Below are 70,305 nucleotides of genomic sequence, written 5' to 3'. Positions count from 1 at the left end.
TGTGTTTTTAAATTGTGATATTAATTAAATTTCAATACCATTGACAAGGATGAACTAGGCGATTGGTTCATAACAGTCAGTTAAACCGACGTGATCATGGTGAATTTTGATGTAGTTTACATAATTGATATAAAAACAAATCTATATGTAACACACATGTATTAACTTCAGGAGCAGGTAATCCATAAAATGTACTAATTAAACACATATCCTTCCAGAATATAGCAACCAATCACATGGTATATAAAAAGGTATTTATTTTTCCATTTATAATTGTTTGACGATACGTTAAATGTCATGATCAAGCTACTTCAACTCAAGTTTACTTGTTTACATTTAAGGACTGTAGTAGTGTCAACTTAGTTCAAATTTCAAATGCCACTTCGTTAGAGTGGTTGAGAAAATGATGTAGCTCTACTCGTGTTGCGTGTTCCTATTTCTTTGTTTGTGAATGATTGAGTTTAAGGTAAAACTTTATAAATTCTTAAAAATCTAGGAATATTTTGAACATTGTATAACATATTGACCATCCGGATTTTCTTCCTTTTTTTTTTTGTTTTTTGATAGAGTTATCTCCATTTTAAATGCGAAAGCCATGAATAAATGCATGTTATTTCTTACTTTTATATATGCTTTTTGAAGAGAAGGTAAACGTGTATATATTCTTATTTTAAAAAAATTAATTAATTTTATAGTTTAATTACAAGGAACTAGAGCTGTTCTAAATTAAAGAAAGGGATAAGTACGAGCATCCCCGCCTATCCCTTATAAAAAATAATAATAGAAAGCTCTGCTTTGATTCTTGATGTCCACTTCACCAACCAATTAAACCTAGCATAGAATTAAATAAATATAGCGTGTGTGTGTGTGAAGGCATGCCATCGCACCAGATTCTTCAGATAAAAACCTAGCATAGAATTAAATAAATAGAATTTAAAATTGATAGTGTTTGATTACTCTTTTAGAATAAATAAAAAAGAAATAGAGAAGAATAAAAACAGCACATGCACGAGACACGCTTGGCTTATCTTGTTCAATCCCCGATCTAATTAAGTCATGGTTAATCATAACTTAGTTAAATCACAAATGATATATAGAGCTAAAAATGTGATCAGTAGATTGCAATGAGAAAGAGATTTTAGTTAATTTAGGGGTTGGTGGCTCGAGTAGATAAAGAGTGTTTTTGTTTTTGTGGTTATGATTTAAAAAAAATAAATTTTAAAAAAGTATAGTTAGTTGGATTTAAATACTTATTTAATAAAAATTATGGTTAAGGTTTATATTTAGTAAAATAAAAAAATATATAAAATATTTGATATTTATAAAACTCAGTTTAAAAAATATATAAAAACTGGTTCATAAAAATTAAATTTCTAACTCATTTTTTAAGTAGATTATGCAATATAAAACAAATTTTAATGGGTTATCAAATACGCAATTTTATTTTTTTCACCGCAAATATAAAATTTAAAGTTAAGCAAAGGCATCTAAAAGTGGGGCAGGTTAAAAGTATCAATTACCAATAGTACAAATGACTTTCATGGGACATGCCCAAATAAACGTGGATACATGCGAATCCCACAAATGATCATAGCATTGTTGATATGATTAATGAGAAAGGACGATTTCTTGTAATAAAGATAAAGTAGAAATCCCACTCAAATTAAAATTACATGGAATGCAAACTTCTTATTTGATTTAATTGTTTGAGATGAACATGAGTATAATTTTTTTATTTGATTTGTAGATGAATAAAATTTAATTAACATCTTCTGCATGTTTAATTTTTTTATTATTTCAGGTTAGGACCATCACATGAAACTAGACCTGGAAATTATTGTTCTGAATTTTTTCTTGTTATTATTTCAGGGTTTTTTCTTTATTATGTTAGAAACTCATTTAATTATGGTAGGAAGTAAAATTCTTTGGCAAGTAAAGAAGAAAAAAAGAAATTTTCAATTCATGGGAGGAAGTAGGAACCCTAATTTCTTGGTATAAAAGCAAACATTCCCTTCTTTTTCCCTTTTCCAGTCTCCTTCCGTTTATTAAAGTGGTGTGAAATGCAAGGATGATCCACCTTGAAGCCAGCATATAAAGTCATGTCCAGATCCATGAACTTACTGTCAGTTCGATCTGGCCTCCCGATTCATTGATTTCTTTTTCGTACGATCCACGTCACAAAATACAGATGTCGAAAAGACATTTCTTCTACCAAAAAAAAAAAAGTCTCAAATCGACAAATAAGTCCCTATGAAAAAATTTGGTCAATATCTACAAAATCTAATCATCTCTCCAAAGTTGGACAAAATTGCATGAAAATGATTGTTAAAAAACTCATTTAAAAAAAAAACTTAAATTTTGGGAGAATAACATTGAGGTCACGTTTTTTCAAAAATTGTACTTGTTTGCTATTTTTTTTAATTTATTAAAAACTTTTAATTATGGGAGGACTGCAAAGATTTTTTATTCTTTTAAAATCTTCTGAATTTTTTTTTTCAAAAAAGGGTTTTTTAATTTATTTTTCTTAAATTTTTTTTAAAAAAAAACAAACTTAGCAACTAAGTATTGTCAAAAACATTATATGAAATAAAATTCTTGAAAATATTAATCAATCATTCTAAATCTTTTTCGGCCATCATATATATTATGATGTAATGCAGTTTAGTTCAAGTGATTCGAATTAACTAAATTCTGTGAGCACAAGATAAATTAATATTCGATCAAACCTTTTGTATAAGACTCATTTGTTGAGAATTGGATGGAGTTTAAAGAAAATCTTAACTATAAATGGAACTGTAAGAACTCCAAGTGCTGACTAAAGAGTAAATAAAGAAATTTACGGACTTGAAATCGGACAAGACATCATGGATGTGTCCTGCAGCCGACCTGGTTCTTCCTTGGCCTTGATTGGATGATCAAATATTTTTGTTTCGGACAAGAGATCTTCTATGGGCGGTCGAAAGCTGTGGGTACAAATCGAAGCAGTGGCACAGTCAAACAATCGATAAGCTTTGGACCCCCTAGCTATATAACAACTGTTAATGTCAACGACTCTTTACCTTTGAATGAGAAGGAGCACCAAAATTCCAAGCTTCTTTCTGTTCTTGAAGAGATACGTAGATGGTGTTTGTGGTCAATAAGCTGTGATCTGTACTTGAAAGCTCCACCCGAAAGTGATTTTTCATGGAAGTGATTTTTTCTGGATTGAACCTTGAATTCCAAGCTGGCTAATATTTGAAAATATGTGGTAACCATCTCAAATCTCATGCTACGAGCTCCTTAATTAACAAAAATTAAAGCATGTAGTGTTTTTTTCTAGGCATAAAATCGTAGTTTTTCATATCATTGTTAATTGGAGGGGTATTTTTTTAGAAATTTTTCAATTTTATCCTCAAACTTTTTTAAGTTATTTTGAGCTACAATTACCAATTAATTGTATGCTTTTTTTTAAGAAAGGATGAATTGAAAGACAATGGACTGAAGTGAAAAACACAAGTCCCATGGCTGGTGCTTTCAAAATTGTTTTTGATGTACATTTTAGGCTCCATTTGTTTGCAGGAAAGTGAATTCTTTTTGGAAAGTGAATTCCGGGGAAAGTGAATTCCTGAAAAGTAAATTCCGGGAAAGTATTTTTTCGATGTTTGGTAGTGTTATGGAAAATGAACTGGAAAACACTTTCCAGTGTTTGGTTGTGTTATGGAAAACAAACTGGAAAATAATTTATTAATGAATTAATTTTTTTTTTTCAAGTTTATCTAATATATATATAATATTAAATATTAAATCATTTACAATAAAAAAATGAAATCTAAAAAGTATAATGATGATTTTTTTTTATTATATCCTAGATTCATACATAACTTATTTTATAAAATATAACTATATATGTCATATCATATTATAGAGAAAATATAACTTTTTTTTATTATAGTTTTTTGGATAAATATTTGTTTTACCGGTAAAGACAATTATCCCTTTAATATCCCTTTAATATATATCAAATAAACATCAAAGATGATGTTATTATTATACTATTATTATTATTATTTTCATTATACTATTATTATTATTATTATTATTATTATTTTCATTATACTATTATTATTATTATTATTATTATGGTAATGATGATGTCGTTTAACTTAATAATAATATAAAAATAAAATCCTTATCCAAGAATAAAACAAAGAATGCACCTTCCCAGGTCCCAATCCTCTTATCATTTTCTCCAAAACGACAAGAAACCTGGCAAATCTTGGAGGCTTGAGAGCCCGCTTGTCTTTGAAGCAAGCTATATCGGATTGCCAAGACGACGACGAAGACTGTCGCCCTTGGCGTCATAGGCTTTCCTCTTCTATGGCTTCTTTTTCATGGGCTTCTCTTCTCAGGATCACCATCTTTCTTCTCTTGTTGCCGCTGCTGTTTTTGCCTTCTTCATTCTCCCTGTTGAAAAGTTATCGATTTTTCTTCTCCCCTTTCTCCCCCCACCGGTCTCTGTTTGGATTCCCCCCTTGTTAAGGTTATATGATGTTGCCGATTGTTATTGATGAAGAAAAAATGTGTTTTATGTGGGTTGATTGATTAATTTTTGGTTAGTTTTAACTGTAGCATTTGACGAGAATTGATGAAGAGAAAAACTGTTCTGTGTTGAAAATTTTATGGGAAAAATATCCCAGGCAACAGATCTATCCCAGGCAGCAGATTTATCCAAAAGAATATTAAGAAATTATGCCATAATATTTACAGATCTACTACGAAGAAGAAGAAGATAAAAACATAAAGAACGGACAAAAATGCTTTTGTTCCTCAGCTTCCAATTGATTTTGATGAAATAAAAGAGAAAGAGAGACTATAGTATTTGGGCAAATGAACGGACAAAAAAAAAAGGAAAGTGTTTTCCTTTCTTTAACAGAAGGAAAACACTTTCCTTTCTAGAGTGTTGCTTTTTTAAGTTTGACAGAATTGATATTCCGTTGACTGCTTTTTCAAATAATTCCCAAACATTGGAAAACAAGGAAAGTGAATTCCAGGAATTCACTTTCCTGCAAACAAACAAAGCATTAGTCACTCAATTTTTTTTTTCTATAAGATTATTGGTTCAAAACTGAAGTGTTTTTTTATCTTTAAAGTTCATGAAAAAACATATATGAGATCGGGTTAATTTTTGGATTCAAGTTTATTTCAGTTTTTTAGGCGATTTTTTTGGTTTTTCAAACCATAGATAGGTTTATTACATTTTCTATAGTATTTTATAACTGTTTTGGATTAAAAAAATGCTTTGAAAATAGTTTTTTAAGCAATAAAAACTTAAATCTTAGCAGGCGACACATCGTCTCATTTGTTTTTGATAAAAACATTAACGGCCTAATTGAGCGGGCCCTGACAAAATGATCCATGTTTATATTTAAATCAGTACTCCTTTTCTATTTCATTTTGTTTCGAGAACCTCTTTTAAATCATGATTAGTTTGTTAGTTATGCATTTAGATTTGAAGAGTTTTTTTTATTCATGTATATTTTTTTTTTATCTTTTGTATGGATGGACTTTATTTTTTTTTTGAAAAAAATATATATTTTCAGATAATATTTTTAACATGTGCAGCCTTTCATGATGTTTTTTCCCATTTTATTTTATTCGGTCAATTTAATTTGTGTCTCTATTTCTATTATTATTTGCTTAAATAAAGAAATTATTTTAATAAACAAAGTTAACAAACACAATTAGGTAAATGCCTCATCTTTCGAGATTAAATATCTTTATTTACATCTGTCTCAAGATTTTTCAAGTTTTATTTTTAGGTATCATTAAAGAATTTTTATTTATTTATTTATCCATACACATAGTTCTTGATATATTTGATTACAAGTGTCGCACCCCAAAAAAATCCTTCCGGCGCGCGGCATCGGGCTGGCAATTTTTTCATCTCGTTGCGTTAGCTTTGAATTCGTTCGTGGGAGTCGCCACCTAGTAATTTATTGAGGGCTACTAGGAAACCCGATGTACTGGTCTTGTCAGAGATCGCGGGTAAGGGACTGGTTGTGGTTAGGGAAGGTATTAGCACCCCTAACACACCCTACCTGAGGTAAGCTGCTTTGTGTTCTGATGTGATTTGAAAATTTAAAATATTAATTAAAATTCTAAGGCTTGAATAAATAAGTTATTAAATCCCCGAATATATGTAGAAACTTGTTCTCACATTTTCATGGAAAATACAACTTGATTTTATTTGTCCTTGAGATATTTAACCATATTTAAGAAAATTTAAACTATTAATTAAATTCTAAGGCTTGAATAAATCAGTTATTAAATCCCCGAATATATATAGAAACTTGTCCTTATATTTTCATGGAAAATACAACATGATTTTATTTGTCCTTGAGATATTTAATCATATTTAAATTAACAATTAATTCCTTTTGTTTTTTTATAATTCAATAATATAAATAAAAAAAATACAAACACACACACAACTTTCTTTTTATTATTCATTTTTCTTTTCTTTTTCTTTTACATCCCAATACAAATACAAATACAAATACAAATACAACTTCAAATTCAAAATAAATAAATAAAAATTACATTAATTAATTTAAAAAGTTACAAGAAACAGTCCCTAAAATTCTAAAAATTTCAAGGAGGGACTTCTGCAGCGGGAACAGTGTTCGTCATGGTTTCTGGGCTAGGTAACAGTGCGGCGCGTGGACCTCACGCACCACCACTGCGGCGCGTGGGTCCACGCGCCGCCGTGAAAACAACCGAAAATGGGGGGGGGGCTGTAATGGCTTATTCCTCTCTTCAATCCCCTACTGCCCGTCACCTGCAAATCTCAAACAAAACCCCACATCCAGTCGATTTTAATTTTTTCTTTACTTTTCAGATCTGATTATCCCTTCCTTTTTTTTTTGGTGCGTTTTCCTCTGCTGGTGACAGATCCAGCTTCTGTGGCCGCTGTTGGGCAGTTCTGGCGGCAGGGATGCTGCTGCGGTGGAGATGTTTCCTCGGTGGTGAGCAGATCGGGTCCGTGGGGAGGAGCTGCTGCGGTTGGCGGACGGCGTTGATGGTCCGGAGGAGGAGGAGACACTGCTGAGAAGGGGAGATTCTGTTGCTGGGTCTGTGGCCGTTGGTCTTTTTCAGGTGAGAGAGGGCAGATTTGTGGCTTGGGGGAAACGGAGTGGCTGCTCCGGTTAGGTTTTGAAAGAGAGGGGGGCTGTCGGTTTGTTGCTGGCTAAAAAAAAAAGGCCAGGGGTGGCTCTGTTTCTCTGGTTTCGGCTGGAGAAGGAGCGGTTGCTTTGGTTGGTGAAGAGAGGAGATCGGGGAGGAGAGGGTGAGTGTAGGTGGCGGCTGGTTTGTTTGGCAGAGGGCGAGGGAGAGTGGGAGGAGATGGTGAGGCGGCTGTGGCTGTTCCGGTTAGAGGGGTGTGTGTCCACGGCTGGGAAGGAAAACAAAACGAGGGAGGGGCTGCTGTGATGCCGGTGACAAAGCTGGCAGCCGAGTGAGGGAGAAGAGAAAATTAAAACCAGGGGGGGGGTTTCTGTGAGAAGAAGAAAAATGGCTTTGGTTTCAGAGGGAGAGCCCCCCGAGAGGCTGGCTTTAATTTCAAAGAGAAGGGAAAACCATGAAGATGGGGACCCGGCTGCAGGTTGAAGATGAGAAAAAAAAATGGCCGGCTGCTGGGGGAGAAAATAGGAAACGGGGAGAAGAAGAAAATCCCCCAAAGGGATTGGGGACTGTGGGAGAAAAAAAATGGCCTGCCCCCTACTGCCGGGACCCCGAAAAATAGCTTCAATCTCCTTCTTTTTCAAAACTGAGAATGAGAAGAAATAGGGAAAAGAAGACCAAGTGGGTGGGGGTTCAGTTCATCATTTTTAGCCGAAAGAGAGGGATTAAATAATGGTCTTGGGCCAGGGCAACGGCTAGTTTCGGGTGAAGAAAAAAAAAATTCTTAGGTTGCCCCTCCTTTCAAAATTCAAAAATTCCCTTAGGCAAAAAATATTGTTTCGGCCTCAAAATTGGTCCTTTAATTTTCTTTTTTTTTGTAAAATTTGATTTTTTCTTGTTTTTTTTTGTATTTTTTGAAAACAAGCAATATCAACGTCGACTAAAATACGGAAAATCAATTATTTAAAATGTGACGCGTGAAAAGTCGGACGCGTTCGAAAGACCCTTAAAAATTTAAATTCTTTTTTAGACGACGTTGAAAATGCTAAAATGACGAAAATATATTAAAAACATATTTTTTTGGATTTTCTTTGTTTTTCTCTATTTTTGAATTTTTTGAAAATATATCAAAAGCATGGGTCAAAAATTGGGTAGCAACAGATGCCCCCTCTTTACAATGCTTACGAAGCAAAAGTCCTCGATGTTTTGCATAGTAAGCTTTGTAAAGAAAAACTTGTCTTTCTGTTTGCTCAATATATTTTTTTTTGTTAACCTGAGATCTCATCTGGCGACCTCTTTTACCAAAACCAAAGAATGCGTGTAGCTTGGTCAACCTGAAACCCCAATGGAGATTCCCTTTAACCAAAGCTACATGAGATCCCATCTGGCGACCTCATTTAACCAAAACAAAAGAATGTGTGAAAAATGGTCTCATTGTATGGGTGACGAACCCCAGAAAAATGATGGTCTCATTGTATGGGTGACGAACCCCAGTGGAAAGGAGGAAGAGTGGTCTCATTTTTTGGGTGACCTACCCAGGGGGAAGAATGGCCTCATTCTTATGGGTGACCTACCCAGGTAAAAAAAAGATGGAGAATGGTCTCATTCTAATGGGTGACCTACCCAGGTAAAATGGTGATCTCATTGTGATGGGTGACCTACCCAAGTGGAAAGGGGAAAGAGTGGTCTCATTCTTTGGGTGACCTACCCAGGGGAAGGAATGGCCTCATTCTTATGGGTGACCTACCCAGGTAAAAAAAAAATAGAGAATGGTCTCATTCTTTGGGTGACCTACCCAGGGGAAATGGTGGTCTCATTGTGATGGGTGACCTACCCAAGTGGTAAAAGGAAGAGTGGTCTCATTCTTTGGGTGACCTACCCAGGGGGAGGAATGGCCTCATTCTTATGGGTGACCTACCCAGGTAAAAAAAAAATGGAGAATGGTCTCATTCTTTGGGTGACCTACCCAGAAAAGATGATGGTCTCATTGTGATGGGTGACCTACCCAAGATGGAAAAAATGTGAAGTGTGGTCTCATTGTAATGGGTGACCTACCCAGATGAAAAAAATATGATGAAGTGGTCTCGTTGTGATGGGCGACCTACCCAGATAGAAAGAATGTGAAGTGCGGTCTCATTGTAATGGGTGACCTACCCGGATGGAAAAAATATGAAGTGTGGTCTCATTGTAATGGGTGACCTACCCAGATGGAAAAAATATGATGAAGTGGTCTCGTTATGATGGGTGACCTACCCAGAAATGGAAAAAAAATATGATGAAGTGGTCTCGTTGTGATGGGCGACCTACCCAGATAGAAAGAATGTGATATGATAAGTGTGAAAAATAGGACTTACCTGGCGAAGTCCTGAGGGGATGACAGAAGAAGGGCTGGAAAACTTGGTGCTTCCTGATAAGTCCCGATCATAGGATTTGAAAACTCGGTGTTTCCTGACTGCAAGGGTTGAAAACTCGAGGCTTCCCGATTGCAAGGTTGATCTTTTCATTTCTTTGGGATTTTCCTAATGGTAGGGTTCATCCCATTGTCCTTTTATTCCATGATCAAAACCGATTCTTTATTATCATCACCACAATGCTTCTTTCTCTTTCCACCATCTTGCTGGACCTCATCAAGGATTTTCCTGTAACAATTCAAAAATATGTGCAAATGGTTTTTTTTTTTTTTTTTTTTTTTAAAAATGATATGCATGCATCCTTACCTGATTTGAAATATAGGTCCCCCCCCTCTTTGATGCTCCATCGTCATAGGGTGCCTTTGTTCACATCCCAAAGCTTTCTTTGTTCTTCCGATGCATTGGCTCATTCATGTGCTAGCCATCCACTCAGCTGTAAATGCAATGCCCATCCCGGGCTGTCTTCGACAATTACTGCTCGCATCGCTCATCAAGCTTGACAATGCCCCCAAGTGTGGTGTTGCTTGATTCATCATGAAGAATTTTCTCTCTTGGATTCTTCTGAGAATTATCATGCCAACACCCATCAAGATTGTTAATCAGTCATATGAACTTGCCTTCGGCTGAAACACCATTCAAGTATATGTAGTCATCCATAATCATGGAACTGCCAAGTCATCCAGACATGGATCTCATGCTTTGCAGTAAACAACTCATCATTGTAGGCGCGATGTATTTCTCTATGGATTCCTCTTAGCTTGTCAAATCAGATCGTGAAAATAACTGCTTTGGCATCACCAACGTGTTCATGTTATCACCCATATTCATGCGATGAAGTGTGCATTTGAGCTTCAGAATAGATGGTCCCATAGTCAAACTTAGTGGTATGCATATGTTCGATGTTCATTCAAATGCACTCACCCGATAACATCTGTCAGGAGTTATAGCCATGTTCTACAGGGTAACCCAAGATGAAGATATGAAGATATCCTTCAAGTGCAGCGTTGCTCATCAATTGCTGCTGAAGTGCACTAGATCATGGATTGTCTTTGAACAACATTGCCCCAGCAATGATATGAATGCTCGTTCATCAGTTTATACTCAATGATGTTTTTCTTTATCATCGTCAGATGCTAAACATAACTTTGATGAACTTTGATGACTCATCATCTGATTCTTTCTTTGCCCCCAGCTGATCAGAAGGTTGTTTGTTTTTCTTCTAAGGGTCCACTGTATTGCCCCCAGGTGGTCAACCTTTCAAGGAGTGTCGAGAAATGTTGATGTCATTTTTGTCAAGGATTTTGCAAACTCAATTGATGTTCTTGTTTGAAAATCTTTCTTGTTCTGGAATCAAATCTCGCATTTCAACGATCATGTCTATTCAAGTCTAAATGTTGAAATGAAATCAGAGAGATGTCTATTTTTGAAATTATTTTCTTTTGAAATTCAAACTTCTTTGGTCAAAGACCCAACACACTATTCAATGCAGTCCTTTGATTGTCTTGTATCTTGAAAACAGAAATGACCCGTTGTAAGATTTAAAAATGACTTTTTCATGGTTCTTTGTGTCCACTTTAAACTCTGATTTTGGGTATATCTTTTGATGGTTTGTGATGAGGTGACATTTTTATGAATTTCAAAAACAGGATGCTCAGGCTTTATCAAGAAAAGTTGTTTCTTTTCTTAGCATTTATTTTATCAGCATGCATAATAACCAGTAGCTTAATTTATGAAGTCACGACCCTTATGGAAAAGCTCTTTAAGTTTTGAGAGCGCCATTTATCGGTTCAGATTGCTTGCTTGATTAAAAAGGGCTTTTAAAAGCACATAATGCAGGCTATGGTTCATGGTTATGAAAGAAAAGAATTTCCAAGGCTCAAAAGGTGTTTGAGGGTTTCAAAGACCTAGGATCAACATCAATTATTCATCAACTCTCTTTCTCTTGTTGTCTTTGTAGAGGAACCGACATATAACCTTGTTAACCTCAAAGATCAGACTTCTCTTAACATAAGTCGTAATCCAACTTTTTCTTTGATGAATAACTAATCTAATTTTGAAGACATTAGAGGCTCTATCCGAGACACACCAAAAGATATGAAGCATCGATTTTTCTAGTGTTGACTTTTGGCATTTATTGTCTTTTCTCATTTGAAAGCTATCTTGCCTCTCTTAGAATTGGTAGGCATTTTCTTTCATTTCCTCAAAGTTTTTCTTGGATGGCCCTCAATCTATGGATTTTCTTCTTCTAGCCCTTTCTCAAACATTGGACTTTTGTTCTAAGCTTTTCTTTGATCCATTGATTTTATCCGTGTCTCCAAAATATTTCTCATTTGCCCCCAGTGTGGGGTGTGATCCTAGTCAGGGTTTTTTATGAAAAAATATTCTATCCAGCTCAAAATGGGACTACAAGGGAGATAATTTTTTAGAAAGTGAAGGGATATCAAAGATGGCCTTTTCTCATTTCAAGCAAGGTCGGTTAGAACCGATAAATTTTGACCTCATCTAGTGTAATGATTTGGACTTGTAAGAGTCAATGATTCACGGGTCCATAACTACCGAATCCACTACATGTCATTATGCATACTGCTAAAACTTAGCTATATAATGTGTGGTTCAAACTTGTGCGTGAGCTCAAAAATTGGTTTGGTCACCTCATGTCATTTCAAACAAAAATCGAGTCATTTTTGCAATCAAAACACTTTTAATCTTCAGGATTGATTAGCCTTTATTGCATGTTGGAGTTTGATCAAAATATTTTGTCAAAATAAAATGCTAAACATCTGTTGATTTCAAAACAACAAAGAGACAAAAGCAAGGCATGTTTCGTTGAAGGATGAGATGTGATCCCAAAACAACTGCAGAATTCCATAACAATAGGATTGACAGTTCATCACCATTCTTGAATCAACTTTTCTGGCAATCTTTGCGTTTTGCCAAGCACTTTCGATCAACATGTCATTCTGAAGATGTTCGGGGGACAATATAGCCAATGACACCCTCCTTTACCGACTCTACTTGTCTCTTGCTCACCAACTTTCAGACCCAATTCTTGCAATTCTTGAAACTGTTTACTTGAAATGATTGAGGACCCCACCATGACATCACATCTCTTATCTGGATTATACCACTTAGAAATTGGTGGTTGCATGGGATTTGTCGGAGTCAAGCAAAATTTTGGAATCTGGCAGATGCTGGTCGACAAACTTTAAGTGGCAGAGTAATGTCCCATCTTGGCAAAGACATTTGAGCAATTGATTCTACTGTGAGACCTGGCTATACCACATAATTAAGGGTTCACACCGTCGAAGTCATCTCCTGATTCATCTCTCATCATTTCTCTAGAACCCTTGACAGAACCGTCAATCTTTCTCATCTTGATAGCTTGTTCAATTTTTCGGCAAATCATCACAACATCATTTCAATCTTCCAATGTTGTTGTGGTTGGTTGCGGATTGTTGGAAAACTTTCCAACAGCTTGGTAATCTTGGCAACGCCCAGAAACTTGTAGTATCGCCACTACCGACGTGTGGAATCACACATTGTCTCTATTGGAAGACCACCTGATGAATCTAAAACTCCTTTGTCCCCTCTTCGATTTCTCACTGACAGTGCAGCAAACAAACACCTATAGAGGAAGTCCTGCTCTGTTGAAGTTTCAGTATTCTTCATGTTTTTTTAGTCTAGGCATGTCTCTTCTCTCTACTTTTGGGTTTTAATGCCGACATTGTTGGAGGAAAATCATAGCTGATCTGAAACTACTGTATTCCTTCTTGGATTTCCCACTTGCGGATCCACAAATAGATTCCTGCCGAGAGAGCTCTGCTACGTTGAAGTTTGATGTCTGCTCATATTTTTTCGGACCAGGTCTGGCTCTTCAACCTACTAAGAGGTTTTCGTGCTGAAACTGATGAGAGAAATATTTGTAGCATATACAACTTATAAATCCCCTCTTGCATTCCCAATTTGTAGAGCCCTACATGGATTTTTGTAGAGAGAGCTCTGCCACATTGAAGTTCAGTGTTTAATCATGGTTTTTCAAACCAACATCTTGTGCTGCTGAAATGGAATTGAGCTCATAATTGGGGTAACTTCAAAACAGACTGATGCACTATGAACAGGATGCTAGTAGTCGTTTGGTTTCATTAGATGATGTGGAGGCAATGAACACTTAACAATGCAACTAGACAAGAATCAGAGTTGTCATTAGTTGATGACTGAAGGCGTTGTTGTTTGTTCATGACTGAAAATGAGAGATATAGCTTCAATTGGATGTGAACAAGCAGTGTTCCTATAGAAGACTATGCAGACATTCTCTTTCCATTTGATGCTCAACACTTGTTCGAGCAGATCTGAGTCCAGCTACTTCACCTTCGATGCTCTCAACCTTAATCTGATAATGAACCTCTATCTGACACATTTCTTCACTTTCATCATCTTTCTTCAATCACGTGCAGCACAGCTTGTGCGGGGGAACCTACTTTTCAACCCGGTACATGCATGATAAATGTATGAATATGTAATCTATATGACGAACTCACCCTTCGAGGGGTGACAATATGGTCGTAACTCTTGTATGATGGACAAGAATCGTGATTTTTGCCCAAACTCTACAATGAAAATTTTCGGAGTGACGGCCAATGTGTCACCCACAAGTCTTGAGTTCAAGATGCTTCAAGAAGGGTTTGCTCGGATGCAAAACAATAGCACATACATCCTAAAGACAGGCTCTATTCATTTTACGTGAGACATGGTAGGTTTGCTACTTGGTCTCTAAAAGGGTCTCTTGTTGTCCCAGTGATCGCCTTCGTAAAGGCAATATAGAGGCCCAGCAGGTAATTGGTTGGCACGTGTCCAACTATTACCAGTCTAAGCACTCAACAAAGAGTTGGGGTTTACACAAACTTCAACCTTGACTCAAGTCATAAGGTAAGCTGCTAGTCCCCCACCTAACTTAAAGCAGGTGTGTGCTTAACAAAAATTAAAACTTGTGATGCATGAGAGAATTATATACAATGCATGAATAAAACACAAATAAATAAAACAAAGCACAAAAGAAAAAAAATAAAATTGAACACATCAAAACACAAAGCTTAGTCCGATAAAGTTGAAAACAAATACCTTCCCCAGTGGAGTCGCCATCCTGTCGCACCCCAAAAAAATCCTTCCGGCGCGCGGCATCGGGCTGGCAATTTTTTCATCTCGTTGCGTTAGCTTTGAATTCGTTCGTGGGAGTCGCCACCTAGTAATTTATTGAGGGCTACTAGGAAACCCGATGTACTGGTCTTGTCAGAGATCGCGGGTAAGGGACTGGTTGTGGTTAGGGAAGGTATTAGCACCCCTAACACACCCTACCTGAGGTAAGCTGCTTTGTGTTCTGATGTGATTTGAAAATTTAAAATATTAATTAAATTCTAAGGCTTGAATAAATAAGTTATTAAATCCCCGAATATATGTAGAAACTTGTTCTCACATTTTCATGGAAAATACAACTTGATTTTATTTGTCCTTGAGATATTTAACCATATTTAAGAAAATTTAAACTATTAATTAAATTCTAAGGCTTGAATAAATCAGTTATTAAATCCCCGAATATATATAGAAACTTGTCCTTATATTTTCATGGAAAATACAACATGATTTTATTTGTCCTTGAGATATTTAATCATATTTAAATTAACAATTAATTCCTTTTGTTTTTTTATAATTCAATAATATAAATAAAAAAAATACAAACACACACACAACTTTCTTTACTTTTCAAACAAAACCCCACATCCAGTCGATTTTAATTTTTTCTTTACTTTTCAGATCTGATTATCCCTTCCTTTTTTTTTTGGTGCGTTTTCCTCTGCTGGTGACAGATCCAGCTTCTGTGGCCGCTGTTGGGCAGTTCTGGCGGCAGGGATGCTGCTGCGGTGGAGATGTTTCCTCGGTGGTGAGCAGATCGGGTCCGTGGGGAGGAGCTGCTGCGGTTGGCGGACGGCGTTGATGGTCCGGAGGAGGAGGAGACACTGCTGAGAAGGGAGATTCTGTTGCTGGGTCTGTGGCCGTTGGTCTTTTTCAGGTGAGAGAGGGCAGATTTGTGGCTTGGGGGAAACGGAGTGGCTGCTCCGGTTAGGTTTTGAAAGAGAGGGGGGCTGTCGGTTTGTTGCTGGCTAAAAAAAAAAGGCCAGGGGTGGCTCTGTTTCTCTGGTTTCGGCTGGAGAAGGAGCGGTTGCTTTGGTTGGTGAAGAGAGGAGATCGGGGAGGAGAGGGTGAGTGTAGGTGGCGGCTGGTTTGTTTGGCAGAGGGCGAGGGAGAGTGGGAGGAGATGGTGAGGCGGCTGTGGCTGTTCCGGTTAGAGGGGTGTGTGTCCACGGCTGGGAAGGAAAACAAAAACGAGGGAGGGGCTGCTGTGATGCCGGTGACAAAGCTGGCAGCCGAGTGAGGGAGAAGAGAAAATTAAAACCAGGGGGGGGTTTCTGTGAGAAGAAGAAAAATGGCTTTGGTTTCAGAGGGAGAGCCCCCGAGAGGCTGGCTTTAATTTCAAAGAGAAGGGAAAACCATGAAGATGGGGACCCGGCTGCAGGTTGAAGATGAGAAAAAAAAATGGCCGGCTGCTGGGGGAGAAAATAGGAAACGGGGAGAAGAAGAAAATCCCCCAAAGGGATTGGGGACTGTGGGAGAAAAAAAATGGCCTGCCCCCTACTGCCGGGACCCCGAAAAATAGCTTCAATCTCCTTCTTTTTCAAAACTGAGAATGAGAAGAAATAGGGAAAAGAAGACCAAGTGGGTGGGGGTTCAGTTCATCATTTTTAGCCGAAAGAGAGGGATTAAATAATGGTCTTGGGCCAGGGGCAACGGCTAGTTTCGGGTGAAGAAAAAAAAATTCTTAGGTTGCCCCTCCTTTCAAAATTCAAAATTCCCTTAGGCAAAAATATTGTTTCGGCCTCAAAATTGGTCCTTTAATTTTCTTTTTTTTTGTAAAATTTGATTTTTCTTGTTTTTTTTGTATTTTTTGAAAACAAGCAATATCAACGTCGACTAAAATACGGAAAATCAATTATTTAAAATGTGACGCGTGAAAAGTCGGACGCGTTCGAAAGACCCTTAAAAATTTAAATTCTTTTTTAGACGACGTTGAAAATGCTAAAATGACGAAAATATATTAAAAACATATTTTTTTGGATTTTCTTTGTTTTTCTCTATTTTTGAATTTTTTGAAAATATATCAAAAGCATGGGTCAAAAATTGGGTAGCAACAACAAGCATGCATAAGAAAAAGTTTTTGAACTTATATTTTTTAAACTACAAAAATACATTGAAAAAACTTACATGTACAATTTCTTATAGGAAATAAAAATATCGAACCTACGACAAAGCGCAGGTCATGTAACTAGTAGTAAACACTAAAAGGTGTAGGTTATTTTTATTATAGACAATACTATTCGCTCTCTTACATTTTACTATGGATTTATTATTTAGAATTTTATTTTATTTATTTCTCCAAACTTTTTTTGTTGTACAATTGTATCCTTTTAAAACACAGTTGAATCAAATTTTTTGGCTAAAAAATTAAAAGACAGGGGACTAAAGTGGAAAAGACACCACGAATGGGTGATGGTTTCGAAGTTCTTGTAACAAATTCACTTTAGTCCTCGAACTTCACATGTTATACCTATTTGGTCCCTCAATATTTTTTCAATTCAATTTTTGTTTAAGAGTTAATTATTGTTAGTTTTTAGTCAATGATTTAAGAGTTGCGAGAGAGAGATTGTTGGATTCTGATTGTAGAGAGATAAAAATATTGTTTACATCGATTCCAACTACCAAAACGTTTGATCTTTGTGTCAGATGATTCCATTTAATGATGAAAGTTCAAATTATGTGTTTTTTTTTATCTTAAAAATTCATAAAAAAGATATATGATCTTGAAAAGATTTTTTATTTTGAGTTGATTTTATAGTTTTTTTAGGTCATTGATGGATTGATCAAGGTGCTTAGGATGTTTTTATAGGTATTTTTTGGTCTAAAATACGTTAATTTATCCAATGCATGGGCCCTTTTATATGGGTTAAACCCAACTGTGTTTGACCTTTTTTATGGTAATTTTGCCTTAAAAAAAATCACGTCTTTTTATATATGTTTTTTTTAATAATTTGTTAATGTATATTTAAATTAATACCTCTTCTCTCCTCTCTGATTTTTTTTTTATATTTAGCGTTTTAAAAAGATAATGGTTGTTTTTAAGTATATTGTATGTATTTAATTTTTAAAGATATTTTTCTAATTTTATAAGTATTTTTATGTTTTATGTAGTTTAACTTTATTTTTTGTAGTTTTTATAATAAATACAATCTTGAGAGATATTTTTTTCTCTTTGTTTTTATTCAATCAATTTTATATGTGTCTATCTATTTGTACTATCATTTGATTTAAAAATTAATTTAATAAACAAAGTCATTGAATACAATTAGGTAAATATTGAATCGTGTTACAAAATTAAATATCTTGATATATATCCATCATTCGATTTTTTCCAATGCGTATTTAGTTATTGTTAATGTTTTTTTCATTTATTAATATAGATGTTTATTGATTTATTTAATTAGATACATGTATAAATTTTTTTGGTTACATTTGATATTTTTTAAAAAAAATATCAAAAAAAACCTACAACATGTTTAATTTTTTTATTGAAAATAAAATATTTGATACATAGCAAAGTCGTAGGTCAAAAATACATGATTCTCTTCTACAATGGATTCAATAACCCATCAAATCGGATTTCATCTTAAGCTGAGTTTTATATATATATATCAATTTAGAAAGCTAATCCAATTAAACCTAGTGACTCAAAATTCTATGATAAGACCTAACTAGATCAACTGCAAAGCTTCAAAATAATGTTAAACTTCATCAATCCGATAAACTCAAAATGCCAAAAACGTGTTTTAATTAAAAAATATTTTGCCAAAAGTGTCGGTTTAATTAAAATAGACTATACTATGGACCCTCCCGAAGCTTGAAATATTATTCTTTCCCAGATACTGAATATCTAGTCCGGAGAGGGACACGTATACTTCAAAATTAAATATTTTTAGAAAATAGAACATTAGTATTAGACTTGCTCAAACATTAATCAAATAGGGAGTGTTGAAAGATCAAATGTGAACCCTAAATTTCCCAATTAAAAGAAAAGAAAGAAAGAAAAACATATAAGGCTTGCTCGAAAAGCAAAATAAAGTGCCATTCTTCGGAAAATAAACGAGTCAAAATTGCCAAATATGTCATTTTCTCGACAACTTTCATCATTCAAGATGGTACCGAAAGGATGAAACATCCTTTTCTCCAATTCTCATGAATATGGATTGATCGAGGACTTCGGCCACAAAGAATCCACCGTTCTTGAACTACATAGGTTCAGTGCATTTCGAGACCAATTAAATGAGCGCAATTATCAATGTGATCAATTCGTCTTTTTTCCTTTTTTATAATGGGATTTGTGTTCTAGAACCAATCTTAATTATTATACACACTAAAATTGATGTTGTAATATTATTAAAAGTAAATAATAGTTAATTTAGAATATATTTTTATATAAGATACAATCTGATCTATCTATATATATATATATAGATCAATCTTATGAAATCAAATTAGGTTTTTGAATTGTCTATTTGAATCCAAATTCTAATGGATTTATATTAGATTCAGATATTCATCAAATTTATTTATTAATTATTAGAATATTTTTGAAGTGTTGATGCTTGCAAAATAATGCTTTAATATAAAATGAGTTCCAATTACTTCATATAAAAAAAATATGTTATGATAATATTTAATAAGTTAAATTTTAGAAGAAAAAAATTTCAAAATTTCCCAGCATTAAAAAGAACAAAACCAAATAATTCTAATAAGGATTTCTTATCAAAGGCCAAAAGTAATTTAAATAGGCAAGAAACATGAGAAACCTAAATAAAAATAACAAAAATGTCTCCTCTAGTTACAACTTGATTTCCATGAAAGGAAGTTCTAACGTGTTTACAAAAACAATGCGTGCTCAAGGCTATTAACCAAAAACAATGCTCAAATTCAGAAAACAATGAGTGCTCAACGCTATTATAATACTCCTTAAAACATTGGATACAAACTTCCTTCAGTTGGGCCCTCCTGGTTCAGGACTTCATGCCCATCAAGTCGCCCGCTTTCCGGCTCCCAGCTTATTTGGAACCAAGCAGGGATCACCGGAGGAGTGGATAATGATAATTATCTTAAACCTAACACCAAGCTTTGTAGGCGATCCGTTTTAGAGTTTCAAAATTAGTTGACCCACTTTATGCTTACTTTCTAATTGAGCTAGCCATTTTTATTAAATCAAAATAAATATGCGGCGGGTTTTTCACTTCAGCACTAGACATATTTCCTACAATAAAATTACTATTTTACTTTTGAATATAAAATAAATATGCGGCGGATTTTCCATTTCAAAAACTTTAAAAAATTAAATTACTTATTTATTCCTCATGCCAAAAAAAAATGAAAGTTGTTGACTAATGATTTTTTGGATTTTTTTTTAGAATACAATAAAATTATATTTTTATCCTTAAAAAAGACAAGCATCAACGCCTGTATCTAAGAGCATTTCTATCCTTCCACATATTTTTTTTAATTTCTAGAATTATAAAGGATATTTTAGTATATTTTTTTTTAAGTTGAAAAATGATTTTTTATTAAGTAAATAAAAATGAGTAAATATTTCATTTTATTGGATCAAATATTTTGATTTACATCCATTTCTTTTAGTTATTGTTAACAACTTATTTATTTATTTATTTATATAGATAATTATTGATTTATTTGATTAGATATTTACATAAGTTTTTTCAATTTATATTTTGAATTTTTTTTATATAAAAAATATATTAAAATAGCTTGTATATCCTCTTTTTTTCAAAAAAAAAAAAAAAAAGACTAAAGGAGGGTGAGCACGGATGAAATAAATAGTTATCAAATCAAGGGCGTGGTGTCATTATTGCCCCAAATAGATAATACCAGTATACCACTAAACCATGGGCAACGATTTGTCCTCTGCCTATGATTAATTTTAACTAATAGTAAATTAATTGCAATTTTAACTAATAGTAAATTAATTGAAAATCCCATTTTGAAGCATCTCTAGTAGAAGCTCACGTGCATGTGGCTTTCTTTTCACAGTCGTCGTCAGAAAAGAAAACGCGCTAAGTTATGCTTGTTTATTTGCTGTAAAGTTTCTTTTTTTAAGTTTGAGTTTTAGAAAAATAAATTATTTTTTGATATTTAATAGTTTTATAAAAATAATTTAAAAAATATTTTCAGTATTTTTATTATATTAAAAAAAAATTAGATAGATAATAACTTTTAACTTTTTAAAATTTATTAAAAAAATGAGGACTAAATCTAGGTTGAAGAAAAATGAAATTGAAAAAAATATATAATTTTATAAATTATTTTAAATAAAATAAATATAACTAAAAGAACATGGATCAGATATGATAAATACAAAAATCAATTAAAAAAATAAAAAAAATAAGTAAATAAAAATAAAAAAAATAAGGATTAAAATTATATATAAATTAAATTTTAATCAAGTTATAGTGGATAAAATTGAAAAAAAAATCAAAATAAAATATGATGCAATCAAAAGATTGAGGATTAAATTTAATATAATCAATAAATAATAAAAAATTATTGAATTTTTCATAATTTCTAAAAAATATTTTCTGTAAAAAAAAATATTCTCTTAAAACTAAACCAAATTTTTTTTAAACTGAAAATGTTTTTTATTAACAATTTTTTTAATAAAAAGTAAATATAATAAAAATTGAAAAGTAAGTTTGCATGAAAAAGACTCTCTCATAAGAAATGGTCTTGGATTGCCCAAACAGGTGCCCTAAACGTTTGAAGATTGTCATTGAAAATCCAAGAAACTCCAATTTATGTATTTGATAGAACCAAAGTCATTCATTGAAAAAAAGAACAATTTGATTTCAGAAATTCAAGATAGTACCAAGCCCGAGGCTACGTATCTTTCCAACTTTCAGCACGTGGTACAAGTCAGGGACACATGGGAGCAATCTCTCCACACAATTTGATTCCGTTCAAACGCCGCATGCATTTGGACCGACATGATAACGAAGAAAAATAATTAATTTTCCACGAACGGGAGAGGCATGACGGAGCACGCCTGCAAGAAGAAGCGTGCTCCGTCATGCCTCTCCCTTATATATATATATATATATATATATATATATATAGAATAAGAGTATTTTTTTAAAAAAAAAATTAATATGAGTGTTCAGATTAATTTACATGCATTTCAATTAATTTTACAAACCCTAAAATTAATGATTATATAAACTTCTATTAACTCTAAAATTTAAAGAAATTTAAACTAGTAATTTTTAAAAAACAAATCTTATATCTAACCAATTAAATTATATTTATCAAAATTAAATAAAAATATCACCGTGTGCCATGTGAACTAGGTTATAGGTTATATCCAGGAGCATGGGAAGAGAACATTAAGAAAACCCTCGTGGCTTGGGATAGAAAAGGTGACTCTCTTCTTCTTGAAAAGTATAGAGCCACTCCAACTCTTTTATTCCCCTTTTATCTTAACATCAAGTAGATAAACCTTGAAGAGAAATCTTGCTTTGAAAAGTTATTACCCAAAAAATGTTGTTGTTGTCCATGTCAAAGATTTCTCATTTGAAATATGTTTGGAAATATAGTTTGTTGGTTGTGTGTTTTTTAAATTTTTTTTTATTATTATTAAAAATTAGTTTTTTTATGTTTTTGCATTATTTTAATATACTAGCATTAAAAAATATTATTTAAATTTATTTTCAAATTAAAAATATTTTTAAAAACAATTAGTATGGAAATACTAAACACACGTTACAGTTTAATATATATATATATATATATATAAACATGAAATAATTCTCAATCTCAAGTCGATTCCAGCACGTGAGAGCCATTAACCCGTACAGTTATTTCAAGTCAAAGTTTGACATCTCCCAGTGAGTTCATCATTCTAAATGAAGAAAATTCTTTAAATGGCAAGAGTCTGTCTTCTGATTAGTTAGAAGTGTACACACACCTTAAATTTAACTTTCCCGTTTATGCTACATTTTCACCAAAGTTTCAATAAAATTTAAATTATTTTTTTATTTAAAATTAACTCTCTTTATATATATTATTTTAATATATTAATATCAAAAATAATTTTTAAAAAATAAAAAAACACTTTAAAAAATAAAATTATAAGATTAACACTTTTTTCTAATTAGGGTAATAACACTGAAATTATTCTTATCAACTCATCCCCTGCATTACGCATGTAAAACTCCAACTGCCCCCACCTACCAAAAAGCAGCCATGTCTACGACCTTTACAAGGTATCATGCAGCCCAGCCACTGGCTTAACTAGCAGCATGCTTCTTCTACACAGTTAATTGCTAACCAGAACAGTGAAAAAACAGAGCCTCGCCAGAAAAAGAAGATGCGAGGCGCACAGGTTGCTTCCGGTGGTCTCTATTGGGCCAGCACAAGGCCATTGTTTTGAGACTTTGTCCTGATCCAGACTGTATTTTGTATTATCTGATTCATGCTGGTCATCGGCTCGCGGTCCGATAAAAGTCAATGACCAGGAGGACTGAAATGGTACATTTTTGAATTGAATCTGAATATTATTGATATCTGAAACTCAGGTTTCCTCAACAGGAATTTTTCAAATTTGATGGCTTCCTCGTGCTATTACCACTTCCACATGCCATGAAAAGTCATTAACAGGCAATAAAGATGTTCGAGATTTTCTTTCATGGAAATGCCCGAGACTGTCTCGAGGCAGTCAAGCAAATTGCGCAGCCCAGCTACCTCACGTGTCTGGTTTTTATACAGCTGAGACACTAGTATCCTATCCGGTTAAATCACCCAGAGAACTGTTCATGGAAGCTTTTTCAAAAAATAAAAAAATTAACAAAAAAAAAGAAAGATGGGTAAAGTAAGGACTAGATGGCACTATCTACTAGTCCGCTTAAGCGGCCCAGTTACGTAGAAATAATCCAAGGCCCAGTTATGTAGAAATAATCCAAGGCCCATCAATGGGCAGTGATCATCATCATGGTGCATGAGAGAGCAAGGCCTGCTTTACTGAAATGCGATCAAACAAGAATACGCCTTTTTTACATACAGCTGTATCCAGTTCTGAGCCCTAATAGAAGACTCAGTTCTGGTAAGAATTTGATTGCAAGGGCCAGTAAAAAGCTGGGGCCATAACATTACACATCCTATCAACGAGTTTGATCTAAACCCTGCACATTACTTGTAGACTTTACATAGCTATTCATTCCAACTTGCAGGTCAGCGATGCAAAGAAATGATCTTCGTTGCTCTTGCTTTTCGTTGAAGAACTCTATTGTTCCAAGTGAGAGGGAACACGGAGGCTAACTTCCACAAGCCATGCACTCTTCCCGGTTCTGCAATGAGCATGCTGCCTGCGCCATGTCAGAACTAACAACATCCTCTGCCTTGTTAGGATTTTCCTGTTCCATCACAAAACAACAAATTCTGTCAACAATCATGTAAAAATATTTGCTTTTACGGAAAATCCAATCTATTTAGGTAAAACTGCAAATCAGTAGTCTAAAATGGAAAGATTGAAAAAAAAACATATGCTTAAAAACTAAATGGTCAATAGTGAAACCATGTTTGATTTTCTACTTCTTTCCATATTTGCTTTCCGTTCTCAAAATGGATTTTGTACCTTCGACACTATCAACTATAAATGAAACAGATTTATGGAACAATCGAAAACGATCTAGTGATATAAGGAAGAGAAAATCGCATACATTGTTGAGAACAGTTGTGTCAACAGTGAATTTGATAGCATCTGCAGCAGCACGTGTTCTCAGGTAGTACATGCCTGTTTTCAGGCCCTGTACAGAAAACATGACAAAATCAATAATAAACATATCGATGGATACACCCAAAACGCACTTTGAACAATCATAGCATAGAGAAACATATGCTATACTGTTTTCTTTTCCCAGTGACAGGTTACGCAGCCTTGGTAGCAACATGATGTGCAAAATTGATCAGGAGTTGTGCACTGCAATGAGCATGCAGTGTATTTATACTGCAAATTAAATATAAGCACCATACCTTTGACCAAGCATGGAAATGCAGGGAAGTTAGTTTCCCAAGATCAGGTTGCTCCATGTGAATATTCAGACTCTGACTTTGGTCTATGTAGCATCCACGATCAGCAGCCATGTCAACCAATGTCTTTTGCTTGATTTCCCACACCGTCCTGGTATCACACAGTAATTCTGCCTTGGCATGAAAAGATACAGATATGCTACAAAATATAGGATATAGACAAGATGAAGATAACCGTACTTGTAGATAGCTTTTAGCTGCTCGGGAATCTCAGGGATTTTTGAAACCGAGCCATTTTCATTTATTATCTTGTTTTTAAGAACAGGTGACCAGAGACCCATCTCCGTTAAATCATGAAGGAGGTGTTTGTTCATCACAACAAATTCACCGCTGAAAATGGATGTGGTTAGATGGCAGAGGGAAGAAGAACCACACTTTACAGAAATCAGCCTGTTAAAGCAAAACAAACCTTAAAACTCTGCGGCTATAGATATTGGACGTATAAGGCTCAAAACATTCATTGTTGCCAAGTATCTGACTTGTTGAAGCAGTGGGCATAGGGGCTGTGAGAAGGGAATTTCTTACACCACTTTTGGAGATCATTTCCCTAAGAGCATCCCAATCCCACATATCTGATGGTGTCACACCCCACATGTCCATCTGCAAAATCCCCTGAAAGAAAAGAAAGGTTGCCCAAGTTATGTTTCATATGTCTTCTCGAGGGCAAGGCATCCAATAGAATATGACATGGGCAAAATGCCATATCTTGGGTGATTTCTTTGCATGATGAGTCATTTTGAGGAAGAAAAAGGAGCAAAAGGTACACCGTTCTCTCTGTATTTCTCAAGCATTAACTATATAAGAATGAGACTGCTTCCTAGACCAAGCTCACCGTGCTATCCCTTTTGAAACATCTCTCAAATTCTTCTGAACATTAAATATAACATTTGCACCATCCTATAAAGCCATGGCATGAACCAAAGAAACAAAGATAGCAGAGGTCATCTAGTTGAAAATCAGACACCAAGGCATGCCATCTTAAACGTCTTTGGAATACTTTTACTGAAACTGATAAAATCAGAGATTCTCACCTTGCTCACAGGGCTTCCACAATATGTTTCATAAGGGCCATCTTTAGCAGCCAGCTCAGAAGAAGATCTCAGAGCATGATAGTATATGGTTTCAAATATGTCTTTGTTTAGCCTTTTTGCCTGTTACAAACAAGTGAAAAAATCAGTCTGGATGAACAATGCAAATGAAACCATATCATATTTGAGAGAAGCAAATTAATACCTCTGGTGAATCAAATGGCATGCCAAGCAAAATGAAGGTATCAGCAAGACCTTGAACACCAATACCAATTGGTCTGTGTCTTAAATTTGACGTCCTTGCAGTTTCAACGGGATAGTAATTAACATCTATGATTTTATTAAGATTTGCAGTGATCGTCGCTGTAACCTAAGATAGCAACAAAAGTTTATAAGAAACCAAAGTCTCCCAGATAGAATAATTCAGATTTCTTAAAAGATAAAAAGATACAGTTCTATCTTAAATATATCTAGTGTAAGTGAGTTTCTATAAACAAATGTACATTAGCATGCTTTTCAATCTGTGCAACAAGTTAAATTTAGAGATCGCCTCCATTCTAACTAAAACAAACCTCTGCTAGTTTTTCAAAATCAAAGTATCTGTTCTTTGATTCTCTACTTCCAAACATCTTGGAAGACTGTGATTCAGCAGGTAACCCCTACAGCAAGATGTAAAGATTGTTGAGCAGCATATTAAATTATTAATAAGGTAAGAAAAAAAAGATCTGGTAGACGAAACTATCAATGCAACATTCATTTTCAGTGTCCCACCGTTTCCATGACAAATCGTGGAAGAGCAATGGATGCCAGATTGCAAACTGCTGTTTCTGTTGGACTTGTGAACTCAATAACTTCAGTACAGAGGTTTGAAGACTTGATAGTGCCCAGATTCTGCTGGTTGCTTTTCCGGTTGCAAGAATCCTGAACAAATAAAAGGTGCATTTATAATACACTAAAAACAATGTGGAACATTGAAATGCCCATATCCATGGTAAATTACATGTAATACCTTGAAGAGCATGTAAGGCGTTCCTGTTTCAATTTGGGAGTTTAAAATCTCAAACCAGAGTTTCCTAGCTGAAATAATTTTCTTTGCCTTATCCTATATTCATAAACACACAAGTAATTGTCAGTTCCAGTGCAGACAATTACTTCAACATTTTTATACAAACAACCATCACAGAAGTAGCTAGTTTTCTACCTCTCTTTCATACCGAGTATACAGTTTTTCAAATTCTTGTCCCCAACAATCAGCCAAACCTGGAGCCTCACTAGGGCAAAACAAAGACCATTTGTCATCACCCCGAACTCTTTCCATGAAGAGATCAGGAATCCAAAGAGCAAGGAATAGGTCTCGAGCTCGATGTTCTTCCTGCAGAAGGCATCAAGAAGAAAAAGCACAAGATAAAGAGTCATGAAAAATAAGAAAGGAAAATTCAAGGATCTGAATCAAAAAGAAAAAAAAAAAAGAATCTTTTTCATTTGGAACTAACCAATATATACCCCTACTTAGATTAAGGTCAGTGTTACGTAAGTCCATTAAGTAATGAACATACCTTTCCGTGGTTTTTTCTGAGATCTAGAAACTCAAAGATATCGGCATGCCATGGCTCCAGATATATAGCGAAAGCACCTAATAAAAACAAAAAGATTGGCCATTGAAAAAAAAAAAAAAAAAAAAAGACGACCCAATAAATCACATAGCATAGACAAAATTTAACTACATTCATGCAAAATCACTCTTATCTGCTGTCTTGCTTTATCCACATAAACAACTTGCACTCAAACGCATTAAAAAATATAAGTAGCACAATTGAGCTTATACCTTTCCTCTTCCCTCCTCCTTGATCAACATAGCGTGCTGTGTTGTTGAACACTCGAAGCATGGGAACTATACCATTGGAAGTACCATTTGTCCCCCGAATGTAACTGCCTGTGGCGTGGATATTATGAACAGCAATACCAATTCCTCCAGCTAATTTGCTAATAACAGCACACTCCTTCAGAGTATCATATATGCCTTCAATGCTGTCATCTTTCATGCACAGGAGAAAGCAGCTGCTCAACTGCCATATCAACCGATCACCCAACGCCAAATAAATAACAAAATCACATGAGCAATTCATGTAGATTAGCACTGTTATTCAGATAATGGAGAACACTGATACAACACAAACATACTTGAGGCTGGGCAGTCCCTGCATTGAAAAGGGTAGGAGTAGCATGAGTGAACCAACTGTGAGACATTAAGTGATAAGTTTTGGTGGCAGATTCAATGTCATCTTTGTGGATACCAACAGCAACTCTCATCAGTAGGTGCTGTGGTCTTTCTACAATCTTTCCATCAACCTTCAAAAGGTAGGACCTCTCAAGAGTTTTGAAGCCAAAATAATCATATTCAAAATCCCTGTCATAGAGGATCTCACTGTCCAGCCGTTCAGCATTCTGATACCAATAAAGGCATTGATTATTATATATATATACATAATTTATATAATTCCTCGGTCACAGATTAATAGAAAAAATGGTTAGTTTCGCATGTTGTCCACGCCTCTGTTACCTGCAGCTTGAAAACAATAAAACAACAATTAAGATGAGTTTACCTTCATGATTATTTCATAGACATCATCTGCAATGAGAGGAGCCTTCTGCCCAGACCCCTTATTGAAGTTATTATACATTAATTTGATCCTGCATTACCAGCCTTTAAATCAATTTCAAGTAAATACAAAATACAATTAAATAAAAAAAAACCCCATGAAACCAAATACTCACGTCTCTGAGAAGGATTTTTTTGTGTTCTTATGCAGCCTCGAGACAGAAATTCTTGCAGCCAACTACATCACATTATCAAACAAAAACAATCAAGTTCAACCCAAACCTATCAGTAATTAACTAATCAAACTGACTTCAAACAACAGAAATCACGACATAAACAATTATCCCCGATCGATCAAAACCCAAATGAAAATCACCTCAAACAGCCCAAACAACCACTAAAAAACACAGTTGCACTAAAACACAAGCTTGAAAACAAATTTGACACGCACACACACACAATAAACTACAAAAATCAAAATTAACAAAACACCGGATTGCAAAAGATTACAAAATCACTGACCAAAGCATAATCAGGGTGATTAGCAGTCATAGAAGCCGCGGTCTCAGCAGCTAACTCGTCAAGCTGGGTTGTAGTGACACCTCTATAAACCCCTGCACAGACTTTCTGTGCCACAAGCACTGGATCACAGTGATCGTTACTTAGCCCATAACTCAATTTCTTCAATCGAGCAGTTATCTTATCAAAACGGACCGGTTCTTGCCGCCCATCTCGCTTGATCACGTACATGGTTGATATTTGAATTGGATAATTTAAAAGGAAGTGAATGAGCGAGGAATTTTATCGAACATGTAATGTGGATTGTTAGTGTAAACGGACATGAGTGCTTACTTATAGAGAGAGATGGTGTAGAGAGGAAGGAGTGTACGAGAGAAGCTAGAGGGAATTTTGAAGGATTTGAATTTGAAAGTTTTATGAGGTTTTCTTCTTTTCTTTTATATGTATTTTTTTTTGTTTATGTGTGCAGTTCGAGGGAATAATTCAAGTTTCCCGCTAGAAGTATCTTCAGGCATTTATATTATTAGGGTATTGGGTTTAATTTTTCCATTTCGAGCCTATGAAATATCATTAATTTTTGTTAATCAAGCTTTTGGTTAAATTTCACTGTGAAAAAATTAGTAAAATTTTAATTAATCTTTTTATTTTCAGTGTAAATAACATATTTTGAGTAAATAAGGGGGCTAAACTTTGTTGCAGCAAGTAAACTAACCTTAATGTTTATAATTCCTCGCCGCGCTAAATTACTTTTTTGTGTAAAAAGTGATATTTAAATTTTAAAATTAGATAAAAAAATATAAAAAAAAAATAATTATGACAAACTTATAATAATGCTTATTAAGATTAAACCAACTTGAGATACTTATCAAATTTGCAGATTATATTATATGATTACAATAATCTGATAAAAAAACTAAAAAAGAATTTCAATTATATAAAATAAATTAAAAAATAAAAATTAAAAAAATAAGAATTAAAATTAACATACAAAATAAAATTTATATTCAATTCAAGGGTGAAAATAAAAAAAATAATAATAATAAATTTAGTAAAAGAATAAAAAAAATAAAAAAAAATGAGGCTTGGAATTGACATAAAAATTAAAACAATATTGTAATTAAACAGTGAAATTAAAAATATATATATTAACTTTTACAAAAGAACCAAGAAAAATCAAAACAATAACGATCAAATTAAAAAATATAAAATCATCAATTTGAATTAGAGAATAAGGTTGAAAATCAATAATTTTTTTACAAAAGAGCTAAGATAAAAAAAAAATTAAAAATCCATAGAATAACGACCAAACTGAAGAATATAATATTTGATAAATTAGGATTTAAAGATGAAATTGAAAAATAATAAAACTTCTATAAAATAACCAAGACCAAAAATCAAAAGAATAGAAACTAAAATTAAAATACCAACAACCAAGAATGTCAAGTTGCAATTTTTAAGGGAGAAAAGAGAGAGGACGAAAAAAAAAAAACACTTGCGACAAATTAAACCATCATTGGACGCGTGCCACACCAAAAAAAAAAAGAAATAGCAGTGCTTTCAACAACATGGTGGAAAGGTTTTTTTGGACATTAGAGGAGGGCGTTTGGGAACGCGGTGCAAACCGCGTTTCCACAAAATTTGAACTTTTTTTTTTTTGCTAAAATTTAATGTAGTTTATATGTTTTGGATCGTTTTGATGTGCTGACGTCAAAAATAATTTTTAAAAAATAAAAAATATTATTGGCATGCATTTCGGCATGAAAAATTATTTAAAAAATAACCGCTACCACACTCTCAAACACGCTATAAAAAGCACCGCACACGCGTGTGCACCTCCCATGTGCATGTTTTTTCTGTTTTTTAATTTAGCTAAATACAAAACTACCTTTAAGATTATTTTTTAATTACAGAAAAAAAAAACATTATGAAAAACTCAAAACCCTGCTTGACCTAGATCCGGAAATATATTGATCTCCACACTTTATTTGACCCCAAGTGGTGATGAGGGTCTAAATTCATTAGATGAATCCATGATCAAAGAAGAAAAAACAACATAATTTTTAAATCATAAATACTCACGAGCATCAAAAGATTTTAAAACCAGACAGACTATGCAGGATCCATTTCCACCCATTGCTATTTGGTAACTAGTTGTTACTCAATGGCCATTGATTGATATGGAAGTTGTTGACAATTGATTCAGCAAGTTTGCCATTTGTTAAGATTATCGAAGAACATTATCCAATCGATTATCAAAAGAATCGTGCATTGCTTACAGAGGTTCACCAAAAAATAGATTTTAAATTTAAATATGTTCAGGTAAATTATAAAAGCAAAAGTGCCTGACTACAAGATAAAAAAATGAATATTTCATAACATTTTTTATAAATATATTCGGCATTAAAGATAATAACTCGTAGATTTCCACCAAAGAACTTCTCTTTGGGAACCAACAAGCTTAATTCCTGGTTAAAGCAAATATAAAAGGATGGAAAATTTTTTGTTAACCATAAGGTCGACGCGTTGATTTTACACTTCCAATTTTAGCTTGGAAAATCTAGGGGATTGTACCGTGGAACCCTTCAACAAACGGAAACGGTGATGCCTTTTGGAAGTAATTTCCCCACAGCTATTTCTTGTTTCATGAGAACTGGTTCACATCATGAACCTCGTATAAATACTTGTTTAAGGTCAAAGAGGATGATAATGATACAGGAACAGCGACACAGTAACGATCTATACTTTTATCTACTTTTGATTTAAAAGACAGGACAGCAATAAACCTCTTTTTTTTGTCGCTTCACCATTGGTTTTTGCATTAGAGGATGTACATTTGAACTCATTTTCGTCTTCTCTGAGCTGTAGGGGGTAGTTTCTCAGATGGACCACAAGGAAGTTTCTGCCCGGTCTCCCTTTCAATTCTGCTCTTGAGCTCTCTGAGTATCCGAATTTGGGCAAGCTTCTCAGGAGACAATTTGTCCCAGTAGATCCCTGCAGGTTAAAAGAGTTCGTTCTCTAAGAACAGGAGACCAAAACTACCTGAACCCATTACAAGGTTGCTTTATGAGACAAACTCTAAAAAAACTGCAGTACACTTCAGACTTGAAACTACGGGCTGCAGTGGTTCACAAACCTTGAGGCTTGGGAATATTAGTGTTGGTGAAGATGACTTGGTCGGGAGTGCATATGATGTCAACGGGAACATCATGGATCAGCAATTTCTCAACCGGAATATCTTCTACCAATTGGCAGTCATGCACTGCAAGAGTTTTGAAGAGTAAGAAATCGTCGAAACAGTTTAAAGAGAACAATAGTTCAGTAATAATAAGCATGGCAACAGTGTGAATAAAGGGAGCGTAGGAAATGAGATCCAGAGTAAGCGTTCCAAGTTCCAACTACCGGAGGTCACAACTGGTGTTGAGTCATCAATAGCTCCCATATACCGCAGCATCCCATATTCAAGTTCTGCAAATCCCTGCACTCCGAAATCTCTCTGACATTAACCTTACAGAATCTTCAACTGCAAGATGGTGCACTTCACAGTAACAAAAACCATCTCCATTTTCAGAATGAAGGTTTGAAATTATAGTTAAGGACCATATCCATCCATTAACTCTCAAATATTTTTCAATGCATTTGACTGGCAAAGATTACGTTGAGTTTATAATACAAGAAAGATTGTATTATTACCTCTCCCTTGCCAAGTCGAGCCCCTGTTTTTGGGTCAACAGCGACAGAACCAATGACAATTAGGTCAACCTTGATCTTCTCATCCAATCCAATAGGCCTTCCATTCTTGGCAACACCTACAGAGGTGCATGCCTCATTTATGGTACTAGGGCTTAACATGTGAGATTCAAGTATAGAGAAAAACCCAGTTCTCAAACGGGGTTGAGGAGTTAACAGTTTCTTTCCACCTGCAAACACCACGAGGAGGCACTGAGAGCTTACTCATAAGTTTGCTGCAAGTCATACTTACAAGAGTATGGTTTAAGGCTACAATATGATGGAAGACTAACCAGAGAGAGTGAGAAATCTGACTTGTTTTTGTGGTGAATCCGGATTTACCTTCACACAACTCGCGTCGAGAAACACCTCCAACCCACTCAACTGCCATGACCCAACCCCAGTAAAAAAACTCTTACATTCACTACCCGTAAACAAAGCACGCGTTCAAAAGGAGAGAAGTAAAAAAAAAAAAAAAAAAAAAAAAAAAACAGGGTTGGCTCTTTTACCATTTTAGCAGCAGCTGAGGCGCCAACGAAATTGGGGATCCGGTGGTGAACAGGTCTGGGGTTCTGAGCAATATTTCGGGCCTCCATCAAATCCCAAATTCTCTTCCGGATGACCCATTTCCAAGCTTTGGGGTCATCCTCTGAACTCGTCTCCATCTCTCTTTTAGAAGTCTCGGCCATTGAGTCTCTTGCCTGTGCATCAAGTCTCAACCTCTCGGCCTCGTAAGCTTTTTCATCCAAAACGACGTTATCGTCGTGGGCATTTCGCTTAGAATTTTCCAGCTTGCAATTTGAATTGAACAATCTCTTGCTATGAGTTCTCCTCGAGAAGAAACAAATTAAAGATGGAGAAGAATGGGGGTGGTTAAAGAGGAGTGTGTGTGTGAGCGGAAATGGAGCTGCTATTCGGGTCAGAGTTGAATCCATTTGTAGGAACTAGAAATCCGGGATATGAAGTGAAATATGTTCTTTGCCCGTGGATTTTAGAGGAAAAAGGTGATTGGGCATAAATCGGTGGTTGTTCGTGTTTGGCATTGTTTTTTAGATTACAGTTTAAAAAAGAAAAGGTAATTTAAAAAAAATATATATTTGAAGTGTAGTGTTTTTTTATTAAATTTTTTTAAAAAATAATCATACATAGAACGTGAAAAAAAAAAATAACTAATCAAATATATTTTTTATATGATTAGACAAAATACAAATATAAAGTATAAGCTAACACGGTCAAGATTAACTTCAAAACCGTTTTAGCAATTATTGTCAGCCAATCAAAAACAATTTAAAAATATATTTTAATTTTTTAAAAAAAAACATAATTTAGCATCATCTCACATAGATTCAATCAATCTGAATGATGGATAGAAATATAAGTTGATCTAAGTTAATGTAATTTATTATTTAATTTTCTTTTTTAAATAATTTTTACTATTCTTCTTGATCTTGCTGTTTAGAGCACAATTCCAATCAGCCTCAGCATCTTGAAAACTTCTGATGATGATGTTTGGGGCTCAGGAGAGAATATCCTGAAGAAGCATTATTGCCGACGCGATTATGAAAATTTTTCACACAGCGCGTGCACAGACAGAGAGAGGGAAGAGAGGCAGAGGATGAAGAAGAAGAGGAGGCGGCCTGAGAAGAACAGTGAAGAGCAGAAGCAGGAGATGGAAGGAGGGGAAGAACGAAGAGGAGAGAGTAGATGGAAGAAATCCAAAGAAGAACATTAGGAAATAGGGAAGAATAAATTTAGGAGGGGGGCTAGGAATACAACAGTAACGGCCCAATTAGCCTGAAATACAAGAATATACAGCAATGATACAAAATATTCCCCCTCCATGAGAGAGGGGAAACCTCTCTCTCCCTACTCTTCAAAACTGACCATATCTGAAAACAAGAAATCTAATCCTCTGAAATTAAGTAAACATTCCTAAGAAATAATTGGTACAAACATCAGAAGTGAGTGAGGAAGACAGTAAATAAAAATGAAGGAGCATCATCCACCAGTAAAAAAGCAATGAACCGTTACAAGAGAGGAGAGTAGGAGCTGTCACCAACATGTGAATATCCTTGTGAAGCATGAATCCTCAGGAATTATTATTACCATAGTAAATCTTTAACACTGCTATTCTTTTATTGGTTTTCTCTAATGGACTGTAGCTGGGAGAATGAGATTCGGACAATTGACCCAGCAAGTGAAGTAGCATGCTTGCACACGAGGGCTTCCGTGGCCTCCTCCTCGGTTTCAAACAGAACAAGCGCCTGCTTCTTACCATTCATCTCAAAGAGCTTGGTGTTCACAACGGTGCCATGTTCCTCTACAAGACTCACAATCTCATCCTCAGTGATGACCTGAGGTAAAGTGGAAAGATGAATCATCTTTGTTGGTGAACAGCAGTATCGGTAGTTCTTCGCAGCATTACGGTTGAAGCGATTCAGATTAGAGTGCATGTACTCGTGCGTATCAGCACCTTGAGTTATGTTTGGATGCTTTGAAAAGTTGACCTCCAATCGCTTTCCAAAAAGCATGGCACCCTGTTCCACATATGAAAGAACATAAATACTGCCCTTTGAGACAAGCTGATATGGAGCATTCAAGGAGAGGAATTTATATCCAACAAACAATAATAACGAAGCAATGAATTCTGAGAAATCTTCATAGACCGAACCTTCAGAAAATGTACTGCCAATTCAGCTTGGAAACCATCCCCCATCTGAACAAGTGCATGATCAGGCTTGTTGCGAAGAAGCTTAATCCGCACTATGTTTCCATAGAGAGAAAACAGGTTGAAAAGCTTATCCTCGTCTATTCTCTGGGTACAGAAACATTTTTCTTGCATGAATATCAGGAGTCTATTAAAAACTATATTCAAAAAGAAGAAAGACATCAGAATAAACTTACATCAGGGTTTAAATTGGAGACAAGAATTGTGCACCTATCATTTGTCCCACTAATTCCAGGAGGCAAACCTCCACCAAAGGCAGCAGCAATTGCAGCTGCATTGGGCATCTAAATTTTCCAAAAGAGATCAAATGTAGTAAATTATATCATATCCAAGAACATTTTAGTAAGATATATGCAAAATAAATCTAATTTTAGGCAAATAATTTATGTCTTTGAAGGAATATCAGGCTATTACAGAAGGTAGCATCTTATTGAGAATGTTATTCTATGAAAATTTCTTACAGAAAAAGTATATTTTTTATTACAAACAATTGTTATGTTATATAAACCAGGAGAGATGGCGAATGTATTTCCCGGTAATACCTGATATTCCCCAAATGCAGAGAATAAATTTAGAAAATAGCAAAGCCAGCCAAGAAGATTTACAAGATGTAGCTCTTTAGGCTGTCATTCATGCCTTGCCATTTCCTTTATATCAATTCTAAAGTTCCAGGAAAAAAAAGGGTGGAAGGACCCAATGGTAAACAACATACACAGTGAGGTGTTTCCTGTTACAGATTGGGAGAATATAAAAATACCAACTCTGGTGTAAAATGCAGCAAGAAAAATAGGTAAGTTCGATGTCCCAGTTCAAGTTTCCTGAAACTGATCAATAGCATCATCACTACGACATTTTTTAGGTATCAGTTTTCAGGTTTCAACCCTAGCTGTTAGTTTCTGGAAACAAGTTAGCAAAACAACCACCTGGACATCAATTAGGCAGGCCATTACTGTAAATGTAGGAAAGAACAAAAAAAAAAGCGATAAATAATTGTGGTCAGCAGACATCCTGAATATTACACATGGATGATAAATAGTCTGTATGGTGCACCGCAGCAATACCCACCTGAGGATATCCAACTGCATGGAATAAAAAAAAGGATTTAGTGCTCAATGAAAGCTAAGAGTAACAGATCATTGTAACCTTTAAAGCCAGCACATGCCCTGACTCCAGTAGCTTTAAGAGCATACATACCTGCATCGCCATATGATGGCTGCAGCAAAAAGAAACAGAAAAGAATTTAATTACTCAAACCACCTATCACCAACCAACATGAAAAAACAACAAGAGAAGAGTACATACTTGGGAAGATCTGGCTCTCTGTTCTGAAGGCAGGTTAGGATTAGTGAAATCCCTGTACAAAGGAAGATATAGTTTTTGGCAACATTGATAGGAAAACATAGAAGTCAAACTAAGAAGCCATAAGACAAACCAATCACCTTGAGCTGTCATTGTTGTAGTTCACTTGCAACTCATCCAGGCTAGATGACAAACATGAAAAGTACATTAATATCACCCCTCAAAAACAAAAGAATCAGAAACCTCTTTCTGTGGTCACAGGAATCAGAACTCCCCCACTGCGCCCTTCCTTGATTCCCAAAGACCAGAAAAAGAGGATCGAGTGGGTGCGATAATAAAAATCATAGAATGTTCATTACATACTTTGAAAACTGAATGTCCAGCTGACAGCAGCCATCATAGATATTGCGTCCCTACCAAAACAGCCAAGTTCCAAAAACTCTTATTTGAAATCCAGCCAACTGCAACACCTTGAAAGCAAGCTTCCAGGTAAAAGCAACTTCTTGAATAAAAAATTGAATAGTACCTGAAGAGAAGTCCTAGCCTGAACAGCACTCTGGCGTGACTGGTATTGAATAAGGGCTTGGAAACCTAAAAATATGCAAAACATTCATGCATGACAATTTCAAATCATACTCCTCTGCATTTTTAATAAAAAGCATAACATAAATCCACAAAGCACTCAGGATAAGAAGTTAAGTAAGCGAAGCTAAGTAAAGAAAACACAGATGATTCTTAGCTATAAAGCTATGGTACAATTAGAATGCACAAAAGTAAATACCAAAATTATTTAATGTAGTAACTACAATTATTAAAAGAGAGAATGGAGAGAGAGGGGAAGGAGGAGAAAATGAAACTTCAAGAAGCTGACCAGCTGACTTCTGAAATGTGACCATCTTCTCCACAAATCCATGGGGGGAAAAAACTTGATGCAGCACGTCCACTGTAATAGGATATTGCATGTGATGGATGGTAATTAACAGAATTCGATTTGGCTGTGCATCCAGAGAGTGCCCGACAGCAGACATCATAGAGACAGAAGAGAGAGAAGAGAATAAATAGAGAAGCATAGATAGCGAGAGGAGATATAATGCGAATTATAGTTAGAAGAAAGATAGAACAAAACAGATCCTTTATAGTTGATGGTTCAACATGCAGGAAGCATACAATCACAGAACTAAAAGGAAAAGCATGAGTTCCAAGGCAAATTTTGAGATATGAAAAGTCTGAAAGAGGAAAATTGTAGGTTACAGTTTATTAAAGAGACATAATTAACCTGCTATGCCTCTATACAGTTACATCAAATCATCTGATAATGGAATGCATAAGACCTGGTAGAAGTACTAGGACCATGTTATCTCTACATTTTAATTCAAATTAAGCAAACATTGTGGATGATCTATAATAGACACATGAAGGAAAAAAGCAAGGAAGAAAACAAACAATCCACAGTGATTACAGTGTTGGCTTCATATTTGTGATTGAAGAAACTGATGATATTTCTCCTCTAATAACTTGCTTTCTGGTTATGAATAATCATCATTACCTAAAAACACCATACGACACTCTTCAACTTAATGTCGCTATTAACCCTCACCAACCAATAAAAAGACAGTGCACCTCTCCAGCCATCCATCAATTGATAATAAAGAATCCTTTTCATCCCTGTAGCGCTCTAAAGTTCAACAAGGAATCATGGAAGCTTCTAGCTCCCCGCTTATATGGATTGCAAAGTAATGCTATCAATAATGCAACACCATTTGGTTTTTGATATCTTAGACTAGAAAGTACCCACCTCTTCTCCTCGCCCTTGAGTATTTTGATCCATTGTAGTCAGTTCTTGATGCGATGAGAATTGAACATAAACATTCCTTCCCCTGCAAGAAGAAAAGGAGATTCAAAACACGTATTACAGTTATCAGTTTGGACCATTTGGTAGCGGTATTTACACCAAAAACAAAACAAAAAAGGAAATGCCCTTGCAGAAAGTTCTGAGAGAAAACAATGTACAAACTTCACCTTATAGTTGGCTGAACATCTGTATAGTATTGAAGAGCATTGATGGCTGAAGGAACATCTTGCATTTGAAGGAGAGCCTGCATGCATGGCAATCATAACAGACCATGTCACATTCCAGGTTCTGCAAAAATCTGATGTATTAATAATCACCACTATTCAATAAGCATTAAAGTAACCTGATTTTTAGCACGAAGCATAACAAGCTTCGTTATAACCCCGAATGGCTGGAACAGCTGAAGCAAGTCATTCTAGAAGAACAACATAAGATCATCAGTGATGCATGAATGTAAACCAGAGCATCAGCACCATTTCATGATTCAGAAATGCTTTTGAAGACAAAGTAAAAGACAAATCTTTCCAAAACTATTTCCAGTTATCACTGTGTTTCAACACTTGCAAAGCTTCTAACTAATTAGGAGACAACTCTAGATGATTTCAGTGACTTTAACACTTAATGACAAAAAACAGTCAAGAAAACCCAGAGCATGTAAGCTGAGTTTTATTCAGGTTAAGATTTTATTGAATAAGATAATCAATCACACTCTTTGTATTAAAGCCAGCCTGGAATTGAATTCATTATTATCCTATCCTTTTAATAATTAGATAATTTAAAAATGTTATGCCAACAATCGGATTTGAAGCGAGATAATCTAGCATTGCTTCCTAAGAGCGTAACTTTAAGCCCAGCCTTGGCTATTAGTATCATCAGATTTAGCTCATCGAACGCATCTTCTTTAATGTGAATCATTTTTTTTATTATACCACTAGGGTAATAAACCCGGGTATTAAAGATAGATGATAAAACACATATTACATAGGTTGCAGATTTTCCCTATTGTCTTTCTGTGGTCTGATAGAAAGCATGCTCTCGCATCTATCACATTTAGGAATATAACACCCCCTGATTCTTTTCAGAAAGAAGTTTTCAGTCTTCTTCAAGTTCACTAAATACTACTGCATGGGGAAATTGAAAGGATGGTAACTCATGTGTTTGCAATTTTCAGGACAAGTCCTCATCATCCCATCAAGAGTATTGAATTTGTTTGGTTCATGTTTTACAAGGGGTTTCTCCTCTATCCCATTTAGCATAAGGAAATATAAGACTTTCCTTCCTAGGCTATATAGAACGCTAATCAACATGTCTTTACAAAAACGTTTGACTCATATGCCATCCAATTTATTATAACCAAAAGGAAAGTTAATATCTCCAGGCATTATAAGAAGTGTTATCCATCAACTTCCAAAAAAGTATCATTCCTCATGATACGTTTCAACACGTATAGAGATGTTTGGATAAATACACTAATTGTTTCAAATACTTAAATCACAGCTTGTGATTTTTTATGCGTGTGTGTGCGTGTGCGTGCATGAGAAAGAGATGGGGATATACTTCAGAAATCTCATGCCCCACGTTGCGAACATGGATAACTTTGGAAGGCTCAGTCATTTTCGAACCAGTCTACAACAAACAAACACAAGAGTTAATCCATATTTTCCATTCTCAAAAGAAAATTGCATTCAAAGTTCCTCACACGAAACAAAGGAAAAAACATTCACTTCTTCCTTCAACATGGAAAATGTTCACAGTATAATCAAAAAACATTCTAAGTTCAATTCAAAACAAAAAAAAAATGCAACCTTACCACACACAAAGCAGTGCTAAATCATGAAATGCTAACAACTTGCTTGAGAAACACAAAACTCGTTAAATATTTACTATTTTTCCACTTCAATTCATGTGCAAATCTTAAACAATGCATTTATTTAAGAAACTAATCATCCAAGTACAATAAAACGCCTAAACCCCATGTCACTGAATGAATAGCATAGCTGCAGGCAAAGGTCATGAAATTCGAAACCCTAGCAAACGGTCCATTTGGAAGCTGATAAATAGTTAAAAAAAATAAAGCAAAAATATCGAATCTAAAAACAAAATCATCTTGCAGTAAAATACAAAGCTGTCCACTTCATCGGATTTTCTCAGTTACCAAACAGACCCCTTCACATTCATCGAGTGAGATCGAGAATCGAAGAGAGAGAAATAGAGAACTTGCCTCGGAGAGAAAGAGAGTGAGGGGTGGGGAGGGGAGAAAGATCGTTTCGTACTAAGAACAAGGAGGAGGAAAAGTACTATGTAGATCGACACCTACGCAGGCACGCTGTCCGTCTCTGCTGTGCGTGGCTATTGCCCTATCTCCGACTTTTAAAATGACTCTACTTTGGATGGACTTTCGAGTGACGAGTAATGGTGGACCCTCTCTAGGAAAAAAAAAAAAAATGGGAAGGACCCATATTATCTTTTATTATTTTTTACTTTGTTTTGGTGGTTTCGATTTTTTATTTTACAGTTACTTTTTGCTCATTTTATATGAAATCCTTGAGATTTTACACATGCTTTGAATTTCTGTATCAACAACGTCAGATTTAGGGTGCATTTGAATTTGAATTGAGTAAAGAATGTAGGTTAAGAGTTGAGAAGCATGATTAATCTTAGAGGTAATTATTTTTGGTTTGATTTAGTTTTTATTAAAAAAAAGTAATTAGGCTAAAAAAAATAAAAAAAAACCGAAACCGATTAAAATCGACTTGTTTTAATTTGGTTTTTTAGGATAAAAAATAGTTCAAACAGGTTTGGCTCGGTTTTTTCCGTTTTGACTAGGTTTTTTTTGTTCAATTTTTTCGGTTTTGGGTTTATAAAACCGAATTGGTCGGTTTTTTAAAAAATTTGAATCAGTTTTTTTTTATGGTTTAATTTTTTTTATTTTTTTTGATTTATTTTTTTTTTTTTTTTTTCTCACCCCTAATTAATCTTACCCGGATGAGTAATCTTGGTATTTCTTTTTTTTTTTCGAGTAGTGTTGAGAAATTTAGTAGGAGTTGAAGAAATAGATATTGAAGAAACAAAAATATGTTTCGATGAGGTGATTTTTTTTTCTAGTCGACTATTAAAGTTTTTTATTTATAAATTATAACTTATATTATATTATTTTCTTAAAAGGGATTTTTAAACCCGTCTTTTTGAAATATATTCCAACTTTAGTTGAGTTTTATCAAAGGTTGTTTTTTAACAATCATTCAAACCAAACTTTTCATCTCAATCATTATTATTTTTAGGGTGTTTAGAAATATAATTATAATTATTTTTTAAATATTTTTAAAAATAACCTCATGTTCAACTGTCAATCTAAATATTAATACATATAAAAGGTAGAATTTATTTGAAAAGTATGATTATAATTGTTTTTTAAAATATTTTTCATTCAAAAAATATCAAAATAATATTTTTTATTTTAAAAAAATTTTTTTTATATATCAACGTATTAAAATATTTAAAAATATTAATTTAAAATAAAATAAAATAAATATTTTTAAAATACAAAAATAAACATGACAATGAAAGAGAGGAGGCAGCCGGAGTTGAGGAAATAGTCGTGGCTGGACATATCATGGAACGAAAGAGAAGGAGAGATCGAAACATCAGTTTTAAAAACTCCTCGCATCGTCAAATATCTATTCATTTTTTTCTGTCTAGGTTTATTTATTGTTGTTTCTAGGGATGAGCACTTTTAAAAAGTGCTATCCGAACCAACTCAGGTACTAAATTTGGGAGAATATGTAATTTGAAGAATTATACAAAAAAAAAATACGTGAAAAAAAACTGGGTTACTCGAATTATGTTTATTTATTTATATGCTTATTTATTTATAAATTTCTAAAATTAACGTGTTTGTAATTTTTCTTAACCTAATTTTAAACCATCAAAAAATTTATAGAATCTAATTTTATCTAGTTCCTTGAATTTTTTAAGAGGATTTTGGACAAGAAATAATCGGGATAGCAGGTTTAATATTCGAGTAATTCAGGTGACTTGAAATACAATTATGGTAAAATATAATTAGAAGAATAAAAAATAATCTTATGAGAATTTTCAAAAAATTGCTATTTATTTTACACAAATTCTTCAAATATTAGCTTATGAGCAACTTGGGCAATGATACAGAACCCCACCTTAATAAAAAGGTCCCAGGAATAAAAAAAATATACGTTTGTTTAATTATGCTTTGTGAATATATCTGTTTAATAAAAGACTTCAAATACGAAATGAAGATTGTTCAATGCTCTAAAAAATAATAAAAATTATTTCTTAAATATTTTTAAAGATTTTATTTATATTTTTTTTCTCAAGGTCTTATATTCACCTTAAGCCAACTTTGTATAGTCATGGTGCAATATGTGGGTTTTTTTAATTTATAGGTATTTGAGAATATAGTAGTTGTTGTTTTTTTAATGTATTTATTTTTAAATGCATCAAAATAATATTTTTTATTTTTTTAATTTTATTTTTGATATTAACACATTAAACAATAAAAAAACACTAAAAGAATAATTTAAAGTAAAAAAATCAAATTTTAATAAAAAAAAACATGTTAGGACTCAAAGCCAAACACTCCAAAATTATATCAATTTCTAAAACATGAAAACAAGTGTACAGGCATTATCAATGAATTTTTCATTTCCAGTACTGATGAAATTTTTAATTATAAATTTAAAATTCAACATGTATATTTAATAAAATAAATTAAGAACTATATACAATAATAAATACTAATAAAAGTTATTAATGTAAAAAATAGAGATGCATGGGAAGGCATCAAGTAAATGAGAATGGTATAGGTCATGGAATTTGTTAGGTTTCGTAATTTTATTTTTTAAAATCTGTTTTTATATATAATTATATGATGATAAAAAGTAGACATGCGCCGGAAAGCGTTGAATAGAATTTAATAAAAAAAAAGTTTTGCAAAAAGAGCATTTTTTAATATTAAAAGAAATGCTAGAGTTTTATTTAAAAACAAATTAAAAACTAAACAATACTTTATAAAATAATATCTCAAATGCATTTTTAATTATTTATTTTTGATAAATTTTAATTAAATTTTAAAAAAAAAAAACAAAAAAACAAGGAACACATGAGCCTTGGTAGGCTAACGTGCCTAGCTTGTTGAAAAGAAGGTTAGTCTGCACGCCTAACTATCCTGGTTTTTTTTTTTTTTAAATGAGCGGATGAAGTGTTGATCACATATTTGTAAAACAAAATATTGTCTTTCAACCATTTTAGGTGCTTTAAAAATCAAGTCCTTATTTCTGGACATCAAAAATATATTTTAACTTTAAAACATCTAAAACAAACTCATAGATTCTAACTTCAAAAAATATTTGATTGGTCAAAAATTCAAAAACCACCCCATTTCAAAAAAATATGTGAACATGATTTTTTTTTTTTTTTAAGATAAGGAGTTAAAAATATACAAATTAAACTTCTTCCATCAAACAAAAACATATTGGTTCAAATATCAACTTTTTTTGTTGTTAAAATTTCTCTCTCCTTCTTTGGTTTTTTACTGACTCCTTATCTTTTCATAAAATCCAGGATCCTAAAATGTAAAATAAACAAAATATAAGATTACAATGTCAAAACTCCAATAAGCATGGGTGAAAATGAAAAATGAGAAAAAATAATTGTTGACTAGAATTTCAAAAATATACCCTTGGTACACGATAAGAAAAAAAAAGTTGTATTTTTATTTTTATATTAATTTTGATTATTGTACTTTTAACTTATTTAAAGTAATAAAATTGTATTTTATTATATCAAATTAAGTATTAATTTTACATCAGAATATCTTTTTAACATTATGAGAATCTAATAGCAAGCTAATTAAAATAAATTATTATATTTAATTTGTAATCAGGATAATATAAAAAGATAAAAAGATAAAATTAAAAAAATAACTGAATTAGAAAATTCCTCAAAGAAAAAAAAAATATTTTGCGAACCCGTCGTGCTTTCTCTCGTGGTCTACAATGAAGTCACCAATTTACTGTCTTTCTGTAGTTATAATTTTAGAAGAAAAAAAGTGCCTAGTTATCCTCAGAGAATAAAAAAAATACTATTATTTATTCTGTAAAAAATCATCCTAAATGCTTATAGATTTATAAATACCTGTATCTGTTGTACAAATCATATATTATTATTTATAAATCTAAGACACTCATGCATCCATCGTAAGCAATCAAGCATTGTTATCTGTTGCTTGTTCTCTTCAAAAAAGCATGCCACTTGCAAAATACTTCTTTTATGAAAAAAGAACACACATTTCTTTTTTAATGGACAGCATGAACTAAACATAACTACAAACAAACATGTATATATATATATATATATATATATATATATATAAACTGAACTTTCAGAATTTGCCAATAACAAACTCGAGGGTACTTGTGACTGTTTGAAATTAAAATTGAAATTGTTTTTCATTAAAATTTATTTTTTTTCTGCTTTAAATTGTATTTTTAGTATTTTTAGATTTTTTTGACACGTCAAAATTAAAAATAAAATTTAAAAATAAAAATTATTTAAATACATTTCAGTAAAAAAAAATTGAAAAGCAATTTTTAATATACTATAAAACACCACTAAACCTTCTCAAATGTAACAAAAACGACATCGCTTCTCAGATATCCCGTCCTTCCTTTGTGGCGACAAAGGGAGGAAAGTACAATTACAATGATACCCAAGGGAGCCACGTCATCAGTTTAACAAGCCGGTCTCGTTGCCGAAGCGACCGCCCTTCTTTTCAAAAAAACAGAAGAAACCCTACCCCTCTTATCTCCCTCATCTCTTCGCAGCTGAAAAACAAAAAACACACAAGAGAAGAGAACCCTGCGCTGCTACTCAAAACTCAGAAAACGGTACCGTAGGAGCCAACCAAAAAAAACCCTAGCTTCTTCAATTTGTTCAACCTGCTTATTTTCTTGGCGTCATAGAGAATGGATCGGTACCAGAGGGTAGAGAAGCCAAGAACCGAAACACCGATTAATGAGAATGAGATTCGTATCACTACTCAAGGAAGAATGAGGAACTACATTACTTATGCCACTACGCTCTTTCTGGTCCTTTTCTTTTACTCTCTCTCTGTTTCGATAAACTATTTCATATCTTTCAATGTTGATTAATAAATTGACCTCACAAGTCGAGTGCCTGTGCGTGTGCTTGCTTATACAGAGATTGCGTTTTCTTACTCTTTTTTTTCAAAATAAAATTTAGGCTGATTTATTTGTGCTGTCAAGACTGCAAGTAAAGCATAATGATTCTCTGTAGTTTTCCTTATTATGACCTGCTATTTTTTTTTAGATACCTGTGTGGTGCAGCGGGATTTGTGTCTGTCTCTGACTTTGATTTATTTATTTATCTTTGAAGTAGAAAGTACTATTATTCACTACAACTTGATAGAGTAAAAGCTTTGCAGACGGTGCTGTAGACAGCCTTGTTTCACTTTCATGTGTCGGTCCGTTCTAGATGAGATTCATGGATATGATTGATCTTATCTGTTAAAAAATGCATATTTTATGATGACATGTTTCTGTCTTGACAGTCATCAGTTTTTGCTAATTCAGCCTATTTAAGAATTGTTGGCATATCCTTAAGTGAAATATTCATCCATGGTGTGCTATAGCTTTGAATTTAAAGGTGATTTCTTTTTGTTACTTTAACAGGAGAAAGGATCTGATGGAATCTCTCTCAAGGCCATGGGCAGAGCCATAAACAAGACTGTAATGATTGCTGAATTGATTAAGGTAGCTCCTTAATTTTTTTTGCTTTGCTGCTTTCCCTGTTTAATTTGCCTTTTAATTTTTCCGCACCTTCTCATTGAGATTAACACAGAGACTAGAATATGTTTGCAAGGTATCGTCAGAACTGTCATTCCATTTGTTTTATCTTTGATTATACCGAGAATTTCCTCTCTATTTCAGAGAAGGATTGCTGGTCTTCATCAGAATACATCCATTGGCTCTACTGATATAACTGACACGTGGGAGCCACTAGAGGAGGGTCTTCTCCCGTAAGAGTTCCCCAGAGCATTCTCCGTGCCCCTTTATGGTGTATTGTTTTATCTTGATTGCAATTACTGATTCATTTGTCGTCAATACAGCTTGGAAACCACTCGTCATGTGTCGGTGATAACAATTACTCTATCCAAGAAGGAACTGGATACATCCTCCACAGGGTAAGTTGGATCTGCCTTTGTGCCTAAAGCTAATGCTCTGATCAAATTGGTTTTCATTGAGACAAAATTCAGTCAATGCTATTTCACCGCAGTCTCTATTGTATTATACTTATATATATATACATAAGCTTGCATCCATAAATATGTAAGCATGCATGTATAAAACTGTTAGCTTTTTAACATAATGTTCTATGGAGAAATCACAAGATTTTTGAGTACTTTCTAGTCTTAAATGTGGTGCATTTTTAATACCATTGATCTACTTCTTCTCTAGCTACCAATCACCTATTCCAGCTGATCAAGTGAAACCGTTGGCTGAATATGATTATGAAGGAGGTAATGCAAATGCTTCGCATTTCTTTCTGATTGTAATCTCTCCGTGGCATGTCAATTGACATTTATCTTTCTTCTTATTGATATAGAGGGGGGCTCTCCTCGTAGGCAGGGGAGAGGGCGTGGTGGTCGAGGAATGGCAAGAGGTAGAGGTAATAAATGGCACAACCTTAACAGTGCTTAATATGCTACTCCTTTTCTATTGGTTGCAGGTGGGGGCGTGTTTCGTTTCTAATATCTATATATTGTATGCTATTTAGCTGTTGGTGAGTCAATGTTTTTAAATCAGGCAATAGATTTTTGAAGCAATATTGGGTGGGATTTAGGAGATAGAGTAAATCAGCCAAATCATGCTTTGCTTGAGCTGTTGGTGAGCAATCTTTTTGTAACAGGGATTGTTGCAGTACCTTAACTAACTATACTTTCTTATTGTCTAAAATGGTTTGCATATAGGCTGTCCTTGTATTTAGTAGGAACATTATGACATGAACTTTGATGATTGGCGTTGATCTCTTTAATATGTTGGTGCTTATGTGAATTATAGATGAGCAGAAAATTTTGGTGGGATGAGATGTCTGAATAGCTGGATCACTTCCACAAAACAGCGACGCAACATTTATTTCAAGTTTTATCATCTGAACTGGCTAATAGATCTGTTTCCACCTCAGATCAATTTTTTTCCTTGCCCATTGTTTATCTTTCATTATATCTGCTTTTGTTTGGGGAAAGTAACAAGAAGTCATTTTCAATTCTGTGCACAGGAAATACTAGCAATGGAGTGGTGGAATACAATGGAGATGGTGGCTGGGATGGTGGGCGTGGATATGGTGGCAGGGGGAGAGGTCGTGGTAGAGGACGGGGTTATCGTGGTCGTGGAAGAGGTTATGGTGGTGGATATATGCCACAACAGTCAGGTGGCTATAACGACTATGGTGGCGGAGCATTTGTTGCCCAGGGCCGTGGTAAGACTTCATAATCATGTCATCATAACTTTGTTTCCTGCTCAATAGATTTTAAGATGTTACAAATAAAATTTGTGACAAGTACAAATAGAAAACCTCCTCTTGCTGATAATTGTCCAGCTTTGCATAAAAGGAACCCTCTAGTTGTCTCCCTTGTGCTCCTGTCCTCATTTGCATTGAATCATGGAATTCCTCCACATTTATGCTATATGATACAACTCAATTCATTCTATTTGCAGGCATGATAGTTATTTTTTATGATCTTTAGAAACCAAATTAATCATATTTTGTTTTCTTATAATCACACTTTTCTTCCTCATCATTTGAAAACATCTTTACATCCATTGATGGAAGTATCCAGAACTTCAGTTTAGCTAAACAAACAGAGAAGAAAACTATGAGTTATTTCTTGGCTCTCTTTTGGAGTTCATTGTGTCAAATAAGGTGATGCTGGAGTGCACAGCAGTGATCCATTGGTGAACTGCTGAAATGGTTTTCAAATGATATATGCTCTTCTGGTTATCATCTTCATCTGAAATTAGAACTATTTGGCCATGCAGGGAGAGGACGAGGCAGGGGCAGGGGTCGTGGGCGTGGCCGGGGTTTCAGACCGGATGGCCCAGCCCAGGCAGCTGAGTGAGCCCTAGTCTCGGCTGTAGAATTTGGTTAGAATGGATGCCTGCTCTGCTTATTTTGCCTTATTCTAAGTGAAATAGAAATTAAACAGTGGATTTCACTAATTAATTTCCAGGCATGTTAGTTATAGTAAGCTCCTGTTCATCATGCGTGGTGGCCTTGTTTTTGTAGTTTGAAGGTAGGATTATTTTTGTTTACCGCTTCTGACAAAAACCAAAAAAGTTGTATACTTTCTTCTCGTGTAGGGAATAATAGAGCAGTACATTCTTCTAGTTCCATTCCAGCGTTTCTGTGTTTTCATAAGTCAGGCATTAGCTTCGATGGTTTTTTCTTGTGAATGTGCTCTCTTTACCTGTGTTTTACAGTGCAAATTCATTGCAACGGCTTGATTTCTTACACACCTGTGCCTGCCGAGACATTCATAGTTTTTCAGAACTTTTTTGTCAAACCGCGTTAGGAGTAGTGCATATCTGTTTTGAAGTTGATTCAGGCCATTTATTCAAGTAAAACACATACCATGATCTCATGTGCGTTGATACTCAGAAATTCCAAGTGGGATTGTTTAGAGAGCAATAGGCTGAAATTGTGTTATCTTTTTGTTTAGTTATAGAGATAAAGAAAATAGAGAAGTCTCTTATTTTTAGAAAAAGGAGTGGCGAATGAAGGATGAGCTAGTAAAGGGAAAACTACGAAAGCGTGAAACAATCCTCTCCACAATTAAAATTGATGATTGTGAGGATTAAGCCCCTGACATAATTTAGCTTTTGTTTTGCTGACATTACTTGGAATCACTTTGGTGCTGGGATTAGAGAATTAGTTAAGACGCGGCTTAAGTATTTGCAAAGTTATTTCCTGTGCTATGGCCTGTACCTAGACCGTATGAAACTTTTTACCTTGTCATTAAATTCATAAAATAGTTTAAACTTGAAAAATCTACATTCTATTTTTTGTTTAATCGAATTTTAAATTAAATAATATTACCATGATTTTGGTTAACTTGACAAATCTAAAAACAAATCAAAAAAAAAAAAAAACAAGAAACAAGTTAGGTCAATCCTGGCTAGCTTGTTATACTTGTGATTTAGATTATGAGTTTCACTAAATTTAATTATTTTTTATTTTTATCATGCTAAAACTGATTATTTTATTATATAATAAAAAAAAATATAAAAATTAATTTATAACTAATTTAATATTGAATGATAAAATTCAATAAAAATATAATATTAAAAGATGTAATTGAAAAAAAAACAAAATAATAAAAAGCCAACAAAAAATTACATAAACATGCAAGCTTGAGTGACCTAGTGTTGTTGGGCTTTAATGGTAATTTGTTTTATAAGGGGCGAACGATAAATTGTGTGTCACATATAACATAATATTGCTCCCAACATAACTTGAATTCACGAGTTTCAAATCAGTTTACATGCACTAAACAACTAAGCCATAAAACAAAGATGTTATAAAATGATTTAAAAAACATATTAATATGATTCACTATTTATATAAACAGTTAAATCAATCTCATATAATTTAGTTGTTTTATTAGACAAATCTTACAAATAGCTCTCCAACTATAAAGTTTCGATATCATTGTCTATTATGATGTCTCTTTTTATTTTTCCTTGCTTTAGAATTTGAGCTTTTTTAATGATGATCTTTCAAGACTCAATATGCTCAGGAATACGGTTTGAGTATTTGGATAATGGATGATTATACTTTTACATCAATATTTATTTACTAGGAACTAGAAGAGTAGAAGATTTGTGGTATAAGTCTCAGTTCCTACAAAACAGTCTCTTTTTATAGAGTATTGAGACTTTCAGATGATCAAGTCATTACCTTTATAGTAATTGATTATAATAAATGAGGAAAAAAATAATAAATTCTAAAGACAAAAATCTTTGCTATTAGTTTTTATGTGATAAATGCTTTGAAAATATATGATAAGAGAATCAAGATCGTGATGCATTACTTAGGTGATTCAGAGAGTATTTATACTTCTTGTACCTTGAACCTTATTGTTTTGCTCAAATGATCAAAAGTCTTTCTTTTTTAATATATTAGTAAGGAAACAATTACTTATATCAACATTAATGTTAATGGAAAAATCTTACACAACATTAATATCGATGAGAAAAAAACATAGTTATATAAAACTTTTATACCTTATTTTGTATACGACAATAATGTTGATGAGAATAATACTATCATAACATTAATGTTGATTGAAATATAACCGACTCTTTGATGATTTTTACACACCTGAGAGTGTAGAAAGATGACTATCCTAAGCTCTTAACATTCTACGGTAAGAGTTATAAGGGTAGCCTTACGATTTAACATGAGGTCAATAAAGACCATTTACTATATATTTAGATCTGTAATGATCCTAAACCCAAGGATGTTGGGTTCAACATCTTTCTAGGTCCACATGCACTTGGGTTCAATGCATAATCCAGTTCAGTAGAGTTGGGTCTGGCATCTTGCTAGACTCATATGCGCTTGAGCTCAGCGTGTAGCCTTATCCAAAGAAGTCGAGCTTGACGACTTGTCAAACTTATTTGTACTTGAACTTAATGCATAGTTAAGCTTAAAAGTGTTGGATCCAATATTTTACCCGATCCACATGTGCTTGTCTTTAACGCATAGTTGAACTTTAAGGGTAGATCTCTAGACTCACGTCACGTGAGCTTGGTTTTTTTCCAAGTCTATATATGTTGACTAATCACTCTACTTTTGACCTTTTTAAATCATGGTTCTTGAATAATCTCTCTTAAGCAAATGAGCTGTATATAAAATATGATACACTAGTTAACATTATTTGTTTGACTTGAAACGTAAAAGGGTGAAATTATACGTAGAATGGTGCAATAACACTTACTGTCCATCAATGTGTATACTTAACATTAGATGCAATCCTTGAATAAAGAGTTTATCAGTGTCGTCGCTTAGGCCTTGGCTCTCGGTTGATTTAGAAAGTTGAGGGCGTGAAAGAGGAGGAGGTTCAAGAGGCTCGCCACACACCCATGTATTTTTGAGTTTGCAGTACCCGAGACACACAAGCAACATCTTCGTTTCCTTTGTCCATCTCTTCACAAGGCAATTGAGTTCAAAAAATGTGCTTTGAGGATTGGAGTTTTGAACAACCAATATTTGTCACTTAATTAATGATTGGTACGAAATTTGAAAAATTAAGAATACGCCAAAAAGTTAAAAAAATTCATCATTTTTCATTTTATTTGTTCCCGTTTTACTTTCTCAAACGCACCATGTAAAATGTAAAGAGCTACTTCTAAACGAATTTGAAAAAAGAATTCACATTGTTAAGTATATAAAAACCAATGAAAATATTCAAAATATGTATCTATATAATATATTTTATGTTCTCAGTGCATATTCAATTTAAATAATTTATTGATCTTATTTTTCAAATGAAACCTCTATTTTAAATCCAGCAAACAACTCATTAATAATAATAATAATAATTTACTCTTCTGTAGAGGACATAGGCAATACATGCTTCGACCCGAACTTGCGAATCAGCTAATCCATACGGGCCAACAGAACATGAGGTTAAGGTTCATGGATCAAAAAATGAAGATAGGAAAATAAAGAGCTGCCCTTGTAGCAAAAACTAGCGATGGTGCCCACAAAATATGATTTATGGACTAATTGAGTATTGTTTTTTTTTTAATATTTGTAAAATGTTTTTTGATGATTTTAATTTTATTTTTTTAGAATTATAACTTAGTTTGTTAGAAATAATAATTTTTTTTTAGATTTGATAATCATTTTTTTTTTTTTTAATTTTTTTTTTTTTGTCTTTATTATGGCATTCAAATATTTCATATATATATTTTTTTTGGTGGCTAATGATTCAATAAAATTTCGTGACACGCTTCCTTGCTTATATTTAATAAAAAAAACAAAATAAATATCATGAAATAAACATCTAGTATTTAAATTTAACCAAATAATTTAATTTAATTTTAAAATAAAATATTTTTTTAAAATGATAAATTTAAAAAAGAAAGAAAAATAAAAATACCTAAGATAACAAAAAATATATATATATATTGAATTGACCCATTTAAATTTGACAATAACTAATAACCCTTGTAGAATTAACAAACCAATAGTAGTTACTAGACATGTTGTCGCAACTGAACAAATTTTTTTTAATGTAAAAGAAATGATAGGTTAAAAAAAATTCAAGTCCTAAGTCATTGATTAAACTAGCAATTTAAATATTTACAAAAAAAAAAATCAACAACAGTAAATAAACCAAAAAAAAATCAAAACCAAAGAAGAAAAACCCACCTGAGCCTATTTAAATTATCAAATAACTTAATGTTAATATAATTAAAGAAAAACCACAAAAAACGAGAGTCAAGCTAAAAAAAAAAATCAACTTAAAAAAAGAGAAAAAAAAAACAAATTTAGATAAACCTTCTAAATCTATTGCAATTTTAAAAATTATAACTTGTTAAATTATGAATCCAAGTTTACTCAATAATCTTAAATGTATAAAAATTTAATTTTAAATGAAAAAAATCAATGAAAAAAATATTAATAAAAAACTTACAAAAAAAAAAGATCAGCAAATAGAAAATGGGGCAAAATATGATAAGAAAAACCCAATGAGGATGAAATAATAATAATAAAAAATTATTGCAAATAATAAAAAAAAAGATAGTTAAAAGAATTATGATCAAACTTGAAAGATTAAAAAGTAATGGGGGTGAAATTGAAAATCATTTGCCATATGATATATTATTTATAAATTAAAAAATGGTGAGGTGGAATAGAAAATCATTATTGAGGATAACCCAATAAAACATAACCGGAAAAAAAAAGTTAAAAAAAGAGGATAAAAATATAACACAATGTCAATTTAGAAAAAAAAAAAAATAATAAGACAGGCCTCTTAAACATGATCCAATCTCTAAAAGTCACATTATGTGAAGAAAAAAAAATTTCAGGTTCAATCAAAAAGCATAATCCTCAATCAAATTAATTTTGAAGGATGAAATTGGTAGAAAATTATTAATAAAAAGACCTATAAAGGCAATGAAAATAATGGGTATAAAATTTGATAAGAAAAACTCAACGAGGATGCAATTTAATGAAAAAAATAAAAAAATAAAAGAATAAGGAATCAAATTTTAAAAATTAAAAAAAAATCATAGGGGTGAAATTAAAAATATTTGTAAAAACCAAGGAAATCAAGACAAACATCTTAAACATGGTCAAATCTTAGAAAGCTCACAACTTATGAAACCCTAAAGTTGGGTCCTATCATGAAGTTGATTGTAAGTCAAATATAAATTTTAAAATTGTCAAAACAAAAGAAAAAAAATTAACAAAAAAAACCTCGAATAAACCCGACAGTTAAGTTGGGTCAACAAATCAAACACACAACCTACGTCATGAAATTGAGATTTCCCTATAAATAAGAAAGCAAACTAAACACTAGTAAACTTGAAAAACAAATAAGCAAGATTCAGGCTAATCATTCAGATCTATCAACTGAGTTATGAGACTAAAATGGACTAAAATGACCCAATTAAAGGCGAACAAAGAAACAAGATTGAACAAACATTGAAGAATGAAATCGAGTAAAAAACAATCAATAAAAAAAATAATGCAAAACAAAAAAAAAAACAATTAAAAGAATTAAGAATAAACTCGACATAAAAATCAAATGAAATTAAATTTCTAGAAAAAAAATCAAATGAAATTAAATATGCAGGGATAGAATTGTATAGAACAAATCCATTTAGAAATAGTAATTAAAAGAACTAGGACCAAGTTTGACATAAAAATTAAATGAAAATAAATGCCCAAGGGTGAAATTGAAAAAACAAAAACAAATCAAGAAAACGATTCAAAACAAAACAAATAGAAATGAAAAGAATGAGTATCAAATTTAAAAAATCAAATGATTAGAATAAAATCTAATTAGAAAGAATTAATGTAAAGAAAAAATTACAAATAAAAAAAAAACTAACTAAAAGAAAAAATAAATTGAAGGGTAAGTATGAATTTTTGCATGGCCAACATGCAATTCAAAAAAAAAAAAAAAAAAGCAGTTTAGGCTGAAACCACTTTAAACCACCATACACACGCCATCTATAGAGAAAGAAAATGTTGAGACGAAATCAGGACATTTAATTTTTTTTTAAAATTTTAAAATTAATTCTTTTTTGTTATATTAACCTATATAATATACTAATATCAAAAAATAATTTTTTTAAAAAAATATATTATACTTTAAAAAATATCCATTTTCACAGGGGGAAATTGGGCACAGGGAAACAAAATACACTTAAACCGGAAAAATCCATGATGACAAAATACGAGAAAAGGCAAATCCATGATGACAGGAAAAATCATAATCGAGCACGACAGTATTTAAACCGGTATGCTAATTCAAAATTGCAAAGTAAATATTTTCGAACAAGAATTGTTCAGACCTCCAAACACAATTGTGTCTAGTCAAAGCCTCGGAATAGAATCCAAAATAGACTCATTTCACTACAATAACTAATAATTCCAGGTTGCATAATTATGCCTTGAGGCGTCCATAGAATTTCTGTTTCTCCTGTGTTGTCTGGAAGCGACCATGTCCAAACTTCGAGGACGTGTCCACAAACTTGAGTTTGATTTCCTCAAGAGCCAATCGAGATGTCTGTTTGAGTAAGGATTGACGGAGTGTAACCACCCTCTTCTTAGGTCCAACGCAGCATCCCTTGATCATTAGATAGTCGTCCTTCACCACACCATAGTGAGGGAAACCACCCAATGGAGTGATGTCCTTTTCGGTCCTGTTCCATCATACAATGTAGTCAAGGAAAAATTGTCAATGCAGCTGAATTTCTAGATAACCTAGCAATGAACTTGAGGAAGCATATTAAGCAGATTTATCAAACAAATTAGTAAAAATGGGTTGGTATCAAGTTCTTTCTTTGGGATTGCCAGCGGATAAGAATCAGGAAAAAGGCTTATCCAAGGAAACTCAGTTCGCACAAGTATCAGAATCTGGCAAAGTCCCAAGAATCCATTACCTGTCATACTCGGTTATGGCAGTGTGTGTCTCCTGGCCCACCTTGCCAACCTTGTAGATCTTCTTGTTCAATTCAGTACGGTGGTGATATCCATTCTGACCAGCCCTAGCAACAGTGAATGAGACTCTTGCAGGGTGCCAGGCGCCGATACAAGCCACCTTACGAAGACCCCTATGGGTCTTACGAGGCAGGCGAGTGACACCCCAACGAGTGACAACACCTTCATAACCCTTACCCTTTGTGACACCAATAACATCGATCATTTCATCCTTCTGGAAAACAGCATCAATTGGGACTTGCTTCTCAAAGAAACCATAAGCAAAATCCACCTTCTGAGCAATTGTCCCGCCATTGACCTGGATCTCCATCAAGTGAGCTTTCTTCTGCTTCAATCCCTTCATCTTTCTGATCTGTAACATATTAAAGTAAGAACGATTATCACATCAAAATAATTTACAAAACAAGAAGCTGAAGAAATCACACAGGTCTTGCCAAATGACTTGCACAGAAACATAAAATTGACAAGTGAAAAGTTAATCTAGGGGTTAATACCTGAGTGTGGGCCAAAACACGAATAACAGTTGCATATTTCTTCAGCTTCTCAAGCTGTGATTGGATGCTCTTCTTCCCTTCATCTGTCTCATACTGCTTTGAGTATTTGGCGAACGCCTTCTTCTTGGACTTGCACCAGTTCTTGTAGAACCTTCGCTTGACCTCCTCGCTCAAATGTTGAGCCCAAACGGTGTTCAGAGTTCGGAGGCCAGCTGGTGTTTTCAAGTAACCCACAACTCCAACAATAACCATTGGAGGTGTCTCAACGATTGTTACAGCCTCACAGGTCTCCTTCTTGTGAAGCTCTACAGAACAAGTAAATTATAAATGTCACACAAATATACCTTATTTGTGCTGGTTCAAAAAACTGATAAATAAAGGGATATTAATGAACGTCACAAAGTTAGCATGTTAGATTGAAAATTTTGCTTACTGGATCCTGGTTTTTCGACCTCTCTGACAATGTGTGTCATGCCAGCCTTGTAACCCAAAAAGGAAGTAAGCTTGCAAGGCTTGGTAGGGTCATCCTTGGGAAAAGACTTCACTGAGCAAAGCCAGAACAAGAATCAAAAGATTGAATTGGATTTAACTTTCAGCATACAATCGGTGCAATGATATTACAACCCAAAAACAACATAAAATATAAATAATAACCTTTTCCTCTGTGACGAGCAGCTCGCTTCCTTGGAAGAAATCCAAGGGAACCATGTCTAGGGTGCTCAAACTTCCTGTGAGACATCCTTCTCCTTCACCACAAAATCAAACATTTATTGATTTACCAACTAGAAATAAATCTAACTAAATAAATAGTAAAGTTCCAATTGCCCCTTAATCTGAAATCTGTATGATTAGTGCATCGCATGACAAAAACCCAAACTTGGATAAACATGATTGCAAACTACATAAAATACAAGATCTTTCAAACGTAGAAATTCACTTAAGAAAACGTTTTAGGCAGCATTCAAGCAAAGATAAAATGAAACATGTGTAAAAAAAATCAGACAGGCATGAAACTGAATATGAAAAACAAGAAAAAAGCATATTCAAGGAATCAAGATAAAAGAAACTATAATGATTCTTATGACCTTACGCTAATGATCTGCTAATTACTAGAAAAACAAAACAGTAAAAGCTAGTAGTATGAAAAACAAAACAAAAACAACTCTTGGTTTCGATCATTTTCCAAAAGAAGCAAATATAGTTATAACTATATGCATACACCAATGAGATTCGGAAACCTAAATTTTATTTTCTGTTATTCTACATTTTCTTGGCGACGCAAAAAAGAGACAGAGAGAAGAGATACCTCCGGCTGCGGCGACGCAAAAAAGCTTAGCCCCTAACTCTAGAGCAGACAGACTGTGTTAATAAACCCTACTTGGCCTTTATATAACAGCACTTCAAGTGACATAAAACCCCACTCTTTTACTCGTTTTTTAAATGGACCTACTAATTGGATGAAATGCATACCCTAAGTTTTTTGTTGGGCTGTACGGGCCCGCTTACGAATTGTTAGAGAGTATCAGGGCCATTAAAAGTAATTACTAGTCTTGTTTGCAGGCCCAATAGTCATTCCCTACTGATTAGTAATCACTCCCTGCTTGAAAAGAAACGATATGAACTTTTGAATTCCCGTCGAATTAATTAGGGCAGCAATCGCCACCACTATATGTATATATATACTAGATTGATCGGGTGAAAATTTTACTGAGCGTGAAAAAAAATTTAGATGTTATTAATATTATTTTAGTAAAAAAAAAAAAAATTATAAAGGAATTGATTTAATATATCTTGATTGATTTTATAGGTTTAAAAGTAACCCGAATAATTTATAAAAAAATATTTTAAATCAATATTTTTTTTAAAATAACATGTGTTTTTATAACATTAAAATAACAATATATTAAATTAACTTTGATTAATTTGGGTTAACAAGTCAAATCTATAAGCCGAGTTATTAGATTATAATAACCCAATAGAAAAACAAATTATAAGTTTGATTTCCAAACAAAAAAAATATTAAATGGTGAAAATTTTTTAAAAACAAAAATTTATATGTTAACTGCTCAATTTGTTCTATAAAACATCAATCATCTCTGTTCCCATAAATACCCATCAATAAGTTATTAATCTTAAATCATAAATACTTTGAACTAGATTACTAACTTGTGCTATATTGCATGTCGGATCTATATTTTTTTAATATAAAAAAACATAGATTTTGCTAATGTTTTTTTAGTAAAAAAAAACAAATTATGCAATAATTGATTCAATGTGACTCAAACGTCTTAATGAGTTTAAAGGCAACTCGGATGATCATTAAATACAGTTTGACTCGGATATATAAATATTTAAGATGAAATTTTTTCATTAAACATTAAGACAACAACGTATTCAGGTTATCTTAGATTAATTTGCTTATATACATACCAAGTCATGAGATAATGATAACTCCATGTAAAATAAATCAAAACAAATTATGAAGTTTGATTTTCAATAAATTCAATATTGATGGATGAAACTAAAAAAATCAATTAAAAAAAAACCCAATAAAATAACCCAAATCAACAAAGGTTAACTTCCAAACTTGTAATTTAGGTTATGAGATGTGGATAATCTTATAAAAAACGGACCGAAATAAATTATAAAGCCAAATTCTCAATTAACCCAGTATTGAATAATAAAATTGAGAAAAAAATCAATTAAATTTTTTTTTAAGTCAATCTATCAAACTTATAATTTGAGTTATGAGTATTGGATAACTCTATAATAAGTAAATTGAAAAAAATTATGAAGTTTAATTTCAAATAAATCTAATTTTGAAGGTAATTTAAAAAAAAAACATAAATTTAAAAAATTATAAAAAGAGAAAAATTATTTCAATGAATAGTATAATGTGAGGTGAGATATATTAAAACCCCCTCTTCTAATTTTTTATTAACTAATAAATAGTATTCCGTGTGGAAAAAGTGTTAGTGCTAGTACTTCCTAATTTTGTTCCTTTTTTGTATTTTTATGGTTATGTTCAGTGTTTTTTGGTTACTGTTTCATCTAACATATATGTTTAATCTTAAAAGCAAATTTTAATTAAAAAATAATAAATAAATAATTTTAGAATGAATGTATTAAATAAATAATAATAATAATAATAAACTTGAGAAAATTATCTAAAAAAACTTATAATAAAATTTTTAAAAATAGATATTTCCGCATTTAAAAAATTATATATATTAGATTCATATATAATTATTCAAAAACCTATTGGTGATATTAAATTTAAAGAAGTTGATATTATTTTAAAATAAGATTATATTTGGATAATCATTTAAGCATTATTTAACAAGAATTCAATTATAAAATGCTAAACCAAAAATAATAACAGGATAAAAAATAATGGTTTAGATGTGGCCTGCATACATGTGTTTTTTTTTTTAAAGGGCAAATGATAGGCTGTCAATTCTAATTTTTTTTTTTAAAGTTGGTGGACGAAGCGTCTCCTTTTATGCAAACCACGTTTATTTGTCTATTATTTTTTCTAATCATAAAATTAAAAAACATGTTTATTTTTTAAAAAAGTAGTTATATAACAAATTACTTTCTAAATTTTTGTATGTTTATTTGTTATTAAAAAAATTGGTTAATAAAAATCACTTTTCAATTAAAAAAAAAATTAGCTTGGTTTTTAGAAAAGTGTTTTTTTTTTTTTAATTTTAGATGGAAAACACTTTCCGAAAGTTGTGAAAAATTTAGAAATGTGATATTATTTGCTAATTATGTCAAATCTGGTTCTCAAACGTTTGATTGCTATATATATTTTGTTCTTGAATATTTATTTTTTAATTTAATCTCTTATAATTTAATTTTTATATTAACTTTGGTCCTCGTTTTTATAATTGTTATTTGTTTTTTTCTTATCATTTTTTTAATTAAATTTTTTTATCTATCAGATTTGGTTTTCATTCTTTTAATTGTTACTTATTTTATTTAAAATAATTTATGAAATGTTAACTATTATTATTATAATTTCTTAATCTTTTAATTTTTTTACTTTTTAGATTTGATCTCTATTATTTTAATTATTATTTATTTTATTTGAGATAATCTATGAAATTATATTTTTTTTTCAATTTCATTCTCATTTAATTTTTTATTTTGTAAGATTTTTTTCTTATTATTTTAATAAACTTAAAAAATAAATAAAACATTAATAAGTTATTTTCCAGCTCATTTTTCATGACATAATCAAATACTGGAAAGTATTTTTTAACATATTTTCCACTACACTACCAAATATCAAAAAATAATTTATTTTTCTGGAAAATTTCTAAAAATAAATTACTTTCCAGCAAACAAACAGACCTCAGATCTAAGTTTTTGAAAACAAAAACCCCAAATTACAACTATTTTCTCAACAAAATAGAAGAAGAAAAGTCTCGTATAACCTATTTATGACAATACAATACCTTTTAATCAACTTAAAACCTTAAAATTAAATGAAGGAAAAAATTTCTCACTCTCCGAAATACCTTTTCCAATTCAATTGAAAATAAATATTATTTTGTAGAGGGGTGTGGTTATGATTATTTTTTACAAATTAATTTTTATATCAGTGTATCAAAATGATATAAAAATATATTTAATTTAAAATAAAAAATAAAAAAATTATTTTTTAAAAATATTTTTAAAATACAAAAATAAAAATATTTTAACAGCTACTCGCAAAACAAACACGCTAAGAATTAAAGAGACTCTTACACGTGGCTCTAGCAAAAGCGTCTTATCCATCGTACAGAAATTTCAGACGAGACGCGTTTATGCAATATCAGCAAAAAAAAAAAAATCAAACTGTCTGTACCTTCCATTTAAATGTGATCTCAATTACTGTTTCGCCCTCTAGGCTTGTCACACGGACGCGAATTCTTATCATTATTCAGAGTCGCGAGTAGGGGCAATTGTTGGAAAATAAACCGGATTCAAAGAGCGGGAGAAATGAAAAACCAGCCGTTTTGAAATTTTTTTAAACACTCCCTCTCACACGACTTTTAAAAAAAGAAAAAAAGCATTTCGTTTGGCATCGTCACACTGATAAGAAGGGAATAAAAGGAAAGTTGGTAAGTGTATGATGAGTGAGTGATAAGTGTATGGCGAGTGAGTGATTTCCGAAGTAGAAAAATGGAAGAAGGAGAAATGATTTTTCATGGCATGAAGAGAAAACAACTGCAAGCGCTTTGTAAAAAGCATGGAATTCCTGCCAATAAATCCAATGCCGAAATGGCTCATTTGCTGACTTTGACTCTCAAGGTGTGTTTTCTATTACAGATTGCTTATTCTTTTTTCCGTTTTGTTGATCAGAGGCTTAGATGGTTCCTGTCTGTTAATTTCTTTATCTTTTTTTTTTGTTGTTGTTTGAAACTGGAATCTTCAATGGATCTAATGAGTTTTGTTGCTTATTATGCAAACTCAATAAGAATTTGAATTAATTGTGGAAGTAATTGATTACTGTTAATTTATTGTGTGTATTTTACAATTATTAGGGTTTAAACATTGAAATAATCAGATCCCCCCCTCCTTTTTCGGGTTATTTTTTAATGGATTTCCCTGTAGCTAAAATACTCTATTTTTTATTTTTTGAATTATAAACAGGCAAATGAAAATCCCATAACGCAAGATTATGGTGAAGTACCAAACGAGAGTGATTCCACGAATGTGCCTAAAAAATCAAAGAGTGTTAAATTCAGCCCTGATGTTGAACTACGTGAATACGAGCCTTCGGTGTATAAAGGAAGGAAGAGGAGCTTGGTTGATTCTGGGAAAGTTAATGGTTCTCTCCCTAGAGCTAGGAATAGAGTGCAGAGAACAGTTGAAAGACATGTAGATAAGGTTGTTTTGCCGGTTGCTGGGAAGAAGAGAGGAAGAGGAGGAGAGAAGAAAGGGAGTGTCGGAGTGGAAAATGTTGATTTTAGTGATAAGCTACAACCTCCTGCAATTACGAAGGATGGAGGTGCTCAACTCGTGAAGGGTGGAGATAATTTGAGCAGGAGGCAATTGAAAAGTAGAGAGGTGGTGATTGAAAAGAATGTGGAAGGGGGTGAAGGAGATTTGGTTGTTTTGAGGAAGAATTCTAAACGGGGAGTCTCTAGAAAGAGAGGGAATAGCGAGGGGAGTGCTTTGTTGGATGAAGTTTCTCTAGAGAATGTAAGTGCAAACGACGATGCTAAACCTGCAAATGTCCCGTCGAGACCAAGAAGAAGTGCTAGGAAGAATGTAAATACTTCATTATTGAGTGCGGAGTTGGGAAAAAGTGGAATTGTTGGCAGGACTACTCGATCACGGGCGAAGGTAGAGAATACTTCTGTAGCTGATAATAAAGCTCAAACCTTCGAGGTTCATGATGAATGTGAAAAGGTTCTCCAGACTGAAGAACCTTTGAAGGGTATCGGTAGTTTTGCTTTGGGAAGAAAATCTTTTGTGCCGCAGAAGGGGGTGGCAGTAGAAATTCTAACTGATGAAGGTGTTGAATCAGGGAAGGGTAACAGGCGTTCAAGAAGAAATGCTAGGAACCAGGAAGGTACTTCATTATCGAGTGGAGATTTCAGCAAAACTGAAATTGTAGGCAGGACTACCCGGTCACACTCTAAGTTGGAGGAAAATACTTCTTCCCTTACTGCAAATAAATCTGAAACCATTGAGATTCAGGATAAATGTGAAAAGGTTCTTCAAGATGAAGAATTGTTGAAGGATTTGGGTAGATATACTTTGAGACGTAAATCTATGGTGCCTCCGAAGGGAGTAGAGGTAGTAACCTTGCCTGAAGAAGGTCTTGAATCTGTAAAGGATATCAGGCGATCAAAAAGAAATATGGTAAAGGACACAGATTCCAAATCTATTATGCAAGTTGCTATTAGTAAGAGGGCAAGGTTTGCAGCTCAGGTTGCAGGGAATGCTTGTGCAGTTGAAAGTGCAGTTGAGGTTACCAAGGTTAAAAAGGAGCAGAACAGGGCTGTTCAGCTTGGGGAATCTTTGAAGGCTCAAGGTGGAAATGCTTCAAGACAGAAACATGTTACAGCTCAAAAGGGCAAGGTGGAAAGTGAAGGGCCAGAGGTAAAAAGGGAAACCAGGAAGCGACCAAGAAATCCATATTTGAAGGCAGTTAACGAGGTTGAAGCTTCTGTACAGTCTAGAGGTGGGATTGAAAAGGCTGCGGTACCCATTGGCCATCTGAGGAGGTCCAGACGCAACACTGTTGTGTCAAGCTCTACTTTTGCCACCGATGAATTAGGAACTGTTGAAGCTGTTGGTAAGGTTGGGCAACTGAAACGAAAGCGTAACCCAATGATGGAGAAAGATGCTTCTGCTGTTGTGGGTGAATGTTTAGTTGGTAAACCTTCAAGACAATCCACAAAACGTGCCTCTAAAAGTGACTTGGTTGGATATACCTTCCTGGACAAAACTGTTGAAAAGAAGGAACAGAGTATATCTGCACTTCCAACTATGGTAGAGGAAGCTATATTTACTGAGGAAATGCGAAATCAGGACACTGGATTGATCTTGCCAGAAGCCACAGGGGACAAATATAATTTCAGTTTGAACCGCTACGAGGAAGTTTTTAAAACTTCTGACAAGAAGGGGTCTCGAAGTAAAACAAGTGAAATGAGAAGAACCAGTTTCTTCGACGTCTCTGCATTATTCTCTGACATTCAGGAGGGCATATATAGAAAAACAATTTTGCAGGAAACTTCGTCTCCAACATCAATATCACTAACGCCAGTATCTGCTTGTGCAAACCAAGAAACGCTAAAGAATGCAAGTCAGCCTGCAGTCCCTTCGAGGAGGCTAATATTGTCGTAGGTGACATGGAGAAACTTGACGTGGATGATCCATCATGCAGATCTACAGATGATGGTGCAGATTCTGGTAATGATAATTTAGATGAACTCAGACTGGTATCACTTCAGACTAATGCTTCCGATGTGTTTTCTCTGACTAATGGTTTCTCATCTGCAAATCAATCAAAATTTTCAGGCAATTAAGTCGTTTAGAATGAGGGCATGCTATTTTCTTTTCAGTATTTAATTACCATGTTCTAAATATTATGTTGATAAACCTTCCAATTTCTCAGGGTTGGAGAAAGGACTTGAAAGAAAAGAACTGGGAGAAGACTTACGCTTAGAAAGTCGCGATGTCAATGATTGTTCAACTGAAGTTGATAGAACATTTGCTATGGAGGATAGTATCTGTGATCTAGAAAATACTGGACAGAACATTACAGCAAATAACAATGAGTATGAAGAGGCACCTTGTGAGGATAGAGCATCACCAGCTGCTGGTGAAGAGATGGTCAGTTTGAGCACTGAAATAATCTTACAGGAGAATGGTGATGTCCTCACCGAAGCTGCTGAAGAGAAACAAAATCTTATTTCAGAGGGAAACTCTGGCGATGTTTGTCAGGTTTCTAGAGGAACACGCAAACATGAACTTTTAGATGGAGAAGGAACCTGTCCGAGTGTCCCAGAACAAGGCACCGATGAAGGTGAAAATTGTTCTGCAGCCACTGTACCTTCACAATGTAAACCAAATCTTGCAATTTATTGATTTCTTCCTCCTGACAGCATTTTGCCTTTTCTATTGCCATCTGGAATTCATTTTAATTCAATCCTTTTTCTGTCAGCAGCCACTGGTATTGGCAAGCAAAGATTGTCCTTTTCTTCAGGTGATTCCTCTATGGGCAGGAACATACTACATCAAGGTGATTTTTTTTTTTAGAGGACATTTGAGGAATATGCTCTGATATCTGCGTTAGCTATTGCTTTTCTGTCTAAAGAAAAATGACACTGAAAATCTACAAATATTAACAGTCATGTCACTGAAAGTAGTAATGCTTATTTTAACAAACCTGAAAATTTCCTTTCAATTGTTAATGTTTTAGATGAGAAATCAACAACAAAGAGTAATTCAAGTTGTAAGGATGGCAAGCATGTTCTGGAGGAAAAGGAAGCTGCTTCAGATGCTTTGCCACAATCTTCTCTGAAGGAATTGCAAGATAAAAAGGAGGATAATATTGCAATAACAATAGAAACTGAAGTCACCTTGCACAGTGACAGTGACATAGTATCAACTGGAGTGAATGCTTCACCGATGCTTTCTGAGGAGCTCAGTTGTTACAATGAGATGATTGCAAAAATAAACTGCAGCATTGATGCTACCGTTGATGCGCCTATTAGCAAGTTCAATGAAACTGTTATGGATATGAACAGTGGCCGAGGCATGGATGAAGAGTCGGATGTTGAACAATGTGAAACTAAGGGAGAAGAATCAGGATGCGATGTAGTAACTGAGAACGGTGATGACAGTGGTTGCCAGAAGGTGTCTGCAAAGGTAAATGCCAACGCTGACTCCTGTTTAGTTCATTTGGTTTCTGAAGGAACTGAAGGTTTTGAAGGGAAAACATTTGATATGATGATGGGCCGTTCTAGTGACTTCCGTGTATCAAGTAAAGAGATGGTCAATGGTATAAATATGGCTAGAGAACAGTGCGCTCACGTTGTCAGGAAGGAAACTGCAAATGATGCTCTCTTAGCTGAGCTTTGTGATTACAGCAGCGGCGAGGAGGTGGCTGCCAATCTGAATGGCAATGCTGATACAAGTCTGACTCCAGCCATTTATAAAGAAATTGAAATTTCAGGACGAAAGAATGTTGGATCGGGCGAAAACACTTCTAAGAGCACAAAAGGAAATAATATGTGGACAGACCACGAAACCTTACCTGTAGGTAGTGATTCCAATGCTGGCACTTTTGCACAAGGTATGGATGAGCACTTAGATGAAGAGAAAACTGCAGAAATGAGTGGTGGTGATCTCTGTGATCATATCAGTAGAGATGGTGAAGCAGCTGACAAAAAACCACTAATGGTAACAACCGAAAGATTGGACATGTCAGACACACAAAATGAAGGAACTCCACAACGAAATAGTCCTTCACGGCCCAGTGATCTTTGTGATCGTATCGGTGGAGCTGGTGAAGCAGTTGACAAAGAATCATTAATGGTGACAGCTGAAAGATTGGACATGTCGAACACAGAATATGAAGGAACTGCACAATCAAGTGGTCCTGTGGGGCTTGGTAAGCAGTTTTCAGATTATGGCGAGTTTTTGAAAATTAATGATGCTGGTCGCGGTGCTTTCACTGACATTGCATCTGCAGATTGTGAGGGTATTGGTGAAACATCAAATGTAGTCACGAGCACCGAGCTTGAACCCGGAGTTGAGGCTGGTAAATTTGATAATCTCAAAGAGGGGAATGCTTTAGAGCTAGAAAGAAGTACTTCCATTGCTTCAGAAAGCCATATCTCTATGGATGTCATAGCTGCTTTTATGAAGGAAGACGTTGAAAAGGTGGAGGATGATTCGAAGTTGAAGCATAGCAACTTTGATGATGAGAAGAACATCATTTTTGCTTTCCAACATGTTACTTCGAAGGGCATTGCGGAGCACTCAGTTGAGGAACTTCTTCATGAGAATAAAGATGATTATAATGTTGTATCAAAGGATGCCAGCAAGAACATTGAAGCAGATGAAGCTGGGTCGGTGGCCATTGGTGGAAAGATTTGTTTTGAGAAAATTGACGACAGCAACAACTGGACTGAAGGAACGCTGATTTCTTTAAAACAAAAATTATTTGCCGAGTCATCTTCTGGAACATGCAGAATGGGTTCATTTACTGATGCTGTCTCAGTGCTGCATGTTTTATTTTCTCAAGGTGAGTATCTGAAGCCTGAAAGGTTAATTAATACCAAAACCTTATCTGATAAAATCCTTCCTGTTAAAGATTGAATATTTGAAAATGACAGACACGAGATCTTAGTATCTTTTGGTTTGTAGTGTGGCAAGTCGGAGTTAATTTTTGTCGTGTTAGTTTCAACAAGAATGCTTTTTTGACACTAAGGGCTATCTATTAAGGATTTATCGTCCAGTGCTAAATGAATTTTTTTTTTTTTTTGCCTATTCACAATTGATGTAATGGTTGATTAAACGATTATATTTTAGACTGTTCTTTACAGTTATTTTCTGGCTAGGAGCATAATTTCTCATATTTATGATCTGTATATCCAGTAGCAGCAGACCATATACCCCCACAGCTTCTCACTGGATCTGATGCATCTGCCTCGTTCACCAACTGGGAATTGAATTTGATTCAAGGGAAGACAGAACATGATCAAGTTGAATCTGACGAGGAAGCCTTGAAAGACAATTTGATAAGCAACGATTCTGAGCATACTACAAAGGTGAACAAAAATGTTGAAGAAATCTCGTTCAACAACTGGGAAGCGAATTTGATCCAAGTGAATGGAGAACAAGAGCAAGTTGAAGAATCTGACGGGGAAGCCTTGAAAGACAGTTTGATAAGCAACGATGCTGAGCATACAGTATGGGTGAACAAAAATGTTGAAGAAATCCTGTTCACCGACCGAGAAGTGAATTTGATCTTAGGGAATGGAGAACAACATCAAGTTGAAGAATCTGATGGAGTAGCCTTGAAAGACAATTCAATAATCAACGATCCTTTAGATGAGCATGGAGCAGAGACAAGCATAAGCAACAATACTTTCGATGATGCTCCTCAAGACTTAAAAGTAGACAATATCTCCTATCCTGAAATTCAAAACACATGTGAAACAGGATTGGGTGCAATAGACAAAGTTAGCTCAGTAACCCCTTCAAAGATGGACATCTTAGAGGAAGTCGGTATTGGAGGGACTTTGCAACCAGTTATTCCAGTTGAGGCATCACCTGAAACGGCTAAATGTACGCAACAAAAAACATCTTTAAGCTGCAGCAAACCAGAACAGAAAGTGTCTTCAGAACAACTAGTATTTGATGATACCTATTGTAGCTTACCTGAAATCACTTCAGTTCGTTCAGTTGTACAGAAAAATGGTCCCGTGTCTTGTGGTGAGTGTTTCCACGCTACAAATCTGAAATCTTAATGTGTTTAGTTGTACCAAATACCTTTCAATAGGCAAGAAATCCGATACGAGATCCAATCTTGGATTGTGATTATTTTTTCTCTACCTTTTTTTTATAAAATCAGCTTCACACACCTAGAAATAGGCTGTCCAGTTTGCTTTGCAGTGTCATATTATTCGTCTACTAAGGAAACGTGAAGATAACCTTTTGCTTTTTCTTTTTTACTTTGTTGTGGAACAGAAGGCAGGTTTGTACCACAATTATATTGTAAAGATATGAGCAATTACGGAGGAGAAGAAACAACTTGCAATAACAGAGGTATGGTTGTTAATTATGTTCTCGTTTAACTTAGTATCCATATGTACAGAGCACCTTGATTTATCATGATTGTTTTGTAGGAAGCAATCCCACAGAGCAGGGTGAATTCCACAGAGAGGACTATGACGTTTTAATAGCACAAAATGTCGGATCTGAGGAAGCTACAGAAGCTTTAAATGATGCTACAGACGATACCAGCTTAGAAACTAATCGAAGCGATCCTCGGGAAGTTGCAATGGAGCAAGCCAATGAGCACCCAGATGAAGTAAATGAATCAGCTCTCATGACTGGCCTTGATTGTCCAACTCAAAATCAGCAGTCATGTCAGAGAGAGAGAGAAAGCCACGCCATAGAGACTGAGGCAGCACATTGCTTTCATAAGCTTGATGTTGGTGTTTTCTCCAAGGAGATCGTAGACTTTGGAAATGGCATTGTGACTTCTCCATTCAAATGCCAGAGAGATGTTGATTCCCCTGCTGGTTCTTCATTCAGTGCATCCCAACATCACATAACAGAAAATGATGCCTGGGAGCTGAATTTATTTTTTGGAGAGAACGAACAAGATGAGAATCAAACATCAGATACACGGTTCTTGCTCACCAATTTGAAAAACGAGGATGCAGGGAAGGTGGAAGAAAATATAGTTGTTACTGAACAAGCCACTGTTCAAGTTGCTGAGGAGCAACAAGGTGAACTAGGGCAAGTAATGGATGAGAAAATTGAAGAGGCAAACCACAGATTCTTCACTATTTTAGATGAGCTCAACTTTGAAGATTCCGAAGGTTCAAAGAAGCAAGATTGTGTTCCCCTCGAGGTTGATAGCATTCAAGAGTGTATTAACTGTGAGAATCATGAAAACAAGTCTGTGAATACCGAGCATTCTTATGATTCCGCGGAAAAAGAAATCTGGATAGATGTTGCTGAGGTGAATGCTTGTCATGATGCTGTTTCATCAGAGCAAAGGGTGGAATCCGATCCAATCTACCCGAAACAACATGAAAATGAAAACCTCAGTGGCGAAGAAGTTGGAGTAACAAAGGACTTGAGTTTGGATGTGTCGTCCAAACCAGATGCACCCATATTGGATCATTCTCCGGAAATCACCAATTCAGCTATTAGCAAAGGTATGAACAAAAACAAGAGCTTGTGGTTGTCTTTTCTTTGTTTGCACGATGTTCTAGACCTGATCTCACAAGACATTGACCAAGCACACAGAACTAAGATGCCATGTGAATTGTATTGCAGAAATTGCTGTTGGCGATGACCAGACACGTCAAATGAAGTTGCCATCTCCTCAAAAGACAACACGTGCAGAAGAAGAAGAAAGCCATAGCTCGGATGCGAAACAGCTGAACACTTCAATGGTTAAAGGGAAGATCAGTAAAACTGGTTTTGTTCAAGCTACTCCCCGGAAGATGGTTACTTATACCGGCATGAAAGAAAACCTGGCAAGTATCAAGAGGGAGCAACGTGGTAATATGACAGCTCCGAACGCATTATTAAAGAGGCGGGCTCTGGGGAATCTCAGAAACAATTAGAATTTAGTGGCCCCTTCTGGGTTTTGGTTGGTTATTTGAAGTTTTTGCTTTCAGATATGAGCATATCTCATGCATCTTTTACTGGAATATGGAAACTCTGTTTTAGTTGCGCAGAATTAGATTTATTCGT

The 70,305-nt window shown here is 33.9% G+C and overlaps 6 protein-coding genes across 12 annotated transcripts in view; 2 read left to right on the top strand and 4 right to left on the bottom strand.

Moving 5' to 3' along the window:
* Nucleotides 1-23,715: 23,715 nt before the first annotated feature.
* LOC118061811 (ribonucleoside-diphosphate reductase large subunit) lies at nt 23,716-29,494 on the bottom strand. The gene is made up of 17 exons (XM_035075387.2): nt 28,962-29,494; nt 28,616-28,677; nt 28,444-28,531; nt 28,022-28,285; nt 27,666-27,906; nt 27,397-27,473; nt 27,042-27,212; nt 26,850-26,942; nt 26,612-26,761; nt 26,413-26,499; nt 26,046-26,210; nt 25,844-25,963; nt 25,222-25,424; nt 24,993-25,142; nt 24,756-24,903; nt 24,443-24,529; nt 23,716-24,136 (listed from the first exon to the last, which is right to left on the bottom strand). The coding sequence occupies exons 1-17, from the start codon at nt 29,187-29,189 to the stop codon at nt 24,038-24,040; spliced, it is 2,433 nt and encodes an 810-aa protein (XP_034931278.1). The 5' UTR covers nt 29,190-29,494; the 3' UTR covers nt 23,716-24,037.
* Nucleotides 29,495-31,312: 1,818 nt separating this feature from the next.
* LOC118061812 (5-formyltetrahydrofolate cyclo-ligase-like protein COG0212) lies at nt 31,313-33,738 on the bottom strand. The gene is made up of 6 exons (XM_035075389.2): nt 33,194-33,738; nt 32,978-33,068; nt 32,649-32,875; nt 32,358-32,433; nt 32,092-32,217; nt 31,313-31,949 (listed from the first exon to the last, which is right to left on the bottom strand). Exons 1-6 carry the CDS (start codon nt 33,617-33,619, stop codon nt 31,798-31,800), a joined length of 1,098 nt encoding a protein of 365 aa, XP_034931280.1. The 5' UTR covers nt 33,620-33,738; the 3' UTR covers nt 31,313-31,797.
* An 836-nt stretch (nt 33,739-34,574) lies between these two features.
* On the bottom strand, nt 34,575-40,944 carry LOC118061813 (polypyrimidine tract-binding protein homolog 3). Its single transcript, XM_035075392.2, has 15 exons — nt 40,785-40,944; nt 40,121-40,189; nt 38,907-38,978; nt 38,731-38,807; nt 38,507-38,588; nt 37,583-37,706; nt 37,238-37,302; nt 37,075-37,124; nt 36,852-36,893; nt 36,715-36,766; nt 36,607-36,625; nt 36,478-36,491; nt 35,589-35,696; nt 35,356-35,499; nt 34,575-35,221 (listed from the first exon to the last, which is right to left on the bottom strand). Exons 2-15 carry the CDS (start codon nt 40,175-40,177, stop codon nt 34,820-34,822), a joined length of 1,308 nt encoding a protein of 435 aa, XP_034931283.1. The 5' UTR covers nt 40,178-40,189; nt 40,785-40,944; the 3' UTR covers nt 34,575-34,819.
* Nucleotides 40,945-45,357: 4,413 nt separating this feature from the next.
* LOC118061815 (uncharacterized) lies at nt 45,358-49,011 on the top strand. Its single transcript, XM_035075393.2, has 8 exons — nt 45,358-45,687; nt 46,291-46,371; nt 46,549-46,637; nt 46,728-46,802; nt 47,077-47,138; nt 47,225-47,287; nt 47,897-48,097; nt 48,658-49,011. The coding sequence occupies exons 1-8, from the start codon at nt 45,565-45,567 to the stop codon at nt 48,735-48,737; spliced, it is 774 nt and encodes a 257-aa protein (XP_034931284.1). The 5' UTR covers nt 45,358-45,564; the 3' UTR covers nt 48,738-49,011.
* Nucleotides 49,012-55,116: 6,105 nt separating this feature from the next.
* LOC118061816 (large ribosomal subunit protein uL3) lies at nt 55,117-57,791 on the bottom strand. The gene is made up of 6 exons (XM_035075394.2): nt 57,662-57,791; nt 57,010-57,101; nt 56,789-56,899; nt 56,356-56,660; nt 55,804-56,213; nt 55,117-55,563 (listed from the first exon to the last, which is right to left on the bottom strand). The coding sequence occupies exons 2-6, from the start codon at nt 57,092-57,094 to the stop codon at nt 55,305-55,307; spliced, it is 1,170 nt and encodes a 389-aa protein (XP_034931285.1). The 5' UTR covers nt 57,095-57,101; nt 57,662-57,791; the 3' UTR covers nt 55,117-55,304.
* Nucleotides 57,792-64,059: 6,268 nt separating this feature from the next.
* Nucleotides 64,060-70,305, top strand: part of LOC118061817 (uncharacterized) — a 6,322-nt gene continuing 76 nt past the window's right edge. The window contains exons 1-9 of one of the 7 annotated variants that reach the window (XM_035075402.2): nt 64,060-64,269; nt 64,475-64,921; nt 65,027-65,101; nt 65,282-66,475; nt 66,557-67,111; nt 67,465-68,304; nt 68,560-68,637; nt 68,718-69,761; nt 69,883-70,305. The exon at nt 69,883-70,305 is cut by the window's right edge and continues 76 nt beyond it. In XM_035075402.2, the coding sequence (XP_034931293.1) occupies nt 64,209-64,269; nt 64,475-64,921; nt 65,027-65,101; nt 65,282-66,475; nt 66,557-67,111; nt 67,465-68,304; nt 68,560-68,637; nt 68,718-69,761; nt 69,883-70,175 (4,587 nt within the window). In that variant the 5' untranslated portion in view covers nt 64,060-64,208 and the 3' untranslated portion in view covers nt 70,176-70,305. Of the gene's footprint in view, nt 64,270-64,474; nt 64,922-65,026; nt 65,102-65,281; nt 67,112-67,464; nt 68,305-68,559; nt 68,638-68,717; nt 69,762-69,882 lie in introns of all 7 variants that reach the window. The other 6 variants (XM_035075401.2, XM_035075400.2, XM_035075399.2 and 3 more) reach the window with 6 other exon arrangements.

Source organism: Populus alba, chromosome 5 (genome assembly GCF_005239225.2).
Source record: "Populus alba chromosome 5, ASM523922v2, whole genome shotgun sequence".
NCBI classification, from domain to species: domain Eukaryota; kingdom Viridiplantae; phylum Streptophyta; class Magnoliopsida; order Malpighiales; family Salicaceae; genus Populus; species Populus alba.
This window is presented reverse-complemented; position numbering and strand designations above follow the sequence as displayed.

Coding starts and splice junctions, on each gene's coding strand:
- LOC118061811 (XM_035075387.2), bottom strand. CDS start 29,189: ATGTACGTGATCAAGCGAGATGGGCGGCAAGAACCGGTCCGTTTTGAT. Junction 28,678..28,961: donor ATCACCCTGATTATGCTTTG/GTCAGTGATTTT, acceptor AATGTGATGTAG/TTGGCTGCAAGAATTTCTGT. Junction 24,904..24,992: donor CAGCTAAAAGCTATCTACAA/GTACGGTTATCT, acceptor GTGTGATACCAG/GACGGTGTGGGAAATCAAGC.
- LOC118061812 (XM_035075389.2), bottom strand. CDS start 33,619: ATGGATTCAACTCTGACCCGAATAGCAGCTCCATTTCCGCTCACACAC. Junction 33,069..33,193: donor CCTCAGCTGCTGCTAAAATG/GTAAAAGAGCCA, acceptor GGGTCATGGCAG/TTGAGTGGGTTGGAGGTGTT. Junction 32,434..32,648: donor CTCGACTTGGCAAGGGAGAG/GTAATAATACAA, acceptor TTCGGAGTGCAG/GGATTTGCAGAACTTGAATA.
- LOC118061813 (XM_035075392.2), bottom strand. CDS start 40,177: ATGACTGAGCCTTCCAAAGTTATCCATGTTCGCAACGTGGGGCATGAG. Junction 38,808..38,906: donor TGCTTCGTGCTAAAAATCAG/GTTACTTTAATG, acceptor CCATGCATGCAG/GCTCTCCTTCAAATGCAAGA. Junction 37,303..37,582: donor CACATTTCAGAAGTCAGCTG/GTCAGCTTCTTG, acceptor GCATATTTTTAG/GTTTCCAAGCCCTTATTCAA.
- LOC118061815 (XM_035075393.2), top strand. CDS start 45,565: ATGGATCGGTACCAGAGGGTAGAGAAGCCAAGAACCGAAACACCGATT. Junction 45,688..46,290: donor ATGCCACTACGCTCTTTCTG/GTCCTTTTCTTT, acceptor TTACTTTAACAG/GAGAAAGGATCTGATGGAAT. Junction 46,372..46,548: donor TGATTGCTGAATTGATTAAG/GTAGCTCCTTAA, acceptor TCTCTATTTCAG/AGAAGGATTGCTGGTCTTCA.
- LOC118061816 (XM_035075394.2), bottom strand. CDS start 57,094: ATGTCTCACAGGAAGTTTGAGCACCCTAGACATGGTTCCCTTGGATTT. Junction 56,661..56,788: donor GGTCGAAAAACCAGGATCCA/GTAAGCAAAATT, acceptor CTTGTTCTGTAG/AGCTTCACAAGAAGGAGACC. Junction 56,214..56,355: donor GTGTTTTGGCCCACACTCAG/GTATTAACCCCT, acceptor AATATGTTACAG/ATCAGAAAGATGAAGGGATT.